The sequence below is a fragment of the Mobula hypostoma genome, chromosome 17, assembly GCF_963921235.1.
Source record: "Mobula hypostoma chromosome 17, sMobHyp1.1, whole genome shotgun sequence".
Classification (NCBI taxonomy): domain Eukaryota; kingdom Metazoa; phylum Chordata; class Chondrichthyes; order Myliobatiformes; family Myliobatidae; genus Mobula; species Mobula hypostoma.
This window is the reverse complement of record NC_086113.1, coordinates 14,765,572-14,837,660: the sequence shown is the minus strand read 5'-3', so window position 1 is coordinate 14,837,660 and position 72,089 is coordinate 14,765,572. Positions and strand designations below refer to the sequence as shown.

General features: G+C 41.9%; 1 protein-coding gene across 3 annotated transcripts; it reads right to left on the bottom strand.

The window, feature by feature from the left end:
• Nucleotides 1–34,869: 34,869 nt before the first annotated feature.
• nsun2 (NOP2/Sun RNA methyltransferase 2) lies at nt 34,870–70,006 on the bottom strand. 3 transcript variants are annotated; one of them, XM_063069593.1, is made up of 19 exons: nt 69,751–70,006; nt 66,297–66,454; nt 61,356–61,460; nt 61,171–61,276; nt 59,977–60,048; nt 54,854–54,938; nt 53,463–53,658; nt 52,012–52,086; nt 51,048–51,178; nt 50,533–50,606; nt 50,027–50,157; nt 49,237–49,333; nt 48,261–48,385; nt 46,175–46,267; nt 43,835–43,970; nt 42,981–43,061; nt 39,502–39,640; nt 38,222–38,261; nt 34,870–36,278 (listed from the first exon to the last, which is right to left on the bottom strand). In XM_063069593.1, exons 1-19 carry the CDS (start codon nt 69,820–69,822, stop codon nt 35,837–35,839), a joined length of 2,358 nt encoding a protein of 785 aa, XP_062925663.1. In that variant the 5' UTR covers nt 69,823–70,006; the 3' UTR covers nt 34,870–35,836. The 3 variants fall into 3 exon arrangements, with proteins under 3 accessions (XP_062925663.1, XP_062925664.1, XP_062925662.1); XM_063069594.1 differs by lacking the exon at nt 69,751–70,006 and adding an exon at nt 69,148–69,404; XM_063069592.1 differs by lacking the exon at nt 69,751–70,006 and adding an exon at nt 67,136–67,881.
• Nucleotides 70,007–72,089: the final 2,083 nt, after the last annotated feature.

Sequence of the window (72,089 nt, the reverse complement as noted above, 5' to 3'; positions counted from 1 at the left end):
CTCACTACTAATTCCACTCTTAACAGCTCATGTCTTCAGCTTCTAATTGTTTCTGCGTTTCTCTCCTTGTCCAGCCGGTGTCCAGCCTGCCCTGCCCTTGCTGAGTGCTTTTTGTTTCAAATTCTCACTTTCTTTAAATCAGTAAAACTCATTTTCATCCCTCCGCAGGTGGAGCTTTCTAACATTACATCTTTGGGTTTAATTAACCTGGGTTACAATTAGTCAGACTTTATGTCGGGGTTTTCCAGCTCAGCAAATAGCTCTAACTTTAGTTTTCTGGTAGTTCTGATTTCAGCTTTATATTCTAAATTTTGAGGGTACTCTGTCTGGCCAAGGCCTCTTATGAGGAGAGGGTTCCGAAATGTACTTTGTATTCAAAGTTGACATTCCTTTTGCAAGAACTGCGTTGGATTCCAAAGGCAGGTTCTGTCTGCCTCAGTTTTGTGTGTTCTCACTGAATGCATGAGTTTCCGCTGTTTCAGTTTCCTCCTATGTCGCAAAGGCATGCTGGTAGACTAAATGGCTACTGCAAGTGTGAGTTCGGGATAAAAGAGCCAAAGGGGATTCAATGCGCAAGTGAGGAGCAATGCATTGTAGGTCTTCAGACACATAGGTGAGGGGAGAATGGGGTAGGCTTGGCAGGACGCTGAGCATATACAGAGGGATCTTGGATATGCGCCCATTGCTCCCTGTAAGTGGCAATGCAAATAGACCAATACACACTGAATGCTGGAGGAACTCAGCAGGTCAGGCAGCATCTATGGAGAGGAATAAACAGTCAATGTTTTGAGCTGAGACTCTTTTTCGAGTCTGCTTTTAATTCAGATTGGTTAGTTGTCAGTGCAGTAATAGTGGGTCTGTTTTGTGCTGTACTGTGCTATATTCAGTGATTTGTGTACAAGGACACCCAGGTCCCATTGTCAATAACCTTTTCATTCAATCAGCATTTTAAAAAAATATAAATTGTCTTTCCATTTGTCATGTCTGAACGTCTGGCGTCCTGTTGCACTCACCTCAATAATAAGCAAATGCTTTGAGAGTCTGGTCAAGGACTACATCTGCAGCATGCTACCATCCACACTGGACCCACTACAATTCGCCTACTGACACGACCGATGGACAGATGATGCAATTTCCACAGCTCTACACACCGTCCTTACACATCTGGAGAAGAAGGATGCTTGTGTGAGAATGCTGTTCTTGGACTACAGTTCAACACTATAATTCCTTCCAGTCTCGACAAGAAGCTCAAAGATCTTGGCCTTCACCCTGCCTTGTGTAGCCGGATCTTGGACTTCCTGTCAGATCGTCAGCAGTGGTAAGAGTGGGCCCCCTCACCTCTGTCCCGCTGACCCTCAATACAGGTGCCCCTCAAAACTCTGTCCTAAGCCCCCTCCTTTACTCTCTGTACCCATGACCGTATTGCCACCCACAGCTCCAATTTGTTAATTAAGTTTGCTGATGATACTACATTGATTGGCCTAATCTCAAATAATAACGAGGCAGCCTACTGAGAAGAAGTCACCACTCTAATACAGTAGTGTCCAGAAAACAACCTCTCCCTCAATGTCGCAAAAACAAAGGAGCTGGTGGCGGACTACAGGAGGAATGGAGACAGGCTAACCCCATTGACATCAATGGATCTGGGGTTGAGAGGGTGAACAGCTTTAACATCACCGAGGATCTCATGTGGTCTGTACATATTGGCTGTGTGGTGAAGAAAGCACAACAGCACCTCTTTCGCCGCAGACGGTTGAAGAAGTTTAGTATGGGTCCCCAAATCCTAAGAACTTTTTAAAGGGACCCAAAGAGAGCATCTTGACTGGCTGTATCACCGCCTGGTATGGGAACTGTACCTCCCTCAATCGCAGGACTCTGCAGAGAGTGGTGCAGACAGCCCAGAGCATCTGTAGATGTGAACTTCCCACTATTCGGGACATTTACAAAGACAAGTGTGTAAAAAGGGCCCGGAGGATCATTGGAAACCTGAGTCACCCCGACCACAAACTGTTCCAGCCGCTACCATCCGGGAAACGGTACTGCAGAATAAAAGCCAGGACCAACAGGCTCCGGGACAGCTTCTTCCACCAGGCCATCAGACTAATTAATTCACGCTGATACAATTGTATTTTTATGTTATTTTGATTGTCCTGTTGTACATACTATTTATTATAAATTACTATCAATTGCATATTGCGCATTTAGACGGAGACATAACATATAAGATTTTTACTCCTCGTGTATATGAAGGATGTAAGCAATATAGTCAATTCAATTCAGTTCAAGTCAATTCAATTTCTTTCTGTTAAAATGGATGATTCACATATCTCCCCATAATATTTTGAGGTTCATGTTCATGTGTTCCAGGATTCTGGTTACTCTTTTTTGCTGTTTTTGAGCAGTTTGATTGATATGGACTGGGGTGATTCGGTGAAGACTGGGCCTGCAGCCTGCATTGGCTGATGGCGTGGCGCTGAACTTGGACTAAACCGAATACCACTGGTCTGACGTTTGATATTCTATGCGTTGTTCACTCACTTTTTGTCATTTGCACAATTTCTTCCTTTTTTCACGTATTGGGTGTTCAGTGTTTTCTTGGACGGGTTCCGAGGTGTTTCTCTGTTTCGTGGATACCTGTGAGATGGCGAATCTCAGGGTTATATTCTGTATACAGACTTTGACAATAAATGAAGTTTGAGTATTTGAGTACCTGCCATGTCATTGCCCACTCGTGTGACTGTGTACTGAAGCTTTTCCATTTCCTCTTTGCAGTTGACACGACAAGCCAACTTTGCATCATTAGCAAGCTTGGATATCCTGCACTGAGGCCCCTCATTCAAATTATTGATCGTAGACATCTTGAACCACCATACTCACCAAAGTCCTTTGCAGACATGAAGTTAAGGAAATATGAAAAGAGTACATCAAAAGTAAGGACTGGTTAGAAGTCTTATTAATTCAAATAGCTGGTTTAATTTATTCTCTGTCAGAATATTCTTCCAGGTATGTGAACATTGGTATACTAGAAACTAAAATATGTATTTTTCTAAAGAGAAATGTTTTTATTCACATAAATTTGGGCAGTTATTATTATTATTATTATGATTATGATTATGAGGACACACAGTCCCCTTTTATTGTCATTTAGTAATGCATGCATTAAGAAATGATAAAAATGTTTTTCCAGAATGATATCATGAAAACACATGACAAACTGACTTAAAAACTAACAAAAACCACATAATTATAACATATAGTTACAACAGTGCAAAGCAATACTGTAATTTGATAAGAACAGACCATGGCACAGTAAAAATCTCAGAGTCTCGAAAGTCCCATCATCTCACGCAGACGGTAAACCCCCAGTGCCACCAACTTGCCGATGCAGCATCCCGGAAGCATCCGACCACAGTCCGACTCTGAGCCTCCGACCACCTATTCGACACCGAGCACCGAGCACCGAGCACCATCTCTGCCGAGCGTTTCGACCCTGGCCCCGGCAACAGGCGATACGCAAAGCCAAGGATTTGGGTCCTTCGTCTCTGGAGATTCTCGATCGCACAGTAGCAGCGGCGGCGAAGCAGGCGTTTCAGAAGTTACTCCAGATGTTCCTCTGCGCTTTCACGGCTGTCCCCATCAAATCCGGATTGATGCATGGTACCCCTAGTTACACATATCGATATTCATTCAGAACGGCCACGCGCGCTGCATGAATGCAGGTACATGAATGGGAGGGGAATGGAAGGCTATGGTCTTGCTGCAGGTTGATGAGACTAGGCAGAATAGTAGTTAGATGGGCTGAAGGGCACAGTTCTGTGCTATAGTATTCGACCAGTGTTTCCTCTAAGCTGTGCTAGCGCGCAGCCGCGAATGAACTGAAATGCTCCTGCGCACGTAGGGTGGAAATAGCTGATATGGGGTGGGGGGGCATAACTTTGATGTGTTTGGAGAAGGTGCAGAGGGGATTTCAGCAGTAGGTTTTTTACACAGTGAGTGGTAAATGCATGAACTGCGCAGCCGGGGTGGTGGTCAAGTAAGAGACTCTTAGTACATGGACGATAGAAAAGTGGAGGGGTCTGTGGAAGGGAAGAGTTAGACTGATCTGGGAGTAGGTTAAAGACTATGAGATATAGGAGCAGAATTAGGCCATTTGGCCTATCGGCTCTGGTCCTGATCCATTTTTCCTCTCAGCCCCCACCTCCTGCCTTCTCCCTGAATCCCTTCATGCCCAGACCGATCAAGAATCTTATCAAAATCTGCCATAAATATACCCAGTGACTTGGACTCCACAGCCACCCGAGCCACGGGTTCCACAGACTCGCCACCCTCTGTCGAAAGGAATTCCACTCCAAAGGGTCGGCACAACGTCGCGTGCTGAAGAGCCAGCACTGTGCCATACTGTCCTATGCTCTAAATAGCAAGGGATCGAAGACAGAAACTTTATGTAGAGTGTTGAACAGAATATTTCTTTCACATTACAATCCTCAGTGTGACAACTATGATCAATATATGTGTTGTCAACCATCTGTGAGTCTGCTGTGGAGCTTTAGAAATGCTTGCCAGAGGTCCTGGGAGCAGATGTGTGCTGTGGATAGCATAAGTTGAAATTCGTTTCCCTACTTCAAGTGTCTATTTTGTTTCATGTTTAATCAGCCACATTTAGCCTTAATGAAGCTGGGCATTCCCAGAAACTCAGCTCGTTTTCCCCCTCACTGGATTCAACGGTGAGAAAACTATCTTCCTCGTACGTCTAGGGTCAGTATGACTTGGAACCAGCAAGTTGTGTTGTCTTACCACCCAAACCCCAATCTGTGTGAACACTGTGTAAATACTGCCCCCATGCGATTAGCTGTTGGCAAGAAATAACAGATTGCACACTGAATACAAGTATAAAGAATGTACGATCACAAATGTCAGCTTTATCGAACAGTTGCTAAGAAAAAGAAAAGGAAAAAGAAATTAAAAGGGCCCATTATAGGTAACCCAATCCAAATGTGCATACAAGTTGGAGCTCATCTTGAAGCCGACTTTAACTCACCCACTGGACCCTCGGTCTGTGTGAAAGCACAACCACCTTCCGAATGTCGCTCAAATTCCATCTCAAACAAACAAGCTCCCACAGGAGTATTGGTCCTTCCTCCTTGAAGCCATTAATTTGCACAAAGCACCTTGCGCAACAGGGATGGCATCCTCAGCCGTCTTCCCTCCTGTCTTTTCCCAGCCCCCGCCAAAAAGACCTCGCCCCACACCGGTGTCCATCACAAAAACCTCTCCACCCATCGTTATCTAGGACATTCTCCCAATTCCACCAACTTGATTGGATGACACTCAGTTCCTAGGCATGAATATCACAATTCCTTGTCTTCAGCTCAAACCCAAATATGCAGAGACCAGAACAGACTGTTTTTATGGAACTGCTAAGATGCATAGCAGTAAAAATCTTAACCAGGACACTACATTAAAGTTAGGAGACAACTTATGATTAAGGTGTTCATGTTGCATTCATTACTTCCAGGAGAACACCGGCTGGGTCAGTTAACCCCACATAATTAACCATACATGTAATTTTGTATACATGTGTTTTTTCTATCTCATAATGTTGTATACACATTTATGAAGGGTCTAGATAGAAAAATACATGCAGGCTTTTTCCTGGAGAGACTCGAACTAGAGGTTTAGGGTGAAAGGTGAAATATTTAAGGAAGATGAGGAGGAAATTCTTCACTCAGAGGATAGTTTGGGTGTGGGATGAGCTGCCAGTTCATCTCATCCATTTCACACACGTCTGCTCTTACCCCATTCTCCCGCCACCCTACGAGGGGATAGGGTTCCTCTTGTCCTCACCTACCACCCCACCAACCTCCACGTCCAGCACATAATTCTCGAAAACTTCCGCCGCCTCCAATGGGATCCCACCACCAAGCACATCTTTCCCTCCCCTCCCCTCCACCCCTTTCTGCTTTCCGCAGGGACCACTCCCTCCACGACTCGCTTGTTCATTCGTCCCTCCCCACTGAACTCCCTCCTGGCGCTAATCCTTGCAAGCGTAACAAGTGCTACACCTGCCACTACACCTCCTCCCTCACTACCATCCAGGGCCCCAAACAGTCCTTCCAGGTGAGGTGAAACTTCACCTGTGAGTCTGTTGGGGTCATATACTGTGTCTGGTGCTCCCGGTGTGGCCTCCTGTACATCTGTGAGACCCGACGTAGATTGGAAGACCACTTCGCTGAGCATCTACGCTCTGTCCACCAGAACTGGGATCTCTCAGTGGCCACCCACTTTAGTTCCACTTCCCATTCATATTCCGATATGTCCATCCATGGCCTCCTCTACTGCTGGGATAAGGCCACACTTAGGTTAGAGGAACAACACCTTATATTCCATTTGGGTAACCTCCAGCCTGATGGCGTGAACATCTTTTTCTCAAACTTCTGATAATGCCCCTCGTTCTCTGTTTCCCATCCCCTTTTCCCTCTCCTACCTTATCTCCTTGCCTACCCATCGCCTCCCTCTGGTGCCCTTCCCCCTTTTTCTTCCCTCCATGGCCTTCTGTCTCTTTCACTGATCAACCTCCCAGCTCTTTACTTCAATCCTCCCCCTCCAGGTTTGACATATCACCTGGTGGTTTTCTCTCCCCTCCCCACCTTTCAAATCTACTCCTCAGCTTTTTTCCTCCAATCCTGCCGACGGGTTTTGGCCCGACACGTCGACTGTTCTTTTTCCCATAGATGCTGCCTGGTCTGCTGAGTTCCTCCAGCATTTTGTGTGTGTGTGTGTGTTGCTCGGATTTCCAGCATCTGCAGATTTTCTCTCGTTTGCCAGTGGAAGTGGAGGACGTAGGCTCAATCGCAACTGTTATGTTTTTTTATATACCTTCAAAACATTAAACTAATTCGAAGGAAGACACGGGAGTCCAAAATGTGAGTCTAACTTCGTGTTTATTTTAAGTGATGCGCGCACGTATCACGCGGTAGTGTAATGACATAAGCAATTCGCCTATTTTTACATATAACCTGTAATGAATTATTTAAACAAACAACAATGCTTAATCAGCCAATATATATGTACAAGGTTACTCAAATGTTACTGAAATATTAAATACAAGACAGCAACGTTTAAGAGAAAGTTGGATCGGTACATGGATGGGGGAGTAATGGAGGGCTATGGTCAAGGTGCAGGTCGATGGCTCTAAGCTGGCATGGACTAGATGGGTTGAAGGGCCTGTTTCTGTGGTGTAGTGCTCAATGACTCCATTTCATAGCCACAACATCTGTATTGCCTCAGTTCTGTGGAGGAAGTCTCCCATATTCATTATTAGCCCAAAAAAATGTGAAGCAGATAGCATTTGGAGGCAGTCCAAAATTCACTAGGCTAAATCCTGGGATGAAAGGGTCATCCTATAACAAGTTGCTGAAGAAATTAGATTTAGACCATAAGACAAAGAAGCAGAATTAGGCCTTTTGGCCCATTGAGTCTGTTCTGCCATTCCATCATGGCTGATTTATTATCCCTCTCAAACCCATTGTCCCGCCTTCTCATAACCTTTGACGTCCTGACTAATCAAGAAACTATCAGTCTCTGCTTTTAATGTACGCATGACTTGGCCTCCACACCTGCGAAGGCCATGAATTCCACGGATCCACCACGCTGGCTAAAGGAATTCCTCTTCATCTCTATTCTAAAGGCGCATGCTTCAATTTTGAGGCTACACCCTCTGGTTCTAGACACCCACAATAGCAAATGTTGTCTGTACATTCTCTCCACGTCCACTCTATCTAGGCCTCTCAATATTCAATAGGTTTCAATGAGACGTGCCCTCATTCCTCGGCACTCCAGCGAGTTAAGGCCCAGAGCCATCAAAGGCTCCTCATACGTTAACCATTTCATTCGTGGAATCATTCTCATTAAGCTCCTCTGGAACCTGTCCAATGCCAGCACATCTTTTCTTAGATAAGGGGCCCAAAACTGCTCACTATACTCCAAGTACGGTCTGACCAATGCCTTGGCATCACATCCTTGCTTTTATATTCTACTCCTCTCGAAATGAACACTAACGTTGCATTTGCCTTCCTTACCACCAGCTCAACCTGCAAATTAACCTTTAAGGAATCCTGCACGAGGACTTCCAAGTCCCTTTGCACCTCTGATTTTTTGAATTTTCTCACCGTTTAGAAAATAGTTTATGCTTTTATTCCTTCTATCAAAGTGCATAACTATACACTTCCCTACACTGTATTCCATCTGCCAACTTCATTGCCCATTCTCCCAATCTGTCTAAGTCCTTCTGCAGACTCTCTGCTTCCTCAACACATCACCTTTCTTCATATCGTCTGCAAGCTTGGCCACAAAAGTATCAATTCAATCACCAAATCATTGACATATAAAGTGAGAAAAATGCTCCCAATACCAAGCCCAGCGAAACACCACTAGTCACCAACAGCCAACCAGAATAGACCTCCTTTATTCCCACTCTTTGAAGCTTAGAATAAGCGGTAATATTACTGGAACTGAGGGGGATAAGAGAGGACAGATGCCAAGATGTTTCCACTATTGGGAGAATCTTGAACGATTCGCAAGGTAAAGAGCCTGGTCATTTAAAACTGAGCTGTGTAGAAATTTAGCATAGAGGCTGGTTTAATTTCTAAAATTTTCCATCCCAGAGTGTTTTGGAGGCCTCAAGCATTGAAGAAATGTGAAGAAGAAGGAGATAGGTCTTTGAGAGGTCATGGAATTAGCACTGAAGGACGATGTCAATGAGCAATGATCAGAGCAGATTAGACAAGATCATAATTAATAGCATTAATATGCAGTGACTGCGGTACTTAATGAGGATGACCATGCAGATTAACTACTTACATAATTTGCACTTTTTGGTTCCTTTGCAAGATTTACAAACATTCAGCAATAGAAACATTTGGAGGTTAATCACCAAAAGATGAAAAATATCCAGATGGAAAAGTTGTGCCATTTCAAGCAACCCAGTGGAGTTTTGAACCATCTTCGATCACCTGTCATTGGCCAGAGCACATTTGGATTGTTGAGAACAGTTTTGGGCCCTAATCTAAGAAAGGCTGTGCTGGCATTGCAGAGGGTGCAGAAGAGCTTTATTAGAATGATCCTGAGAATGAAAGGGTTAACATTTGATGGCTCTTGGCCTGTACTGGAGTTTAGAAGAATGAGGGGAGATCTTATTGAAACCTACCAAATATTGGAAGGCCTGGATAGAGTGGATGTTCAGAGGATGTTTCCTATAGTGGGAGAGTCTAGGACCAGAAGGCACAGTCTCAGAATACAAGGAGATCCATTTAGAACAGAGATGAGGAGGAATTTCTTTAGCCAGAAGATGGTGAATCTGTGGAATTCAATGCCACAGATGGCTGTGGAGACCAAATCATTGGGTATATTTAAAGTAGAAGTTGATACGTACTTAATTAGTAAGGGCATCAAAAATTATGGGAGAAAGTGCCATAGTAGCATAGCGGTTAATACGACGCTATTACAGCTTGGGAGTTCAGGGTTCAATTTCAGTGCCATCTGTAAGGAGTTTGTACGTTCTCCCCATGAATACTTGGTTTTCCTCCAGGCGCTCCGGTTTCCTCCCACAGTCCAAAGATGTTCCAGTTAGTTGGTTAATTGGTTATTGTAAAGAACAGAGTTAAAAATACACATGGACTAAGATGTTAACTGTCCTGTGCTATCACCAGTGGGATCATCAGTTGATCTGCCACCTGTCTTCAGGAGTTTCGGCCCGCTTATGATCAAGACTCCCTCGAGGTGGTGGGCCAGCAGTGCTAAAGCACACCTCCCACTGGTGAGCTTAAAAACTTGGCATCTGCCTCTATCAGTCACTTCCATCCAACAGATAGTCTGCTCTTCAGGTGTCTATGCAACTACTGAAGGGTTTGCAATATATGTATACACTGTCTGACTATCTGCCCCTCTGGACATACTTGGTCCACACCCATGCTGACCCTTTCTCTGCTTGATCTTTCTTCTAGTGAAGCCAAGGTCAAGCAGCCACTTCTGGAGAGTGAACGCAATAAACCCACGGCAGCCTACTTCGAATGGATAGTATGAGACCTTCCACTCTCTGTCTCTGCACTCTGATCTTAATTCTGCACACTTGGTTAACTTGCGCTCATGGGCTTCATCGATATTGTCTTCCCAGGGGACTGTGAGTTCACCAATAACCGCTTCTCTACTGGTGTCAGACCATACGATTATATCTGGACGCAATGTGGTGAAAGCTATTTGCTCCGGGAAACTGCCTTTCCCGTCCAGGTCAGCCTTGACACACCAATCATTGGCTGAGGAAAGTATGCTTGATCGTGAGCCTATGCTGTACACCCTTGACTTGGAGCCTTCTTTCACAAATGATATGCGATGTTCTGTGCAGCGTGGGGCATGAGGTAAGTTGTGCTGCAGTACTCTCTGCTCAACCGCTTCTGTCACAACTTTGAGAACGTTGTTATGTCTCCAAGTGTACATGCCGCTGGAAAGATTGACTCTGCATGCACTCAAAATATGTTGAAGTGAACATAAGAAACAGGAGTAGGAATAGGCCATCTGGCCCGTCGAGCCTGCTCTCCATTCAATAAGATCAGGGCTGATCTAACTGACCTGTGGTAAACAGGAAGGTTGTTAGATGACACAGCTCATTGGGCCAGAAGGGCTTGCTCCGTGCTGGATCGCTAAATAAGTTAAATAAATAAAGGCGGGAGAATGGGGTTGAGAGGGAAAATAAAATAGACTTGATGGGCCGAATGGCCTAATTTTGCTCCTATGTCGTATGGTGTTTTCTTTGTTAAGTTTTCAATTTCTTCTGTCTGTAGGAGCATATGAACCAAGGGCAAGGCTCATAAATATTGTGTAGGAATAAAAAGGACACAGGATGTGCTTGTGATTCTGAATAAACTCAATACTGATCTGAATTGCTGAGTGGAACTTGCTGTCAGTGAAGACAAGCAGAACACAACAGCTGCCTTCACAGATTCATGATGTAGTGTGGTAGTGTAGCGCAGTGGTTGGTGTAACGTTACCGCAGGTCCAGCGGCCTGGGTTCAAATCCTGCCACTGTCTGTAAGGAGTTTGTATGTTCTGCCCATGACTGTGTGGGTTTCCTCCGGGTGCTCTGGTTTCCTCCCACACCCCACAGACGTACAGGTTAGTAGGTGCGCTTTGCTGATGCTGGCTCATTAGGTCGGAAGGGTCTGTTACTGTTAGTGTATCTATAAAAAGTCATTTTTTAAAAATTCACCGTCAGTAACGTTACTCACACACAGAAAAGCCAAAGAATAAATCAAATTCAAGTTTAATTATTATTCAACCATACGTGAATACAGCTGAATGAAGCAGTGTATTTTTGGGGCCAAGGTGCAAAACATACACAGCACATTCAAAATAGAGAGCAAAAAAGCATCGTCACTCAACAAAAACCATACATATAGCCCAGGTCCCACAATTTGATGGAGCGGTAAAAGTAAAAGAAAGCTGAAAATAATAATTTGTCACTGTTTGATTATTTATGAGACCTCTACACCAGCTGGACTGATAAATCTGATTCAACAATACAGTGTATGCTTATTTGTACAATTTATTATTTGGCACAATCTGTATCATTAATAAAAGGAAGTCTGGAGTCTGCATGTTATAATTTAAATATTATAAAACTTATCAAGGTGCTGGAGTGAAATAATAAAAACCAGGGTGTGCTCTGTCAAACGGTAAGTGAGATGGAGATCATTGTGTGCGGAGACTGTTAGAATAGCTTCAAGCTGCCCGCGATCCCCTGAGATTTATATGTGCACCTGCCCACCAATCCAGTTCATACATAAGTAAGACGCCTTAAATTACCAGTTCACTACATATGCTAAGTTTTTGGTTTACATCTGCAGTGAAAGGTTACTTACAGCAGGTGATTTGGATCTGTCTGATTCAATTCTCAGTTGCTGTGCCGTCAAACTTGCCGAGCAAACTGACTGGCGTGCCTTTAACTAGCAGGGTCTGAGTAACCGAATACATTGCAACCTCTCAATATTCTGTCCATGTGACTGGTACGTTGGCAAACGTGTGCAAAGTTAGATCAGATTAATTTGTCATTTGTACATCCAAACATACGTCATTTGCGCAAAGGGGGCAGTATGAGGCTGCGCCGGGGGCAGCCCGCAAGTGTTGCCGCGCTTCTGGCACCAACACAGCATGCCCCAGCTTACGAATGCTAAATAGCCCATACGTCTTTGGAATGTGGGAGGAAACCAGAGCACCTGGAGGAAACCCACGCAGTCACGATGAGAATGGGCAAACCCCTTACAGGCAGTGGAGGGAATTGAACCCCCACCTTCCGATCACTAGTGCTGTAAAGCATTGCGCTAACCACTGTACCACTGACCTTTCTTATCATTTATTATAACTGTTTAAGGTCGGATTTCTCACTGAGAAATTCACAAACTCTGGACGCAGTGTACATGTCACAGCAGGGGAGGCCAGGCCAATAAAGCAAAAGCCCTTGTTTCACGTTATCACGGGAGTTGGTGGCACTTAATCTGTTAAATGAGAGAAAGCCCCAAGCGTCCATTCTTGCACCATTAAAAACGTAAGTTGGTCAGCTTCGGAAGGCAGACTCTGGAACCTGGCAGTGGAGATCTGACTAGGTCCCAGGTACCTCTCAGGTACTGTGCCAGGATAGACCCAATTGACTTCAACTGATATTACAACAAAGGATTTGGAGATGAAGGGGAAGGCAAGTTAGTGAAAAAGTGTATTTTGCTGGAGTTTTCAACAACTTTCCTCACTATCAACACCGAGAATTAGACATCAAATGGGACTGGTTCCTGACCCATATTGCTCATTTTGCCCCCACGGAACCATTGGCTCTTTTAAACGTGTTGTATGGGAATGTCCAGGGGAAGGTTATCAATACTCTTACAAAACTAATGGGGGTACAATTACCAATGGACCCCACTGTACATCTTCTAAATGATGACTCCCACCTTTCCCTTACGGAAAAAACACGCAAAGTCTGGCTGGCAGGCCTGACTGCAGCTAAGAAGATTGTCGTCCAGCGTTGGAAACCTCCCCATGATATTTCAAATACTCACTGGCTTCAGAGCTTTTTGGACATTTCTTACCTGGAACTTTCATCAGCAAGAGTAAATGATGCACGACCAAACACAATCTTAATGTGGACAAATTTGATACCTAACTTAAAAGATCCTTTGTTAAAATAGGAATGTTCTGTCTGTGTATGTATGACTATTCAGTTGGTTGGTGGAGGGGAGAGAGGGGTGGAGGGGGGATGATGATGAAGGTTGGGGGGGTGGCTGGGTTAAACAGTCAAAATGTAATTGGCAACTGGTTGTATTGAATGTAATTTGTTGGTGTTGCAATAAAAAATTAATAATAAAAAAAACAACCTTCCTCACTATCCACACCATGACCAACCTTCATGTCATCGGAAAACCTATTGATCGTTCTGAATTTCAGATTCATATTAATTTATTTATCACTCGCACATTGACAGACACAGAGAAATACGTCATTTGCATTAACAACCAACACAACATAAAGCTGTGCTGGGGGCAGTCCACAAGTGTCGCCACATATTTCAGCGCCGACATGGCAAGGCCACGATGCTCAGCAAGTAAGCAAATCACGGATCCAGTTGCACAAGGATGTATTGGGGCCGAGGTCTTGGAGCTTCCACGATTGGCAGTTTCAGCCAAGTTTTCCCTTCCCAAATTAGACATCTCATCCAAAACCAGCCAACCTCTTTGTTGAGTAGAAATTTGAATGAGAATGCCAGTGGAAACTGAAATTTCATGCAACATGCTCCAGTCTAGATGAATGTAGCATCATATTATCCCAGCAATTAACTTAACTCAATTTTGGAAAAAATTCAGAAGTTTGAAACATTCCTCAGCTAAAAACAAAGTACGACTCTTCATTAGGTACCATCTGTAATTACAGCTGCGTAGTCCGAGTTTAAGCAAACAGATTGTAATAGTGGTAGAAAGATCTAGTGCAGTGGTCCCCAATCACCGGGCCGCGGACCAGTACCGGGCCGCAAAGCATGTGCTACCAGGCCATGAGGAAACGATATGAGTCAGCTGCACCTTTCCTCATTCCCTGTCACACACTGTTGAACTTGAACATAGGGTGCCAACCGTCCCGTATTTGCCAGGACATCCCATATATTGGGCTAAATTGGTTTGTCCCGTATTTCCCCTGCTAAGGTAGAGCATTCCTATCAAACCGGTCGGCCGGTCTGCAAGAATATTGTCGATATTAAACCGGTTCGTGGTGCAAAAAAGGTTGGGGACCCCTGATCTAGTGTGTCAACTTTATTGAGGCTTAGCCAAAGTGAAGAGAGGCTGTTGCTAGAGTTTAGTTGAACGCCAATTGTCCTATTTTAAAATGAAGGCACAACCATTAATAATAAGAGTTGTGGATTGTAAAAGGGGTATGCAAACTGTCACCTGTCAAATAGAAACCTCAATTATCTTAAGTAAGATTTTAATAAATTAATATATTTAATGCCAAAAGTAACTTCTTGCGTCCACTGTTCACCACGAGCTGGGTAAGAAAAATATTTTATATATCTATTCAAAGTTAATAGAGTTCGGAATCAGGTTTATTATCACTGAAATGTCATGAAAGGTGTCGTTTGGGGTAGCAGGAACAGGGCAGGTTTTGAAGCTTGTTGGTTAGTACTGGGGGGATGACGGTGTTCAGTGCTGAGCTGTAATCGATCAACAGCAGCTGTATGTATGTTAGGCCTTGCTAATGTCCAGGTGATCCAAGGCCGACTGGAGACCCAGTGAGATTGCATCTGCTGTAGACCCATTGTAGTGCAGGCAATGGATAGGCAGGTTGCATGGGTCCAGATCCTTGCTTAGGCAGGAGTTAGCTCTAGCCTTGACCAAACTCTCAGAGCACTTCACCAGCATAGATGTGAGTGCTACTAGGTGATAGTCATGGAGGCAGATCATGCTGCTCTTCTTGGATACCAGTATGATTGATGCTCTTTTGAAGCAGGTGGGGACCATCGACTGCAGCAGTGGTACTGGATTGTGAACTACATAGTAGAGCAGTCTACCAACGAATTTGCTGACGAAGAGGAGGAATTGAAATCATTTTGGGTCGGTTGGGAAACGAGTCGGGGGTAAAATGGAAAATGACAGAGGCCTGTATGAGATTTGGATGCAGCAAAGTAAAAACACCCCGGGTTAATCAGCATCTCGGGAGTGACAGTAACTCAGGCCAATGATTTCTCATCAAAATATCTTCCGGTTCAGATGAAAGGATATTGATATGAAACTTTCCTCTCTGTGCTGCCTAACCTGCACAGCATTTGTCACTTTCTCTGTCTGGCCCAGATTTCAAAGTAAATGCATTATTAAAGTCTGTCTATGACACCATACACTACCTTGAGATTCATTTCCTTGCAGGCATTTACAGGGAGAAAGGAAATACAACAGAATTTTATGAACATCTCTACGTGACCAAAGACTGACAAGCACTAATGTGTAAAAGACGAACTGGGCAAATAAAAACAAGACTGAGAACAAGAGATTCTGTAGGTCTGTAGAAAACATGAGAGGTTTGAAAAGCTATTAGGGTGGTAACAGCCTCAGAAAGATTGAGATAGAGAGTCATAGTTTGGAAGTACAAATATGCCAATAAATCCTAAATTTGGGGAATATTAAAGTCAAGGTGTGCCATTACATATCAGAGCATTGTTTTATTGATCATGCCATTCACGTTTAATCCAAATAGTCAGTAGACATTGTAAAAGTGCTATTTCCAACAATGTTCATAGGTATCTGTTAGTCTTACGAGACCATGGATTTGCGCCTTGGAAGGTTTCCAGTGCGCTAGGCCTGGGCAAGGTTGTATGGAAGACCAGCAGTTGCCCATGCTGCAAATCTCCCCTCTCCACGCCACTGATGTTGTCCAAGGGAAGGGCAATAGGGCCAGTACAGCTTGGCACCAGTGCTCAAGGGCACAACACGTTGCCTCAGCTGAGGCTCGAACTAGTGACCTTCAGATCACTAGACCGACGCCTTAACCATTTGACCACGAGCCAACACAACAATGTTTAAAATTTAAAATTTTAAATGGGGCAGCACGATAGTGGTTAGTACAACACTTTACAGTGCCAATGACCCAGGTTCAACTATCACAGCAGCCTGTAAGGAGGTGGTATGTTCTCCCTGTGATCGTATGGGCTACCTCCTGTGCTCCAGTTTCCGCCCACTGTCCAGTTGGTATGTTAATTGGTCATTGTCCCATGATTAGTCTAGGGTTGCTGGGGGGCACGAAGGGCTGGAAGAGCCTATTCCATGCTGTATCGCAATCAATCAATCAATCAATCAATTGATAAATAAATATGTCAATGCAGAATTACATAAATTTATATGGAACCCAATTTAAGCTTAATCATGATGTCTATTGATGTATTTTATTCTAGAAGGAAGTACATTGTGGGGTTTTGTTTGAAGGAGATTTCAAATCTGAAATGGCAGACAACTACCACAGCCTTTGAACGTAGTCGGATGAAGGTGAAAAAAAATCAGCTGCAACTCTGGTTGTTATCTGCTGACCCCTGCTGGAGGGATGGCTCATCCACATCTGGATCTGTGACAAGCTTCTTTAGGATGCAGATTCCTTTCATGCTGTTTATGGTCTTTAACTGCATGACCATAACTATATTTATACAGCACCAGAAATCAATGTCCTGCCCTACATCCCACACAATGGTAGTAGTGTGATCACTCGAGTCGAGCAAGATGTTCTCCTCAGGGGTTGTCTACTGGTGATGTGACGACAAACCAAGTTATCAGAAGATTGCTGCAGATGAGAGAGATAAGGGAGAAAATGGAGAAACATTCAAAATGCTAATAAGAGAGAAGAGAGAGTTTAACGAGAAAGAAACACATTTTAGAATATTGACAGACCGGTTGCTTTGAACCCGAACTGTTTGAAGTTTGATGGACAGGCGATACCCCAGCAGGGGGATAAAAAGAACAGGTTCGCTAAGGCACGACGCACACCATGAGATCACGAGATAACGAGACCCTGGAAGAGCGGTGTGCCCCCACAAGTTAGTGAGAGTTGGAGGTCTGGTTCGAGGGAACGGACCATAGACTGACAGGGTGAAAAGGGACGATCGGCGGGAACCTGGTGTGTGTGTCCGCCCTTGCCTGGGTGCCGGGTTCACCGCGGAGGAACGGTCGTATCCGGAGCGGAGGGGTCACAGTCGGTGACCACAGAAGACATAACAAAGGGTCTGCCCGAGAGCTAACTGCGAAGAACATCAAAGGTCTAATGAATCAGATTTGAATATCTCTATCTCTTTCTCTCTCTCCAATGGCACAACAGCGATTACTGCGAACTGTACTAAGCTGAACTGAACTCTGCGTCACTTGAGACTGATCATTTTACTCCCAGACTGCGATAGAGCTTGATTGATTCTTCTTACCCTAGTTCTGTGTACATGTGTGTTTTATCATTGCTAACCTGTTGCATTTACATCCCTACGATTAGAGTACTGTGTTGCTTATTTCTGTAATAAAACTTTATTAGTTTCTGTTAACCAGACTCCAACTAAGTGGTCCATTTCTGCTGGTTTGGCAACCCAGTTACGGGGTACGTAACATAAGTGGGGATCTCGTCCGCGATTTTGAACGCCAAATTTGGGACTGGGTAAATTGATTGGGTTAAAATTCCCGAAAGAAGGAAAGGGCAAACAGCAGAAATGGAGATTGAGGAATTTCTAAGGGCGCCAACCTTGACGGCATTAGAGGATGCCAGGAAATCAGAATTGGCAACTGTGGCCAAACGGTTGAATCTTTTTAAGGGGAAGTCAACAATGAGGAGAGCGGAGATGCACAGAGCTATCATAGAGCATTATGTATCAAAAGGTGTGTTTCCCCAAGGGGAGCTGGAGGTGGTATCTATGGGCAAACCTGGTGGAGAAGCAGTACAGCTGCAGATTGAAAAATTGAGACTCGAGCACGAGTTCAGGGTAAAACAGCTGGAGCGAGAAGAGAGGGGCAGGCAGTTAGAACGCGAAGAGAGAATAAAGCAGCTGGACCGAGAAGAGAGAGAGAAACAGAGGGAAAGGGAATTTGAACTGGAGAAGTTAAGGATGATGCTAGCGCAGGGGCCCATGCCGAACCAAGGTGGGGGGTTCAGGGCGACCCAGGTGGTTAGGCTGGTTCCCCCATTTGAGGAGGCCGATGTTGATCGGTACTTTCTACATTTTGAAAAAGTCGCTGCAAGTCAGGACTGGCCGAGGGATAAGTGGGCTGTTTTGCTTCAGAGCGTACTTAAAGCAAAAGCCCAGCAAGCTTACTCAGCCTTGTCCACAGAAGATGCCCAGAGCTATGATGTGGTGAAAGAGGCGATACTCAGGATTTATGAGTTGGTCCTGGAGGCACACTGGCAGAGGTTCCGAAATGCGAGGAAGCAGTGGGGCCGCACATATTTAGAGTTTGCCTGTGAGATGCAGACATATTGTGAGCGTTGGTGTGCCTTGAAAGGGGTCAGTGGGGATTATGACAGACTGCTACAGCTAATACTGATTGAGCAGTTTAAAGGTTGTGTCCCTGAAGGTATGGGGCCCTATCTAGATGAGAAAGAGGCAGAAACCTTAGCCGCAACTGCTAAGTTAGCAGATGAGTACGTGTTGACACACAAAGCAAAGATTACCCCGAGTAAAAGCTACCACAGGGGTAGTCGAGAGGGTGGAGAGAGTTCGCTGGAAAAGCCAGAGAGTAAGCCAGGCACTAGTGAGAAGGATAAGGAAGACAGGAAGCAGTTTGGTAGGAAGTCTCCTGGGGTCGTATGCTATAATTGTGAGAAAGCCGGTCACTTTGCGTCCAGGTGCTTTGCCCCAAAGAAGGAGACGGGGAAAGGAAAAACGACTCCGACTGGCTGTATTGAGCCGGCAAACAAACCGCTAGGGGAGAAGAGGTCTGATAACGATCAGGAAGGGCGCGAGAAGTTTATTTTGGCTGGATCGGTGTCAGTGAAGGAGGGATCAAACCCAGTTCCAGTGCGGATCTGGAGAGACACTGGAGCTTGTCAGTCACTGATCTTAAGGAGTGTTTTAGACTTTAGTTCAGAGACCGAGACTGGGGAGGTCAGTGTGATAAAAGGCATTGGGAAAGGGATTGAAGCAGTACCTTTGCACCAGATACACCTAAAAAGCGACTTGGTCTCCGGACCGGTCACAATCGGGGTGAGGCCCAAACTACCAATGGAAGGCGTGGAGGTCTTACTTGGTAATGACCTCGCCGGCAGAGAGGTGTACCCAGCAGTAAGATTGACAAGCCAGCCTGCCAGCATTGAGGCCTCGTCCATGGACTCACAGGTTTATCCCGTTTGCGCAGTGACTTGGCGCATGTCCAGAAAGGCTGCCAAAGTGAATATAGATTTAGCTGAGATGTTTTTACCAGCCTTGTACTGGGGGGGGGGGGGTTAGAAAGTGAGAAGCAGCATAGTGAAATGGAAGGAAGTGAGGGAGTTGAGGTAGATTTATCATTAACAAGGAAGGAATTTATACAGGCACAGGAACGAGACGAGGAGCTGATGGTTTTGACGGAGACAGCTCTCTCCAAAACAGAATTAAAAAGGGAGCCAGTAGGCTATTATGTGAAGGAGGGAGTACTAATGAGGAAATGGAGACCACGTACCGTGCCCGCAGATGAGGAATGGGGGGTAGTACACCAGGTGGTAGTGCCGAAAATTTATAGGGGTGAGATTTTTATCCTGGCCCACAAGATACCCCTCGGTGGACATTTTGGGGGTGAGGAAAACAGTCGATAGAATCATGAAAGAGTTTTACTGGCCGAACATGAGGAAGGATATTGTTGAATATTGTAGGCGATGTCATTTATGTCAGGTGGTGGGAAAGCCGAATCAGGTCCTGCCTAAAGAGCCCCTTCGACTGATACCCGCTTTCGGGGAACCTTTTTCCCGAATAACTGTGGATTTTGTCGGTCCCCTGCCCAGAACTGCGAGTGGGCAAGAGTATGTGATGACTATGATGTGCATCGCCACCAGGTTTCCGGAGGCTGTGCCCCTGGCAAGCGTCAAGGCTCCCGCAGTGGTAAAGGCGCTTGTGAAATTTTTCACTACGGTGAGGCTGCCCAGGGAAATCCAGTCAGATCAGGGGAGTGTCTTCACATCTTACACATTCCGACGGATGTTGGATGAGATGGGAGCAAAGCAGATTTTGGCCTCCGCGTACCCCCCAGAGTCCCAAGGGGCATTGGAACGATTCCAGGCAACATTAAAGACTATGACTAAAATTTATTGTCAAGAGAACGCTAGGGGCTGGGATGATGCTTTGCCTCTTCTGCTATTTGCCGTAAGGGGCACGGTTCAAGAGTCATTGGGGTTCAGCCCATTCGAGCTCATCTTCGGTCATCGGCCCAGAGGACCCCTGACCTTACTGAAAGAACAATGGTCCAGTCCGACAGTCCAAGTTAATGTGATTGATTATGTTTTAAAATTTCGTGAGAGGTTTAAAAGGATCTGTGACCTTGCCAAAGAAAATCTGCGACATTCCCAAACTAAAATGAAACAATGGTATGATAGGCGTGCCCGCGAACAAGTGTTCCAAGTGGGCGATCGGGTCTTAGTTCTGTTCCCAGTGGTAACCAACCCCCTCCAGGTGAGATTCCACGGTCCGTACAAGGTAATTAAAAAGATAGACCCTTTGAATTATGTTATCGAAACGCCGGACAGGTGTAAACCCACACAGTTGGTACACATTAACATGTTAAAAGCTTACCACGATCAGAAAGCAGATCTAGTTGGTGTTATCACGAAAATTAATGAGACTGGGGTGTCGAATAATACGGGGAAAACCCAGCTTGAAAAGATGAATATGGTGCAGACCCAATTGGAGAACTCTATTGTTCTGGCTAAGTTTGCTGATAAGGTCTCTCACCTAACCCCCGAACAAAGCGGGCCATTGATAAAGCTAATTAACCGGCACGCAGATGTATGTCCGGATGTGCCGAGGCGATGCAAAGGGACGGTGCATGATGTTGTTGTCACCTCAGACCAGCCTATTAAACAACACCCCTATAGGATGAACTTGGAGAAAGGCAAGCTAGTGGAGAAAGAAATTGAGCACATGCTAGCCACAGATATTATTAGGCCATCCAAATCGGAATGGGCTTCTCCCTGTGTGGTTGTCCCGAAAGTCGATGGGAGCATCCGATTCTGTACAGATTACAGAAAAGTGAACGCCATCACAAAAACTGATGCTTACCCCATCCCAAGGGTAGACGATTGCATCGATAAAGTGGGGAGAGCTAAGTACATCACAAAAATCAATTTGCTGAAAGGGTACTAGTGTGTTCCTTTAACCGACCGGGCTAGAGAAATCTCAGCATTTGTCACTCCCTCCAGGTTATACGAGTATGATGTTTTACCTTTTGGCATGAAAAATGCCCCAGGGACCTTCCAGAGGATGATTAATTCAGTGATAAAAGGATTAAGGAAAACAGAAGTGTATATTGACGATTTAGTGGTCTGGAGTGACACGTGGGAGGAGCACATTGTGGCAGTAGAGGAACTGTTTAAACGGCTGTCTGAAGCCAACCTGACAGTGAACCTCGCAAAAAGTGAATTCGGCCACACGAAAGTCACTTATCTGGGATTTGTGGTAGGACGGGGGCAGCTGGCACCGATGCAGGCTAATGTGCGGGCTATCTCGGAGGGCCCCACCCCGACAGACCAGACAGCCCTGAGAAGGTTCTTGGGGATGGTGGGGTACTATAGGAAATTTTGCAAAAAACTTTGCGGATATTACCCTCCCTCTTACTAAGCTCTTGCCAAAGAATGCCAAGTTTGTGTGTAACCATTTTTGTCAACAAGCCTTCAAGAGTCTGAAGGCGATTCTGTGTCACCATCCTGTGCTGAATGCGCCTGACTTTTCAAAACCCTTCTCCCTAGCAACAGATGCTAGCGACGAAGCAGCCGGGGCGGTGCTGTTGCAGACAGACAAAGAGGGGGTTGAGCACACAGTCGCTTACTTTTCTAAGAAATTTAATATCCACTGAAATTATTCCACTGTGGAGAAAGAGTTACTGGCCATCATACTAGCATTACAACATTTTGAGGTTTATATTTGTCTGGCACGGAAACCACTGGTAATTTACACTGATCACAACCCATCAGTGTTTTTGGCCACTATGAAGGATAGAAACAAAAGATTGCTAAGTTGGAGCCTGGTACTACAGGAATTTGATATCAAAATAAAACATATAAAAGGAACGGAAAATGTGATTGCTGACTGTCTGTCAAGGTGTTGAAAACTTAAAGTTCTCTGTATTAGCCAAATAGCTGATGACCATGTATATTAATGTGTATCTAATAATGTATTCATGCCCATTATTTTTACCCCAGTAAAAATCCTTTGAAGGCTAGGGGTGTGATGACAAACCAAGTTATCAGAAGATTGATGCTAATGAGAGAGATAAGGGAGAAAATGGAGAAACATTCAAAATGCTAATAAGAGAGAAGAGAGAGTTTAACGAGAAAGAAACACATTTCAGAATATTGACAGACCGGTTGCTTTGAACCTGAACTGTTTGAAGTTTGATGGACAGGCGATACCCCAGCAGGGGGATAAAAAGAACAGGTTCGCTAAGGCATGACACACACCACCAGATCACGAGATAACAAGACCCTGGAAGAGCGGTGTGCCCCCACAAGTTGTGGGAGTTGGAGGTCTGGTTCGAGGGAACTGACCATAGACTGACAGGGTGAAAAGGGACGATCGGCGGGAACCTGGTGTGTGTGTCCGCCCTTGCCTGGGTGCCGGGTTCACCGCGGAAGAACGGTCGTATCCGGAGCGGAGGGGTCACAGTCGGTGACCACAGAAGACATAACAAAGGGTCCGCCCGAGAGCTAACTGTGAAGAACATCAAAGGTCTAATGAATCAGATTTGAATATCTCTATCTCTTTCTCTCTCTCCAATGGCACAACAGCGATTACTGCGAACTGTACTAAGCTGAACTGAACTCTGCGTCACTTGAGACTGATCATTTTACTCCCAGACTGCGATAGAGCTTGATTGATTCTTCTTACCCTATTTCTGTGTACATGTGTGTTTTATCATTGCTAACCTGTTGCATCTATATCCCTACGATTAGGAGTACTGTGTTGCTTATTTCTGTAATAAAACTTTATTAGTTTCTGTTAACCAGACTCCAACTAAGTGGTCCATTTCTGCTGGTTTGGCAACCCAGTTATGGGGTATGTAACAGTGGGTCCTCGGGGGGTTGTAGATGCCAATCCACAATCCTCATATTCTTGCTGCAGTAAGTGGTGGCAATGGTTAGAGATCGGGTCTTTAGGTTTGTTCAATCTCCCCTTTCGCAACTGCCACTTGTTCTCTGCGACACACTGGAGATCGCCCTCCTGTAACACAGCTTCCTCTTGAACAGATTTCCTCCTGGTGTAACTATTGAGAGCAATGTCTTCCCAGTTTATAGGTGTAATGTTGAATTTCTTCAGGCTAATTTTGATGCTGTCTTTGAAGCTTTTTATTTGCCCACAAAGGGCTCGCTGGTGGGCAAAGGAAACTTCTCCCACATAATTGATTAAGTGTTGGTCATTGATGCAAACGACACATCTCATTATACACTTTGAAGTACACGTGACAAGTAAATCTAATCTTTAAGTGAAGTGTGCCATCTGCAGCTGAGTACCTCCTGAGAAGTCACCATTTAGGGGTTTCAAAGCGGGAAGAGAAGATGGCGGCTCGACGCAGCTCACAGTGGCCACTCTGGTGAATGATATCTGTTATTTGTCAAGTAGGTGCCGTGCACAATCCTGATTTGATGGAGACGGACGCGAGAGCACAGAGGAACATCTGGTGAAACTTCTGAAATGCCTGCTTCGCTGTCGCTGCTACTGTGTGATCCAGAATCTCCAGAGGAGAAGGCCCCGAGTCCTCGGCTTTGCTTGTTGCTTGGCGGCTGGGGTGGGGTCGAAGCGCTCGGCAGAAGATGGTGATCAGTGCTTGGTGTCAAAGGACTGGTCAGAGGCTCGAAGTTTTCAGACGGACTCAGAGTCCGCTGCGGTCGGCTGCTTCCAGTGGTGCTGCAAGTTGGCAGCGCTTGGAGGTTCATGGCAGGGAGAGTTCCTCCCTTCTGCTGCCCTCATGAGATAATGAGTCTATTGGGACTTTGAGACTTTTTTTTTTACCATGCCCATGGTCTGCTCTTTTTCAAATTATGGTATTGCTTTGCACTGTTGTAACTATATGTTATAATTATGTGGTTTTGTCAGTTTTAGTCTTGGTTTGACCTGTGTTTTTTTGTGATATCATTCTGGAGGAACGTTGTATCGTTTTTTAATGCATACATTTCTAAATGACAATGAACGAGGACTGAGTGTTCTCATAATCTAATCTAATTTACCAGGAACATCTGGAGTATGATTTAATCTGAGAGGATCATCTCAGGGTGGTCTCTCTTCCACCTGCCGAGATATGGGCCCTTAGCATTGTTGGTGACCTCTGTCACCGCCCACCGCCCCCCCCCCCACAAGAACTGTTAGGATGGGAAACAGCTTCTTCCCCCAGGCTGTAAGACTACTGAACTTCCTGCTACCATGCAGGTCCCATCACATATGAAGTGTTCATATGGCCAGATTTGGGAACAGCTTCTTTCCAACTGTGATAAGACTGCTGAATGGATCCTGACCCGGTTCTGGGCCGTACCCTCCAAATATCCGGACCTGCCTCTTGGTTTTTTTGCACTACCTTACTTTCCATTTTTCTATTTTCTATTTATGATTTATAATTTAAATTTTTAATATTTACTAATTTTAACTATTTTTAATATTTAATATTTGTAATCCAGGGAGTGGGAAGCGCAGAATCAAATATCATTGTGATGATTGTACGTTCTAGCATCAATTGTTTGGCAACAATAAAGTATAAAGTGCAAGTAGCATTAGGTTTTAATAGGTACATTTAATGTCAGAGAAATGTATACAATATACATCCTGAAATTCTTTTTGTTCATTAACATTAGATTGTTTACTTGAACTTGTGTAGTAAATACACATTATTTGTTACTTTATTTGTGATAATATTACTTTATGTGTTGTATGTGAATTAAATGTACTGTGCTGTGCACCTTGGTCCGGAGGAACATTGTTTTGTTTGGTGGTATACATGCGTACAGTTGAATGACAATAAGCTAACCTTGAACTTTGATGCAGTTGGGCATTCTAGCATTTTACAAGAGCTACCTGGAGTTGTAGAGATGCAGACCATCAGGCGGGAGACTGGGACAAGAACTGTTAGGATGAGAAACAGCTTCTTCCCTCAGGCCATAAGATAACTGAGCTCCCTGCCACCACCCAGGTCTCATCATGGTATGAAGCAGCAGAAGTGTTACACTGTTTACTTTTTAAACTTATAGCACCTTATTATTTGTGGTAATAGTACGTTATGTATTGTGCGCCTTGGTCCAGAGGAACATTGTCTAGTTTAGCAGTATACATGTATATAGTTGAATGACAATAAACTTGAACCCTGTTTTGCTCAAGGATCAAAATAGTTACTTAACCCAGGGGTCCCCAAACTTTTTTGCACCGCGGACCGGGTTAATATTGACAATATTCTTGCGGACTGGTCGACCGGTGGGGGAGGGGGGTGTTCAAGTAGGGTTAAACTCACCTCAACTTGTCTTTTACGGTTAGGGTTGCCAACTTTCTCACTCCCAAATAAGGGACAAAAGTAGCAGTCAAATCCTGACGAAGGGTCCCAGCCCGAAACGTCGACTGTACCTCTTCCTATAGATGCTGCCTAGCCTGCAGCATTCCAGCAACATTTTTTGTGTGTGATGACGGGATACTTGTGTTTACCCCGAGAAAGACTACCATGACCAGGAAGCCTTGCGCGGGCACCTGTGTGCGCATGCGTGACGTCTGCGTACGTGCCGATTTCTTTTCCCACAAATCGGTTTTGGCTTAATCTTCCCAATTACACTGTACAAACATTATTTCTACTTTATATAGGGTATGTATTTATCATATCATTGCTGCTTTTACTATATGTTAGAGTTATTTTAGGTTTTAGATGTTATTTGGTATGATTTGGTAGGTTATTTTTTGGGTCTGGGAACGCTCAAAAATTTTTCCCATATAAATTAATGGTAATTGCTTCTTCGCTTTACGCCGTTTCGGCACGAAAGGTTTCATAGGAACGCTCTACCTCAGTGGGGGAAACACGGGACAAGGGTGGTCCCGTATGGGACAATTTAGCCCAATTAAAATATACAGGATGTCCCGGAAAATACGGGACAGTTGGCAACCTATGTTCAAGTCCAACAGTGCGTGACAGGGAATGAGGAAAGGTGCAGCTGACTCATATCGTTTCTTCACGGCTCGGTGGTGGGGACTGCTGACTTAACCAGTGGACACAAAATTTGAATACTAATTGTTTGCTAAAGGATGATATTCAGATTTATGGAACATTGGGATCTCTTCCATGGAAGTTATCACCTTACAAAAGGGATGGGTTACACCTAAACCCGAGAGGGATCAATATCCTTGCAGACAAGTTTGCTAGAGCTGTTCGGGCGGGTTTAAAATAATTTGGCAGAGTGTGGAATTTGGAGGGCAAAGAGTGGGAATAAAGGGAGCCTTTTTCTGGTTGGCTGCCAGTAACTAGTGGTATTCCACAGGGGTTTGTGTTAAAATTGCCCCTTTTTATGTTATATGTCAATGGCTTGGATGAAGGAATTAATGGCTTTGTGGCAATGCTTGCAGACGACACAAAGATAGGTGGAGGGGCAGGTAGTTTTAAGGAAGTAGAGAGGCTACAGAAGGACAGACATATTAGAAGAATGGGCAAAGAACTGGCTGACAGAATACAGTGTCGGGAAGTGTATGGTCATGCACTTTGATAGGAGAAATAAAAGGGTAGACTATTTTTAAATGGAGAGAAAATTCAAAAATCTAAGGTGCAAAGGGACTTGGGAGTCCTTGTGCAGGATTCTCTGAAGGTTAATTTGCAGGCTGAGTCTGTGGTGAGGAAGGCAAATACGATATTAGCAGTCATTTCAAGAGGACTAGAATACAAAAGCAAGGATGTAACGTTGAGGCTCTATAAGGCACTGGTGAAGCCTCATTTGGAGTATGGTGAGCAGTTTTAGGCCTCTTATCCAAGAAAGGATGTGCTGACTTTGGAGAGGGTTCAAAGGAGGTTCACAAAAATGAAGGGCCTGAATTGTGCTACACTGGAATTCAGGAGAATAAGGGGTGACCTCATTGAAACTTATTGTTAGGGAATTTCCTTTTCCACACAAGACTCAGACCCGGTTATTCATTCAGAGACTTTCTCTGGCGGACAGAGCATAGGTGTTCAGCGAAATGGTCTCTCAGCCTGCGTTGGGACTCGCCAGAGAAAGCAGAATCTCCCAGTGGCCACACATTTTAATTCCACATCCCATTCCCATTCTGATATGTCTATCCACGGCCTCCTCTACTGTTAAGATGAAGCCACACTCAGGTTGCAGGAACAACACCTTTTATTCCGTCTGGGTAGCCTCCAACCTGATGGCATGAACATTGACTTCTCTAACTTCGGTTAATGAACCACCTCACCATCCGTTATTTATTATTAATTTTCTCTCTCTCTCTCTCTCTCTTTTTTCTCCTTCTGTCCCTCTCACTATACTCCTTGCCCATCCTCTGGGCTTCCCCCCTCCCCCTTTTTTCCTCCCTGGGCCTCCTGTCCCATGATCCTCTCATATCCCTTTTGCCAATCACCTGTCCAGCTCTTGGCTCCATCCCTCCCCCTCCTGTCTTCTCCTATCATTTCGGATCTCCCCCTCCCCCTCCCACTTTCAAATCTCTTACTATCTCTTCTTTCAGTTAGTCCTGCCGAAGGGTCTCGGCCCAAAACATTCACTGCACCTCTTCCTATAGATGCTGCCTGGTCTGCTGCGTTCACCAGCAATTTTTATGTGTGTTGCTTGAAATTCCAGCATCTGCAGATTTCCCTGTGTTTGAGCAGACTCAATATTCTGCTTCCATATCTTATGGCCTTATATTCAGCCTGCTAAATTAATAAAGCATTGAATTTTATGCTTAGCCAAAGTAAATGGGCACTTTGAACCTATTCCAGTTATACCTGTTCACATTAATTGACAACTGAAAGTAAAGAATCATCTCCTCTTTTGTCAGGCTTGTTTTTAAATATAAAATACACCTCCAACACCCATCCCCAAAAAATGTCCATTAGAATATCAATATTTTTGCTGGATACATAATGCCATTGGTTCTACTTTATTTCAGTATTCATTTTTGGCTAAAACAATGTAGCTAAAATCAGTGCTCTTGACAAACAGCCCTGCTATATTCTTTTGACGCATACATACAATGCTACAAGAGTAATGTTACTTTCACAAAACATTATCAACTGACCTTTCAACATTTAAGCTGTCGGTGAAGTTGTAATTTTGTTTTTGCAGATTGACACAGAATGAAGTGGTATCATTGTATTAAATAAGGCTGTGCATAGAAATGAAATGCCCATTTATTCAGTTGACTGCCTTTGACATTAGGAATGAAGTCTGATTAATTGCCGATACCATTCAACTCTGAAGCTGGTTTCACCTTGACACCGCAGCAGATATCACACAAACTGCCAATTGACTGCAATGTTACAGCTTTCTAAAAGGCATTAATTGCAATTTATGATATCTGGGCATGATTATGTGTTCTTACAATATGTCCTAGTACTCCCAAATAACCGCAAACTTATAACAACAAAAATGATATCGCACTCATAGGTAAAATTATGAGAAATCAAATAATCTGCTAGTTAAAACTTGTTGCACTGTTTTACAAATCCGATAGAATATAGTTGGGGCATAAATCTGGCATGAAAGCATAGCAATTGCATCCAAACATCTTGTTAATTAGTTTTAAAATAAAAGATTTAAAAGTTCTTTCTAGTAGCTTTATTTGTCACATGTACATTGAAATATCAAAACACACAGTGAAATGTGTCAATGACCAGTCTATGGTTGGGTTGAGGGTAGCCTGCACGCATTACCATGCTTCTGGCACCAGTGTAGCGTGCCCACAACTTACCAACCCCAACTGTACGTCTTTGGGATTTGGATGGAAACCGAAGCACCTGGAGGAAGCCCACAAGGTCACTGGTTTCTTACGGGCAGCGATGAAAATTGAACCCCCATCACTGGCACAGTAATAGTGTTACGCCAACCAGTATACTATCATGACATCCTACTTATCAACATGAAATGCACGGAATGTACCGACAAATGTCAGAAGAGAAACAGAATGATCAAGATTTAAAAGACCAGAAATGCTGCAGGTGCTGGAAATCCAAAGAAACACACATAAAATGCTGGAGGAACTTAGCAGTCAAGCAGCATCTACAGCAATGAATAAACAGTCAACATTTCAGGCGGAGTCCCATTTTCAGGACTGGGAAGGAAAAAGCGACAGAATAAAAAGGTGGGGAGGGGGGGAAAGGAAAGGAAGATAGATTGAAAGTGATAGATGGAACCAAGAGGGTAGGAAAGGTAATGGGCTGGAAAGGCAGGAATCTGATAGGAGAGTGGACCATAGGAGAAAGGGAAGGAGGAGGGTACCCAGGGAAGGTGATAGGCAGGTGAGAGGCTAGAGTGGGGAATAAGCAGAGAGAGCGAGGGAACTTTAAAAAAAAACTGGAAGGAGAAATTGATATTCATGCCATCAGGTTAGAGACTACACAGACAGAATTCAAGGTACTCCTCCTCCATCCCGAAGGTGGCTTCATCGTGGCACAAGAGGAGGCCATGGACCAACGTCAGAATGGGAATTGGAATATTTGGTCACTGGATAATTCCACTTTTGACGGATGGAGATTTGATCCTTTCACTGACCATCGCCCTTCTTGCTTTACTGAATGAGTCATTGGTCCTCATCACTTTTTATTGAGTATTTCCATCTTTCACACTCCACATTCAGCGCATTTCTTATTTCTGCAATTCATTCCAAATATCTCTTTTCAGTATACTTTACACTACCCCTAAACTAAAACAGAATGAAAACAAAACTTTCCTTTGGGGCAATGACAGAGAAAAATCTCGAGCTTATGCCTCCAAGTACCAAGAATCTCTGAAAGACCAATAGAAGTGCCATCAATATTCACATCATACAGGTTTAAGGGAATGGAAATTTCCACATGATATTAAATGTGATCACAATTGTTAGATCTACAAAAAAGATTTGTGACAAATATGATTATATGATATATATGTACAGTATCTGAAATACATCTTATGGAAATGTTTGTTTGATGATGAACTTCAATAAAAATAAATTACAAAAAAAAAAACTTCATTCTCAGTACAGGTCTCTAGAAAATTATTTAGACTGCCACAAATATGGTGGACCAGAGGTTTGGCATGTGGCTCAGCTCCTAATTTCATCACCTGCAGGTGTGTGACACTCTTCATTTAGCAGATTAATTTCTCTCTCAAATTACAAACTCCACCAACAAGGGGAGATCATCTCCAAATGATATACCATCCTTGCTTAGCAGTACACTATTCCTCCATTGTTACTAGATCAAAATTGCATGCTCTTTTCAGTAAACACCATGGAGTATGAGCAGAAGTATGGTCAAAGACCACAAGCCATGAATAAGCCTTAACAAATGTATTAGAAGGGGACAGAGTATTTAGTGGAGGAATTGCAAATCTGGGATATTGACAGCTGAATGCATTTATGCCCAGTGCAAGAATGGATGTGAAATTATGGTATACATGTACAAACATTTGTATATGGTTATAGAACATAGAATAGTACAGCACAGTACAGGCCCTACGGCCCACAATGTTGTGCCGACCCTCAAACCCTCCCTCCCATATAAGTCCCCACCTTAAATTCCTCCATATATCTGTCTAGTAGTCTCTTAAACTTCACTAGTGTATCTGCCTCCACCATTGACTCAGGCAGTGCATTCCACGCACCAACCATTCTGAGTAAAAAACCTTCCTCTAATATCCCCTTTGAACTTCCCACCCCTTACCTTAAAGCCATGTCTTCTTGTATTGAGCAGTGGTGCCCTGGGGAAGAGGCGCTGGCTATCCACTCTATCTATTCCTCTTGTTATCTTGTACACCTCTATCATGTCTCCTCTCATCCTCCTTCTCTCCAAAGAGTAAAGCCCTAGCTCCCTTAATCTCTGATCAAAATCCATACTCTCTAAACCGGGCAGCATCCTGGTAAATCTCCTCTGTACCCTTTCCAATGCTTCCACATCCTTCCTATAGTGAGGCGACCAGAACTAGACACAGTACTCCAAGTGTGGCCTAACCAGTGTTTTATAGAGCTGCATCATTACATCGCGACTCTTAAACTCTATCCCTCGACTTATGAAAGCTAACACCCCATAAGCATTCTTAACTATCCTATCCACCTGTGAGGCAACTTTCAGGGATCTGTGGACATGTACCCCCAGATCCCTCTGCTCCTCCACACTACCAAGTATCCTGCCATTTACTTTGTACTCTGCCTTGGAGTTTGTCCTTCCAAAGTGTACCACCTCACAGTTCTCCAGGTTGAACGCCATCTGCCACTTCTCAGCCCACTTCTGCATCCTATCAATGTCTCTCTGCAATCCTTGACAATCCTCTACGCTATCTACAACACCACCAACCTTTGTGTCGTCTGCAAACTTGCCAATCCACCCTTCTACCCCCACATCCAGGTCGTTAATAAAAATCACGAAAAGTAGAGGTCCCAAAACAGATCCCTGCGGGACACCACTACTCACAATCCTCCAATCTGAATGTACTCCCTCCACCACAACCCTCAGCCTTCTGCAGGCAAGCTAATTCTGAATCCACCTGGCCAAACTTCCCTGGATCCCATGCCTTCTGACTTTCTGAATAAGCCTACCATGTGGAACCTTGTCAAATGCCTTACTAAAATCCATGTAGATCACATCCACTGCACTACCCTCATCTATATGCCTGGTCACCTCCTCAAAGAACTCTATCAGGCTTATTAGACACGATCTGCCCTTCACAAAGCTATGCTGACCGTCCCTGATCAGATCGTGATTCTCTAAATGCCTATAGATCCTATCTCTAAGAATCTTTTCCAACAGCTTTCCCACCACAGACGCAAGGCTCCCTGGTCTATAATTACCTGGACTATCCCTACTACCTTTTTTGAACAAGGGGACAACATTCGCCTCCCTCCAATCCTCTGGTACCATTCCCGTGGACAACGAGGACATAAAGATCCTAGCCAGAGACTCAGAAATCTCTTCCCTCGCCTCGTGGAGCAGCCTGGAGAATATTCTGTCAGGCCCCGGGGACTTATCTGTCCTAATGTATTTTAACAACTCCAACGCCTCCTCTCCCTTAATATCAACATGCTCCAGAACATCAACCTCACTGATATTGTCCTCACCATCATCAAGTTCCCTCTCATTGGTGAATACCGAAGAGAAGTATTCATTGAGGACCTCACTCACTTCCACAGCCTCCAGGCACATCTTCCCACCTTTATCTCTAATCGGTCCTACCTACACTCCTGTCATCCTTTTTTCTTCACATAATTGAAGAATGCCTTGGGGTTTTCCTTTACCCTACTCGCCAAGGCCTTATCATGCCCCCTTCCTGCTCTTCTCAGCCCCTTCTTAAGCTCCTTTCTTACTTCCCTATATTCCTCAATAGACCCATCTGATCCTTGCTTCCTAAACCTCATGTATGCTGCCTTCTTCCACCTGACTAGATTTTCCACCTCACTCGTCACCCATGGTTCCTTCACACTACCATTCGTTATCTTCCTCACCGGGACAAATTTATCCCTAACATCCTGCAAGAGATCTCTAAACATCAACCACATGTCCATAGTACATTTCCCTGCAAAAACATCATCCCAATTCACACCCGCAAGTTCTAGCCTTATTTTAGCCTAATTTGCCCTTCCCCAATTAAAAATTTTCTTGTCCTTTCTGATTCTATCTTTTTCCATAATAATGCTAAAGGCCAGGGAGCGGTGGTCACTGTCCCCCAGATGCTCACCCACTGAGAGATCTGTGACCTAACCTGGTTCACTACCTAGTACTAGATATAGTATGGCATTCCCCCTAGTCGGTCTGTCCACATACTGTGACAGGAATCCGTCCTGGACACACTTAACAAACTCTGCCCCATCTAAACCCTTGGAACTAATCAGGTGCCAATCAATATTAGGGAAGTTAAAGTCACCCATGATAACAACCCTGTTAATTTTGCACCTTTCCAAAATCTGCCTCCCAATCTGCTCCTCTGTATCTCTGCTGCTACCAGGGGGCCTATAGAATACCCCCAAAAGAGTAACTGCTCCCTTCCTGTTCCTGACTTCCACCCATACTGACTCAAAAGAGGATCCTGCTACATTACCCACCCTTTCTGTAGCTGTAATAGTATCCCTGACCAGTAATGCCACCCCTCTTCCCCTTTTTCCACCCTCTCTATCCCTTTTAAAGCACTAAAATCCAGGAATATTGAGAATCCATTCCTGCCCTGGTGCCAGCCAAGTCTCTGTAATGGCCACTACATCATAATTCCATGTATGTATCCAAACTCTCAGTTCATCACCTTTGTTCCTGATGCTTCTTGCATTGAGGTACACACATTTCAGCCCTTCTACCTTCCTCAAAGCCTCTCTATATGTTAGATCTGGCTTTACTCCATGCACTTCTTTCACTGCTCTATCGCTCTGGGTCCCAACCCCCTTGCAAATTAGTTTAAACCCTCCCGAACGATGCCAGCGAACCTACCTGCAAGGATATTGCTCCCCCTCGAGTTCAGGTGCAACCCATCCAATTTGTACAGGTCCCACCTTCCCCAGAAGAGATCTCAATGATCCAAAAATCTAAAACCCTGCTTCCTGCACCAACTTCTCAGCCACACATTCAACTGCCATCTCCTCCAATTCTTACCATCACTGTCACGTAGCACTGGCAGCAATCCTGAGAACGCCACCCTTGAGGTCCTGTTCTTCAGCCTTCTGCCTAGTTCCCAAAACTCACACTTCAGGACCTCATCCCTCTTCCTTCCTATGTCGTTGGTCCCAACATGTATCACGACTTCTGGTTGCTTTCCCTCTTGTCGTGCACCCGGTCAGAGACATCCCGGACCCTGGCACCCGGGAGGCAACAAACCATGCGGATGAATGACGATAAACTTGAACTTCAAGAAGTCACAACTAGAAGACCACAAAGTTGTTGAATTTTGAAGAGAGGGACAAGGGGATTTTAAGACAATGATGCGAACTTGTGATTTTGAAATACTCAACCTGTAGCCAATGTAGATTGTTGTAGTATATATAAATGTAACTGATCAGCAAGAGTGGTGGTTGAACAGAATATGATGCAACCAGTCAACTTTTCATGACACAACCATAATTACGGCTTTGATTTTAACCTTACCCACTATTTGCTATGCATGATTCAGCAACTAAAATGTCAAGTGAAACACTTCAGAAGGTTGAGCTTGAAGTCAGAGTACAGGGTTCACAGCAGGATTCTTAGCAGTGTGGTGGAACAGAAGGATTTCGGGTTTCATATTTACAGATCCCTCAAAGTAGCTACACAGGTTGACATGGTGGTTAAGAAGATGTGTGGTGTGTTGGCCTTCATTACTCAAGAGCTTGGGTTCAAGAGCCACAAGGTAATGTTGCAGCTCTATAAAACTCTGGTTAGACCACACTCAGAGTGTTACGCTTGGTTCCAGTCACTTCATTATAGGACACTTCACAGTGATTGCAGAGGAACAAAAAGCTCAACACTCCAAAAATGAAAATTCAGCTCATTTTATTGGGCAAATTATGATATCTTGACTGTCTTCATATTTGTAACCATATTTAAGAAAACTATGGAACTGCTCCCTCAGGTACAAGTAAAGATTTGCTGAATTTAAGGGAGAAATAAACACCTTCAACACCTGAGCAATCAAGAGAGAAAATAACATTTGGGCAGGCAATCCATTTCATCCAAGTTACCATCTAAACAGTCATAGGGTAAATTATCCTAAAACTTATGGGGATTCATTAAAATAAATATAGCAATTCATTTATAAATTCAAACAATAAAGATTTGCAACAAATTTTAAAGATGGGATTCACTTAAGTCTTTAGCAGAAAAAGTAGTAATAAAAGTGGCATTAAACAGATCACAAAACTTAATTTAAAAAGGATAATCTTTTGGCAATGGGATGTCAAACTAACTGGAAAGACTTGAGTGATGCTTAAATTATTTTTACCCCTCATGAAAGCCACCTGGCTTTTCTCTTTCCCCAGGAAAATACTTGCTTCCCCTTTGGCCCCATAAAAGAAATTCATAGCAAATATCCAAGATCTCTCGACAGCAAAGATATTCGTGTCAGGAAATGATTGCTTAATAATGTGTCACTATATTTTCCAAAGCAACACACACAAAATGCTGGAGGAACTCAGCAAGTCATGCAGCATCTACGGAAATGAAAAAGTAATTGGCGTTTTCGGCCAAGTCTCTTCTTCAGAAATGTTGACTTTTTTCATTTCCTGACCTGCTGAGCTCCTCTAGCATTTTGTGTGTGTTGCTTTGGATTTCCAGCATCTGCAGACTTTCTCATGTCCATATTTTTGAAGCCTAGTTATTACTATTCAGGACATTCATGTTGAACACTAAACTGAATACAAGTTATATGTTCTTCTTTTAACAATTTGGCAGGACTAGTATTCCTCTGCAGCAATCTACATCAGTCCACATTTCACATTTGCTTTGATTCAACCTCAAGTCTGCTTTGCATCAGGACATGGGATAGTAGGATCAGTTTTCTCAATTCTTGAACACAAATTAGTAGATTCTGACACTTGCTTTGAATTATTAATTTCTCTCTGTGTATGCTGTACATCTTTTTGAAGTTGTTCAGGTTCTGTAGTACTATCCAGGGTCTCGTCACATTTATCAGGTTCCTGTAGAACTTCAGTGTCCTGTTGTAAGATTTCAGCTTCTCTCGGAACATTCAACGTGCCTTCTTCCATTGGTTCTTCATTTTTCTCAGAATTTACAACTGCTTTATCAGACCCTTCACCTTTACTCTCATCTCTGAAGACCTCCACTCCCAACATGCGCAGGTAATGGAATCGTTCATTCCTGGCGACAAATGCTCGGATCGAATTCTTTCCCCTCCAGCCACACAATACAATAGGGCACTTTGGACCTTCCGTGTTTCTGCAAACAGATTTTTTGAGGGAAAAACAAGGGAAAGTGATAAATCAGACTGAAGGCCAAGTTGTACTTTACATTGTGGTGGTCCGGGGTGGGTGGAAATAAAGGGAATTAGCCTGTATTACTTATTTCAAGGGAGTTTTGCTGTAATGAACACCTAATTGCTTAAGAATGGGTCAGCTATAATTAATACCAGACAGGAGCTCCTAGTTAGTGAAGAAAAAAAAGGGAAAAGGAAAGAAAAAGTCTTCCATGTCCCAAGTGAATCATTAGAGTAACTAGTTTTGCTAATCTAACATTGATTTCTCTAACTTCTAGTAATTTCTCCACACTACCACCCCCCCTCGCTTTTTCCATTCCCCGTTCTGGCTGCCCTTTACCCTTCTCTTCTACCCATCACCTCCCTCTAGTGCCCCTGCTCTCATGACCAACTCTCCTCTTAGATTCCTCCTCTACCTTTTCCACCTATCACCTCCCAGCTTCTTACTTCATTCCCCACCCACCCAGCTACCATTCCCCTCACTTGTCAGCTTGTACTCCCTCCTCTCCCCCACTTCGTATTCTGGTTTCTTCCCTCTTCCCTTCTGGTCCTGATGAAAGGTCTCAGCCCGAAATGTTGACTATTTATTCCTCTCCACAGATGCTGCCTGACCCGATTCCTCCAACATTTCTCTGGATTTCCAGCATCTGCAGAATCTTTTGTGTTTTAAGTTTTGCCAATCAAACACTTTTGCCCTTGTGCTTTGGTTTTCTATGTTGCTCCAAATGACCAAATTGGAGTGAATGAACATTACTTCAGCCTTCCAAATATCATGGAAGGTTTATTTTAGATTTCTACAGTTTCGCCAAAAGATCTGTCCCCACAATAAACAGACAAAAGAAAACTCACCATTTAACAAAAAGGTTAACGAAGAAAGGAGTTATAGAAAATGCAAATGAATTGTCAAAGCAAAAACATGCAGGGGAAATATCTGAAACCTGGTTGGAATAAGGAGCAATTTCCCAAGAGATTTAACACACTTAACAACAGGTATCAGCTGTTCGGAGGTTCTATATACAAGGAGATATATCTGTATTGCACAGTTTTAGATGCGATAACGTCAAGGAAAGATTTATAAACTAGAAATAATTCAGAGCAAGGATAGAATTTGAGATACTGATTCAGGTAAACACACGAACTGTGGCATTTGGATCAAGTATAATCTGTATAATATGAACTGTGGCATTTGGATCAAGTATAATCTGTATAATAGCTAAGATATCAAAAAGTAACCAGCAAAAGTAGAAACCACAAAGGTAAGCCAAATGTTCAGCAGGATAGACAAGAATCTCAATAATTTTTTTTTAAATAGAGGGAATAAGGATGCATACGGGGTATTAGTAAAACCAACCAATATTTCGCAATTCATTCAATATTTATAACAATATGGTTAGCATTCTGAATTAGTAAAACAGATGTTATGACTTCAAATTCTACCATAAGTTTGTGAATTTCCCATTATGAATTAACATGATAAAGAAATGAATTTTGTAAAAAATCGAACTTTTCCATGTGCAACCTGCCATTCTGACCTGAGCCACTGGCAATTTATTCCTACAGAATGCAAACACCATGTAAAGATGAAGATGGTCAAGATTTGACATTTTAAAACCCAGACTCTGCACTGCTGAGTAATTTTCTAGCTAGCTGCACACAGCAGACAAGCACCAATTGGTTTGTGAGCTCTGACAAAAGATGCGCCTGTGCATCAGAATAAGGAGAATGTGGTTCTTCAATTGCACCATCACTGCAAAATAGCCTCGGCTCATTACTTGACTGTGGCTTGGCATGGTACCGTGCATGCTGCAGGTATGCAGAAACTACCCCAGTAAGAGTTTAAAAAGAAAGAAGAATTTGAACTTATTAAAAAGCAAGCAACTTAGCACGAATAGGAAAAGGAACTTACAAAGGATCTGGTTCATATTTCAGCACAATGCTTCCCATGGCTATTTCATAAAACAGAAAAAAAAATTTGATTATTCATATACTTACGACGCTTCAAATTCATTAAGGTTACATTTTCTTTTGGTGATATAATCTTTATAAGCACAGTGCCGCACCATAACACATTGGCTTGCATTATTACAATTTAATAAACACCATCAATTAGCATTTAATAGTGTTATGTATCATTTAAATATGCTGATGAGATCTCAGATGGTTCAGGGAGCAGCATATTGCAAACATACAAATTGCCATCAGCAGGTCTTAGCATGAGTGCTAATTATTCACTAGCATACAGGCTTCCCTTTTCCTTAGTTAAATGCAACTAAGAGTAGCACTATGGGAATTCTGATGGTTACTTAAAGATTTTGATAATATTCTTCAAATTATCACAGCTTACTTGTAGGATACAGTGAGTGAACATAATTAAACACCCAACACTTTTTCCTCATTATATTTGTGAATCTCACTTATTTTGGGCCAGATTTTCCAGAGAAATCTTTAGGTCCATTGTGGGTGCATGACCGATGAGATTGGTAGGGAATTTAATTTGATAATCTTATGCAAGGTATCCTTCTCCATCAAAATCAATGGACAGGAATTGCTGGGGAAATGTAGATAAATCGTGGCATTCCATGATTTTTTTGAAAAACCGATTACTTAAATACTCCACAAAATGCTAGAGGAAATCAGCAAGTCAGGCGTTTATTCCCCTCTATAGATAGATACAGGCTGATTCACTGAGTTCCTTCAGCATTGTGTTCAAGATTTCTAGAATCTGCAGAAACTCCTGTTTAAGTACTCTTGAAGATTGAAAAAACTCATTGAATAGCAGTAGCTTTTGAACATCAGAAACATCGAGCCTTGTCAAGCTCAAGAAAAAAGTATTTTAGAGGCAGAGTTAGTTCCCTTCTCCCAGCTCCCATACTGATGGTGATATTGCCTTGCACAGCCTCGTCGAGGTACAATTCATGCTTCTTTCAGCAGGTTCCTATTGTGGGAACCACATGGAATATGTTTGAAGCTTTTTATTACAGGACAATCATGAACACAAGCAGCTTGCAACTGGCCATAAATACCATAAAATGAGAGAAGTCTACATTTCATGAGAATGATTAAAAATACATGCAAGTAGCATGCCCATTCATTTTTTTCTTTCATATGAAACCAGAACAATTATTCCACAGAATCTTAAAAATATACTATTTCATTTAAAGAGAAGTTATCAACATTATGACATACTCAGCTTCTTGGCCTGCTTTTGGGGATCACTTGTAAGTTTACCAATGAATGGATTTTCTTGTGTCAGCAGTACCATAACATCTTCAATTGAAATCTTAATGATTCTTCCATTAATGTATGGATTTATTGTGTAAATACCCTGTAAAACAAAATTAAAATTTAGCTTTACCTCGCTCCAAAGCGAATCTCTCCTAATTAAATTTGCATTTTTTTAATACATTATAGTGTATCTCACTATAAAACACTGGACAGTGGAAGGCAGATTGCAGATATCAACAGTTGTTTTAATGGATGCATTACAAAGGAGCTATAGCATTACAGAGAGTACTTTTGTAACTTTCATCTACAAAAGATTTAAATAAACCAGATGGAAAATAATACACATTTTCGTAAATTACTGTGGTAAGGTTACAAGTTGATGGGACAAAGCAGTTTAAATTGTTCAGCATTTCAGAATGGCCCATTTCTGTGCTGTAGTTATCTATGACTATGACACGTGCAAATGGAACAGAACAGGCTGCTTCAGCAGATAAAGTCTTGGACTGCAAATTGGACAGTTACAAGGCTTCTCAATGTGCTTCTGGTCAAGTTCAAGTTTATTATCATCTGACAGTACACATATGCAACCAAACTAAACAAAGGTGCTTCCAGATCGCAATGCACCCACACACCATATCACCTACAACACAAAATATTACTACTAGTGAATAAAATATAATTCAGAAAGCATGTAGTGCACAGTAAACTCCTAGTGACAAGATCCCAATGGTGGCAGGGTACTCATAAGTCTCAGTGCCAGGGGGAAGAAGCTGTTACTCAGTCTGGCAGTCCCAGCCCTGATGCTGCTGCACCCCCTTCCAAAAGACAGTGGGTCAAAGAGATTGTCGGATGGTTGGTAGAGATCCCTCAACAATGCGTATGACATCAATGAGATTTTTTTTTAAATCCAGTGATTCTAACACCCATCCAACTGACCAACTAAGCTACTGTTACACCAGATGTACGCCATCTGTCAATTTATCGGTAACTTGCAAAACCATAGACAGGGGCACTCAGCAAGACAACATTCTCTAGGATGCAATTCAAAGTAGTGGCAACATAAATTTAAGGTGATAGGGTCTATGTTTGCATGCATTCAGTCTCGGAGTTCATAGCTTTCCAAAAGATTAATATTGATTGATGACTCTTTAGCATGGTCTCCACAATCCTGAGCATCTTTATTACTTGGGAAGTTTTCTTGCTGGGTATCCAGCAACCTCAGTTCTGGTCCCATTATGTTGATGTCCAGAATACAAATCTATACACAGTTGCAAAACCAGGCAAGAATCCAAATGCTATTACAGGATTAAAAATCACAGATCACAAAAACAGACAAGAGTATTTGCACCCTGGGTATAATTAACTTTCAAAAAGATTAGGTTAATTTGGAAGATTATAGAAGCTTCAATGCATTATCTGAAAATTTACATGAAAATCAATATAGCAAACAGTATATAAAGATCATTTAACTTGAGCAGCATTGTAATTTAGACAAAATATCATGTTCTCTCTTGGAATACACTTTAATGTTGAGCATAAAAACCAAAAGACAATTCAGATGATAAAAGAACCAAGAATTGCTTCCTCAAACCTACTTTGACAAAGTGCTGTGAGAGGCGAGCTTCAACTCTGCCTGAGCAAGGACCTGGACTCACAGCAATTTGCCTACCACCATAACAGGTTTACAGTGGATGAATTCTCACTGGGTCTCCACTGGGCTTTGGACCACCTGGACAACAGCAATAGTTCCATCAGGCAGATGTCTAAGGATTACAGCCCATCATCCACATAGTAGTAATTAACAAGCTTCTAAATCTGGGCCTCTGTACCTCTCTTTGCAACTGGGACCTTGACTTTTTCCATTGGAAGGTCTCTTTGTCACTGACAATCAACACTGGTGCACCTCAAGGATACATGCTTACTCACTGCTCTACTCTCTCTGCACTTGCGACCTTGTGGCTAGGCACAGCTCAAGAGCTATATTCGATGACACTTCTGCAGTTGGAAGAATCTCAGATGGTACTAAGGAGGATTATAGAAGTGAAAAAGACAGGCTGTTCAAGTCGTGTCACAACAATTACTTTGCAGTCAACATCAGCAAGAGCAAGGAATTGATGGTGGACCTCGGGAAGGGAAGTCAGAACACACACCAATCTTCACTGAGGGGCCGGCGGTGGAAAGGGCGAGCAGTTTCAAGTTCCTGGGCATCAATATCGCAGATAACCTATCCTGACAAAGCAATCATGACAAAGGTACGCCAGTGTTATTAGCAGCTGGAGGAGATTCAGTATGTTACTAAAGACTCCGGCAAATCTCTACAGACGTACCGTGGAGAGTATTCTGAGTGGTTCTATCACCATCTGGGAGACGCCAATGCACAGCATCATCACAGGCTGCAAAGCGCTGTGGACTCAACCAGCTCCATCATCAGCACAAGCTTCCCTACAATTAAGGACATCTTCAAAAGGAAATGCCTCAAGAAGGTGGCATCCATCATTAAGGACCAGCACCAACCAGGACCTGGCCTCCTCTCATAGAACCATCAGGGAAGACTCAAAAACACTCAACATTTTAGAAATAGCTTCGTCCCCTCTGCCATCAGATTTCTCAATAATCCTGAAACCATGAACACTCCATTCCTATTGCTCTTTTTCACTAAAGATCTTCAAAGATTAACTTTATTTGTCACACGCACATCGAAACATAGTGAAATGCATCATTTGTGTCAATGACCAACAACTCAAGGATGTGCTGAGTGCAGCCCGCAAGCATTGCCGTGCTCTTGGTGCCAACACAGCGTCGCCACAACTTAGACCACACATGACTTTGGAATGTATGTGGGAGGGAACCAGAGCACCCGTGGTCATGCGGAGAACTGAACCCCCGTCACTACTGCTGTAAGGCGTTACCGTAACCACTACACAAGATGCTACCAGTTAACACTACCTATTTTTAATTGTAACTTGTAGTAATTTGTTATGCCTGCACTGTACTGCTGTCACAAAACAATTAATTTCACAACTAATGTCAGTGACAATAAACTGGATTTCCCCCAGTCCATAAAATGTGTAGAGAATAAGTTTAAGGGAAGGGCTACATGAGAAGACAACAGGATTGCTAATGATGTCTTTAACGCTATGTTAGATGCAAATAAAAGTATAATCAACAGTGCCACTTACAGGCATTGTAAACAAATGCAAAATGATAATGTGCAACCAATTACACAGATCAGGGATGTTGTACATATGCATGTATACTATTTCAATTTACAATAAAGTGCTGCTCATTTATTTCTTTAGAAAGTCTAAAAATAATTAAGTTTAAATACAACCTGTATAAAGCTACAATTATCTCAATATTTTAATTACCCACACATTAAAATCTCTGAGCTAGCAATGTTATCAGCAGGAACCACTCAAAATATGACAAATGAACATTACCTCTTGTGCTAATCTGAAGGCACAGCCGAACTCTTCCCCATCATTATTGCGACTCAAAACTTTAATTCCAGTGTTGATCACCTAACAGAAACACAGCATGCTCAATATATTCAAATAAAAAAAAATGGAGAGGTCAGACAAATAAGCTGTTAAGCAGGTACACAGGGATAGTATCCTTTGTTGGCCAAAACAGGTGATGAGACCTTTACAAAGTATGTTAAAGAGGGAAAAAAATGACAGGCCAGAATTGCATTCTTTAGAATGAAGGATGCCAAGAGGTGACCTGAAATTTGCTCGTTTTCCTTGAGTGAGAGGTCAATGGCCAGAAGCCATTGATTTAAAAACAATTATTAGAAGTATTAGAATAAGTAAGGAAAATTACATTTTAATCTTGGTGGCAGTGTACAATTGGGATCCTGTCAAACAGCAAAGTAGATTTCTTTTTAAAAACATATTTGGACTAAGTTGGAGGCTTGGACTAGAAAAGTGTTTTCATTGATGCAAACTACCATTCTGCACTATATATTTATAAGATGCCATTCAATATTTTTAAGTATGCATCACAATGGGTTTTAAACATCTGAAAATTTTCAAGCATGAAGGGAAAAAAAACAGAAAATCTAGATTAGCAACCGGAACAGAAAAAAAGCTTATTAGGTAACTTGATCTGAAAAGTTAACTTCATTTCTCTTTCCATAGATGCTATCTGATTTGCTGAGTATTTTCAGCACATTTAGTTTCAAGTCTGAAAATCATTCTTGTCAAACATGTCATATCAAACAACTAAATACACAAAAAAAAAACAGGAAGGCCTCATGACAAGCTGAAATTTAAAATAAACACTGCAAACAAACCTTCATTCGTTCACTGTTATGAAGAAGCACATTTCTTAATTCTTTTGAAACCATATACAGGTGCCGTTTCTTTCCCTCGTGTGTCCTGGTAAGGACATTCAACTTCGGAAATGAAGGATCCAATTGATAAAAGTTCCTGTTTAAAAATTACGATATTTTGATAAAGCATACTTTTATGTTTGTCATATGGCAGATGATCTCATGCAGGGGTTCCCAACATTTTTTAATTCCGTGGAGCCTTACCATGAACAAAGGGTTACACAGACCCCAGGTTGGGAACCCCTGATGGGACACCAGTATAAACAAGATACCTGCAAATCAATCTGTGGCACATTCAAGTGACTTGTTGCAAAATTGAAATAGATTTTATGTACTTGGAGCTATTAAACATGTACTTACCACTTTCAATATTTGTATTTGCTTACTAATGATTTGTCACATATGACAAGTTTGCTGATTAAGCTCACTTTAGAAGAACATTAAGGTGGCTGTACAAAAATTCAAAAGCTGTCCAAAAAGATTTGGCTCCCCCGTTTTTGAGCGTGGCCTTAGAGATTGTGCAGCCACAAACTTTATCTCCAGTTGCAGCCACTGACTTCTGCAGCTCACTCAAAGTGACTGTTGGCATCACAGTAGCCTCTCTTACAAGTGCAATTCTTCTCTGGCAACTGAGTTTAGAGGGGCAGCCCGACCAAGGCAGTACAGCTGTGGTTTCATATCTTTTCCCCATTTTTTCCACAATGGACTGCACTGAGCTCAAAGGTATGTTCAGTGCCTTTGAGATGGTCTTGTACCCTTCCTCAGATTTGTGCTTCTGTTATCATTTCCCTGACTTGTCTTGAAAGCTCTTTTGTCTTCATTTTGGTTTGGTCTGCTAGAAATCTACCATACTGTTGCATCTTACAGAGAGAGGAGGTATTTATTGAAAACAAGTGACTCTCCAATTTTCTACATCAACAAATTGCGTTCGTAACATAATACACTATATTGTATTAGAGGAAAGTTATAGTAATTACAAAGGGGATGAATACTTTTTCAGCCTCATAATTTTAGTTTTTAATTTTTAATAAATTGTTGACAGGTTTTGGAATTTTTCTTTAGATTTGACATAACAAACAATGTTTTGTAGATTAGCTGAAAAATCCTACTTACAATATATTTTAGGTATAGAAAATTAAACAAGTTTTGGGGGCTGGGCTGAATACTTTTACAAGGCACTGTATAATACGACATTGCAGACCTTGAATCTGGATTCCATAAATGATGCTATATTTTTTTCTTCCAGAACTGCCCTAACACCAACACCACTTCCATCACTCACTAATTTCTACTGTATACATAACTTTGCTGATGGTCACAGCATTGTCATGTCACCAGCTACTAACCTCCATTTACTAACTTGATCCTCTACCATCAGCTAATATTTAAGTGCCATTAGTTCTTAACATAGTTCAAATGTATCAACCCAAATCAAATATTCTTTGTCCATCTGTGACAACTTTCTCACCACATTTACTTTGTATATGCATGGGGCATTACCAAGATGCCATACGCAAAACTGAGCTAGTAACACTAAACTTGAAATACTGCATAGTGGCACTGCAAGTACATCCCTGTGCACACCTCAGAAGAATGCACAGTATTTGTGGATTAATGTTCTTATGCAACTGACACGATACACTTAAAGCAACGAGCATTCCTTCATGAAACCAAAGAAGTATGACATTTTAGGTATTTCAAATTATTGTTAGTTATCATAATTTCATAAAATAAGGATAAGAAACACTAAAGTCCTTTTTTATTGTTAAACAAAAACTTGTGCAATTTGGATACATACATCAGAAATACTACATCCTTCTTGAAGTTTACCTGAACAAACAAGCCCAAAATCAGAGCTTTAGGTCATTTAACAAGTCAAAAAATTTGAAAGTTTCCCCTTTCTCCATCTTCCCCCCAAAACAAAGTGATGGATGCTAATTTTAAAATGCAAGGATTGATGTTTGTTAGGCAGGATGGTCAGGGGATATGAAGCAAAGGCACAAAATGGGGGTTGAGAGGCAGATCGGAACTGATCTAAGGAACAGTGCAGCAGATTCAAGAAGTATTTCTACAGTAAATCACTGAGAATGATGGAAATATACAACAGAAAATGCTAGTAATAGTCAGTCAAGGTGGCAAATGGGGAGTAACAAAAACCAAATGTTTCAATTTAATGACCTTTTACCAAAACGTCAATTTTAGTATTAACAAGATGAGCACAAAACACGCAATGCAACTCTAAACTGTTGACTATTATCAGTGGCCATGGCTATTCTTTTAAGTAAAATAAATAGCTCTTACTGTATTGGGAGAAATAGAGGATCATCTTCATTCAGGAACACAAATGGATCTTCTTTGAATCCAAACAACTTCATTTTCTTTGACGGCGGTGGACTGAAGTAGAAATTTAAAGAAGGTTTAATGCAAACATTTCATTAATGATTTATAACAAAATTATAGAGGATTAATTCATTCCATTTCAACCTTGAACAAAGGATCACTTTTCACTTTTAAATTAAAACAATTTAAAATGTTTATTACTCAATTAGCATATGAATTTTAAAGTATTTTTAAAAAGTTTTTATACCAAAACCTAAATGAAACCCTGTGTGATACCTAATTGGCAAGGTGGAGATACGTCTCCACAAAAGGAGGTGCAAGGCACTCCTTCCCTCCAGAAGCCTGCAGGAGACCCTTGGAGCACTTGCATAGGCACCCCCCTCACCCCTGCTCAATGTCACGTGAAGCCATGGGAGCAGATGGTGGATGGTCGTTTGAGTAGCTGGTGCATATCACAAGTTCTGATTATGCAACCACTGACGCCAGGCAGATGATCTCTGAAGAGTATTGTTAATGGCTGGGGTCACCCATCTTACAATAGACAATAGACAATAGGTGCAGGAGTAGGCCATTCACTGTGATCATGGTTGATCATCCACAATCAGTATCCAGTTCCTGCCTTATCCCCATAACCTTTGATTCCGCTATCTTTAACAGCTCTATCCATCTCTTTTTTGAAAGCATCCAGAGACTTGGCCTCCACAGCCTTCTGGGGCACAGCATTCCATATATCCACCACTCTCTGGGTGAAAAAGTTTTTCCTCAACTCCGTTCTAAATGGCCTACCCCTTATTCTTAAACTGCAGCCTCTGGTTCTGGACTCACCCATCAGCAGGAACATGCTTCCTGCCTCCAGCGTGTCCAATCCCTTAATAATCTTATGTGCTTCAATAAGATCCCCTCTCAGCCTTCTAAATTCCAGAGTATACAAGCCCAGTCGCTCCAATCTTTCGACATATGACAGTCCCGTCATCCCAGGAATTAACCTTGTGAACCTACGCTGCACTCCCTCAATAGCAAGAATGCTCTTCCTCAAATTTGGAGACCAAAACTGCACACAGTACTCCAGGTGTGGTCTCACCAGGGCCCTGTATAGCTGCAGAAGGACCTCTCTGCTCTTATACTCAATTCCCTTTGTTATGGAGGCCAGCATGCCATTAGCTTTCTTCACTGCCTGCTGTACTTGCATGCTTGCTTTCAGTGACTGACGTACAAGAACACCTAGATCTTCTAAAGACACTGCCCAAAAGAAGGCAATGGCAAACCACTTCTGTAGAACAATTTGCCAATAATCATGGTCGTGGAAAGACATCACATGACATGGCACATAACATGGAACACAGAAATTTACAGCACGCTACAGGCTCTTCAGCCCACAATGTTGTGCCGACCATGTAACCCACTCTATAGACTGCCTAGAATTTCCCTAGCGCATAGAACTTAGAAAAATAGAGGGCTATGTACCCATCTAAGGGGCTCTTAAAAGACCCTACTGTATCTGCCTCCACCACCACCACTGGCAGTGCATCCAACGCACTCACCACTCTCTGTGAGATAAACTTACCCCTGACATCCCCTTGGTACCTATTTCCAAGCACCTTAAAACTATGCCCTCTCGTGTTAGCTACTTCAACCCTGGGAAAAAGCCTCTGGCTATCAACACGATCAATGCCCCTCATCATCTTATACACCTCTATCAGGTCACCTCTCGTCCTCCGTCGCTCCAAGGAGAAAAGGCCAAGTACACACAATCTATTCTCACTAGGTATGCCCTCCAATCCAGGCAACATCCTTGTAAATTGCCTCTGCAACTTTAAATTTAAACATTTCTCTCTGCAAGAGCATCTGCTATTTGCTTCCCCACCACATACAAACAAATATTCAAGAACACAAGTTCACATTGTACTACATCAGTACACATATTGTCTGGTCCTTAAAAGACTAAGGTACTATGCTAGGTTTGTTCTAATCAACACTGAAACTGAAAGAGTAGCATAACACTGGAAGAAAATGCTTGCTAAGTTTCACACATTAGTGTCCAACTTACCAAAGAATACCATCTTTGTTCGCTATTGATTTCTCTCCATCAGTTAATTTAGTTTCATCCTCTGATGCAGATTTTTCATCAGCACCTTCAACTAAAGGATTAACTGCAGCTGCTTTGTGTCTTAACTGAGTAAGAGCAAAAAACATGATAGAATGATTAATTGTTTTAAATGACACTCATACAAATATACGTATGCCTCAGCAGCTTCTACCCTTTCAATAAACCCAGAGATTCCCTGTGTTCTTCTTTCAACTTCCAAAAAGTACATTCAGAAATTCATCACCAGCCCTATTGAACAGCATCCACTCTTTTTCTAATATATTGCACTCAATTCCTCTTTTCCCTCTTCCAACTCTATTTCCTTCTGAATATGATTTTTGATAAACCCTTTTTCAGACTCAGAACCTCAAATCTACAAACTTTGGCTCTTTGTAAGGTGACAACAACAAAAAGGTGAACCTTAGATGCCTTTCTTCCTACTAAAGGCAATATTTTCTTTCACATTGGCTATTATTCTTTACTTACAAGGCCTTATCCTCACTCCTATTGCTTCAAGGGACGTAGCAGATTTAGTTACCAAATCACATCACACTGGACCACAGTGCATTACTGGTCACTGCCAAGCCCGGCAGCAAGAGGAGGAGGGTTGGGCAAGTAGCTAGCAACCCCACCCTGCAAAAACCCAAAGCTATAGAAACACCTTCAGACGCTCAAAAGACTTCACCCATGGGAGAGGAAGGATAACAAAATGGTCTGCATTTGGGGACAACTTGAAAGAATGGCCCAGGATAGAGGATTCTACCAAGCTGCTGGCAGTGACCTATGCCCTTATAGGGGTGATGGGCTTAAAAAGAATAAACATGGGTCTTCTCCATACTTCCTCAGTCCACTTTATTAGTGGAGCAGTGAAACATAGATTATGGAGCAAAAACACTAAGAACAGAAAATAGCAAAGGGAGAAAGTTACCCAAATTACCTTAGGTTCCCGCTTGTTCCATGGCATTGGAGCTTTTTTCTCCATAACAGCTACAAAAAATCCTCCAGTATTCTGATGATGAGGCAAGATCCTAATGCTATAAGAAAATTGAATTGATGCATAATATGAAATTTCAATATGGAACCATGTTTTCTTTCTTATCAACCAACAATTATGCAAGACTTCTTAAAGTATTTATTAAGATTTAATCTTATAAAACAGCTTAAGAACTTCATGCGATCAAAATGCCAATAGAGAAGAAAGGAACAAGAGTTTTAAATATGTTGTCAGACACAAAGCATTTCTCCTGTTTGCCCAATGTTTCTTTCAATATAGCAATGAAAGCCAAAATCCAATTCGTGCACAGCATCAAAATATTAAAATTGACATTGTATTTTAGTCAACCTAGAGCCCACTGTAATGCTATTTGTATACATATGGATTTAAGTTAACATAAATTGAACATTATTGAAAATAATTAACAAAGTAATCCCAAATGGTTCTGTATTTCAGAATAGCTTTGTTTTAAATTACTTCACTGTTGTATCACATTAATTTTACAGTAACAACAAGGTTAACACAGGACCTAGTGGAAGAAAACCCCTTAGATATTTTAAAGTGGATTGAGGCTTTTGTTAATCATGGACTTGGCCAAGGTTAGTCCTAAGCTCAATGAAATCGCGGCATGAATTACATTCCTATTTAGGAGGTATCATAATTTCTGTTATATTACTTCCCATTTTAAATATTGCATAAATTGCACTTAGCATAAGAACTGGCCACAACTAACCATCTTTCCAGATTCATTATTTTGAGCTTTTGAGGGTCTTTGATTGGGAACATTGTTGGGCGGATCTGGGTGTGTTTGTTCTCAGGCACATCTGACCACTCAGCATACCAATGACCTTCTCTTGTCATTACCTGACAGCAAATAGATTGTATGATCATACAACTCGAAGGGAGAAAAAAAAATCAACTCACTCATTCAATTGTGTACCAATACAAAATAAAGTAAAAACAAAACTTCCAATCTCCTCATGTTCATATATTGCACAATCAGTTTCCCTCCCCACACCCAACAGCTGGCATGGACAGACAAAGACTGTACACACACCAGCCAGTCAACCGTGGAATTCAAATTCAACCTTTCCCATAAGTGGTAAGCTTAGATGACAATGGCTTCTAACTCAACATTAACAGTGATCATTGAGCTCCTAAGGTTTAGAATGAAAATACTGTATTACTTTAATGCATCTTGGAGAGGAAAATGGAAGATTTTCAGTTCAAAAGAATTACCTTCCATGTTGTTAAACCATGCATCCGCTTCAATCCTGGCAGTTCAGATGAGACATCAACTAACTCAAGAGCTCCTATAACAAATAACCATCCAGTCATCTAGGTTGTTCTTTGGATTAAGCATCTTCAAGCATGTGTATTAAGCCTTTAAAAATTACAAATTTTCAGAGGGCAGAGTTGGATATCCCCCAACAAAATTGATAATACCAAACAAAATAAAGGAACATAAAGCCTTTCATCCCTCATCTCAAACAAAAAATGAAAAATGCAATAATAACAAAATCTAGATGCAAACTAAATAAAGACAGACTTAATTTTAAGTGGAGTTATGAAATCATTTCAACATGCAAGCATTCTTTAAAATATCCCACATTGATTAGAATCATTTTGAAGTTAAGCTCAAATATAAATTTTAGGTTGTTTGCATTTGGATTGAGGTAACAAGACCAATCCAGGGAAAAGTTAAATTTCACTAGTAGTTTAACAAAAATGCATGAAAGACTGGAAAGGCTCACCTTCACTCTTCTCAAGAATAGCTGCTATTACAGCCTCGTTTTCAATAGGATTCAGAGAACAGGTAGAGTAGACCATCCTTCCTCCAACTGTCAGCTGTTCCACACCACGGATTGCAATCCTCTGCTGTAAACTTGGACAATATGCACGTTAACATTTGCTTTATATATTGCCTCAATAAATGAGATTTATTCAAAATCAAATTAAGAACTAACTAATTCCAAATGGGATTATTACAACTGATGTGATGAATATACTGCAGACAAGGGGCTCAAGGAAAAGGAAATGACAAGATCCCCATGGACCAGATAACCAAATTAGTACAAGGCAGTTTTCCCCTCCCACCTTCACATAACAGAAATTCTAAATTAATTTCAAAAATACTGGATGACTTATTCATAGCAACCAAAAAGTTTAATTGCATTACACCCCAAAAGTGTATCTGCACTTTACTATCGCACTTCTGAGTAATAGCCGAGTGCCAAAAGCAAAGGTGACCAAAACTTATTAGAAACAGCTTCTTTCCCCTCTGCCATCAAATTCCTGAACAATGAACCAACCCATGAACACTATTTTCGCTTTACTTATTTAACTTCATTTTCTTAATGTAACTTACAGTGATTGTTCTGTATTCTGTATAAATTTCACAACACATCAAGTGCTTTGAAACCTGATTCTGATTCAAAATTCACCAGAAAACAGCATGCTGCTGATCACTGTCAGAATCACACCCTAGCCAGACATCAGGAAATTCTATCCATCTAGTCAAGGCCAAAGCATGGCAATTTCTGAAGAGTACTAAAGCTTTCCTGGTCCTTAAATTCAATCAAATTTAAATCATAAACAGATTTTACCAGTGACTTCTTAAGTCAAACCTTGTTGCGTACCAACTGACAATTTTGTCTACCTTTAAGAGTAGCTCCTTTAAGAATAAATATAGAAGCAAACTGCTCCTCACATGCTTACCCATGTAACTGTAGACTGTTGCTAGTTGTCCACTTTCTCCACACATCAATATTTTTTCTTAAGGTTGCATCTCCACTATAATCATTAAGAAGAGTGTTTTCAAAGTTCAGAAAGACTAGTGAACAAGCCATTATTTGATTTCCACTCACTGAGCAAGTTATACAAAGATAAGAGAATTTGAGAAATTTGCAAACTCCTGGGAAGTTTCAGAGGACATTTGGCTGATCATATCAATTCCAATTGGGGGAAAAAAGCTAACCAACCTAAACCCAACTTTTAGCATTATGCCTGCAATCTTATAGTCCACAGCTCCACGTCCTTGCACTTTTAAATACTGTGCAGAGGGTTCCCCTCTCTACCAACCTTCCAGGCTGAGTGTTTGAGACCCCCATCATCTGAATGGAAAGTTACTCACCCCATTCTACACATTGCTTTTTATCTATAGCCACTAGCTTGTAATAAGACCATAAGATATAGGAACAGAATTAGGCCATCTGGCCCATTGAGTCTGCTCTGCCATTTCATCATGGCTGATCCATTTTTTCTCTCAGCTCCAATCTCCTGCCTTCTCCTCATATCCCTTCATGCCTTGACAAATCAAGAATCTATCAACCTCTGCCTTAAATACACATAAATTCATTTTATTTAAGAAAAGTCTCGGCCCAAAACATCAACTGTTTATTTATTTCCATAGATGTTGCCTGACCTACTGTTCCCCCAGCATCTTCTGTGAGTTGCAAGAGAAATAGGCACTGCCTATTTGCTTTATCCAGGTTTGTCCATAACTTTATGCATCTCAGTTCTGTATCCCAGTCACGCTTTTCAAAAGAAAAGTCCTCCGTATCCAATTTTTCCTGATTAAAAATTTCCAGTCATCAGAAATCTCTGCATCATCACCAGCGAAATCAGTTCTTTCCCATGTTATGGTGACCAGATCTAAACTAAACTTCGTGTGGCCTACAAGTACAGTATAATCTCCCTGTTCGTGTATTCTATGCCATTGCTAATAATATGTAATTCTTACTTTAATATATAACCACTTTAACTACTTGTGCTGCTTCAATGGAGGTTCAATTTAATTCAATGCCAATGTTTGATGCACAGACAAGCACATTCAGGGAGGTGTTTTTTTTTAAAAAAAAAAATTGCTTCAGATGAATTTATTTTCAAGTAGGCCAACCAAAGAAAGCATGCATTTGTAACGGACTCACATCCAATTTTAACACATCATTAGAACGTAAAATTTACTTGAACTCCATTTCTTCCAAATAATAAACAAGGAAGTAATCAACTTATGCAGAGATAAATCTATATTACTGTGAATCAGTTTACACGAACAGTAAATAACAAGTGATCAGATGAAAATTTTAGCTGCACTGGAAGTATTTTTCTTAGCCACGAAGACAGCAAGAAGGAAATCAATTTATATTATTCATATTATATAAAAGTACCTGCATGGCACATCACACAAAATGCGGTCATAGAAGAGAACGTTCCTTTGGCCATCACCATCTTCCATCTGCAGCCTTGGAATGTTCGATGCATCATGATTAACTACCATAATGCAAGGGCTGTGCAAGCGTTTTGATTGATGAACCAGCAGGTAACAACGCTTGTTGTCCACATCATTCGCAATTACAAAACCCTCTTTTAAAAAAAAAGTATTAGTACAAACTTGCTACACTGAGGAAAATTGGACAAATACAATTTAGTAAAATGTTAAATCAACTGCTTAAGATACAATGAATAAACTCTTTTCGGGCTTCCAGCCAGGTGCAGGCTCGAAGAGCCGAATAGCTTACTCCTGCACCTATTTCTATGTTCAGGTATCGCATATAACTGAAGTTTCAGTGACAAACTCTGTCAGCTTTTTCTTCAGGGATGATGCCTGGGAATGTTTAGTTCAGTGGTATTTATACCTCCGTAATCCATCCTTCCTAGTTGGTTAGTTCCCATCCAATCAGGTTTCTGCTTTCTCATCCTATTTACAACTGAACTCCACTTCTTACTTGGAGCGAGACCTTCATCTTTGTCAACATTCTTTTCCTCTAGTTTTATTTCAATGGCTTCCTTTACTAGGTCGTTCCAAAAGCCATTGAATCAGCACAGTAGTTTCGTGCCGTTGAAGTTAGCCCTATGGCCATTGCAAATGCAGTGCTCTGCTATGGTAGCAGAATACAAATGACTTTCACCAGGACATTGCCCAGACTGGAAAGTAATAGCTATAAGGAGGTTAGAGACACTTGACTGATGGATCCAACCTCCTCATGGCTAATACTCTCCAGTACAGGCAAAACCCTGGCGAATCTATGATGTGTTAGAGCTGAGGGGCAACCTGATAGAGGTATATAAAAATTTGAGGCGTAGATAGTGTAGGTTAGTCTTTCCCCAGGATGAAAACGTCAAATATCAGAGCACATAGATTTAGGGTGATAAATCATCATTATGTGCCATGTTGTATGACATGGGTGATCATGGTCTTGACTATGACTGTTCTTGGTATACTTTTCTTGACTTCCTAATCCTGCCACCCACAGCGTGATAGAGGGGAAGTTTAAAGAGACTTGCATGGCAAGGTTTTCCTCGATTAACTAACACAGAGTTCCAAGTGCTACCAGACGACGTTGTGGAAACACATAAAATTGCAACATATTAGAGGCCTTTAGAAAATGGCACATGAACAGGTAGGGGACAGAGCAACATAGTCCATGCGCAGGCAGATAAGATTAGTTGAAGTTACCACCATTGTCAGCACAGCTAAAAGGCCTCTTCCTGTGCTGTTCTATTTTTTCTTCAGTTAGGAGAGTGAATTAAAGCATTAACTCTGGAAAAAAATAATTACCTGGGAAAGCAACATTCATGTCAGAGTGTAACATCTCAATCAGCTGAGCAGTCTTTGATCCAGGTGCAGCACACATGTCAAGAATCTAACAATGAAAAAGAAATATTTCAGAACAAAGTTCAGGATGAATTTACCAAACCACGCAAATCCGGAAAAAATATGCACACACAAAGCACTCAGTGGCACACCTGTACATTTGCTCCTTAGTGTAAATATCTAATCAACCAATCATGTGACTGCAACTCAACATATGAAAGCATGCAAGATGGTCAAGAGGTTCAGTTGTCATTCAGAACAAACATCAGAATGGGGAAAGAAATGTGACCTAAGTGACTTTGACTGTGGAATAATTGTTGGTGCCAGACAGGGCCGTTTCAGTATCCCAGAAACTGCTCATCACCTGGGATTTCACACAGAACAGTCTTTGGAGTTCACTGAGAATGGTGCGAGAAACAAAAAAGATCCAGTGACTGGGAGTTCTGTGGGCAAAAATACCTTATTAATGAGAGAGGCTAGAGGAGAATGGCCAGACTGGTTCAATTTGACAGGAAGGCGACAACAACTCAAATAACCATCTATTACAACACTGGTGTGCAGAAGAGCATCTCCAAATGTACAACGTCAAACCTTGATGTTGATAGGCTACAACAGCAGAAAACCAAACCAGGTTCCACTTATGTACCTAACAAAGTGGCCAGAGTGTGTAATGAATACATAATGCTATCATTTATACTGAAAATATTTAGTACAATGGAGGATTTTATTGTTGACTGTAACCTGAGAAAATATTACAATAATTACAAAAAATTAATCTGTCTTATGAAATCATGTCAATATGATTTCAGAAATGAGTTAGTTCAAATGCTAGGGTTACCAATTTTATCATCATGCAAGGCATATGTTCAGCACTTTTCTGCAGAACAATCTTTAAGGAACATTGACTTAAGCCACATCAAATTCAGCTTTACAGTAATATATTTAAGCAAAATTCTATAATAAACAATTTTTCATTAAAACCAATAATTAGTTTTGAACCCAAGGAAGTGGTTAAATCGCACAATCCTGCTCCTAATTTGATAATTTAAGTCTCAGCCATCTCCTACCCAAGCAATTGTAGCTACCTGTCATCTTTTGATAACACATCTTCCATCCCTTCCATTACGTCTTAAAAAAAAAGCCTGGTTTTCTTCACAAACTTCATTCCTTTTTATTTATTTACATATATGTCCCAACTTTTAAACACAGTGTATTTAATTTTTCTTTTACATCTTTCTACTAAATGCCTCCAGAGTTCAGTTACAGTAAACCAAAACTACTTTGAAGGTTAATACTACCGTGGTTTTTTAATTTCCATACATGGATTTATTTATAAAGAGTAGCTCTAAATTAAACAAAAACATACACTTTAGAAGTGTTCCACAATAATAAATATAAAAACAACACCAGGAAATTATAGGCCCCTGAACCTGATATTACTGGCAGGAAAGTTATTGGGAGGCATTCTAAGGGACAAAATATACAAGTATTTGGATAGACATGGACTGATTAAGCATAGTCAGCATGGCTTATGCATGGTAGGTCATATCTAACCAATCTTAAGAGTTTTTTGAGGAAGTTACCAAGAAAGTGAATGAAGACAAGTCAGCAGATATTATCCACGTGGACTTTAACAAGGCATTTTACAAGGTCCCACATGACAGGTTAGTCAAGGTTGTTCAGTCGCTCGGTAGTAAATTGGATTATACATTGGCTTTGTGGGAGAAGCCAGAGTGGTCGTAAAGGGTTGCCTCTCTGACTGGAGGCCTGTGACTAGTGGAGCACTGCAGGGATCGGTGCTGGGTCCAATGTGGTTTGTCATCTACATCAACTATCTGGATGATAATGTAGTTAGCTGGATCAACAAATTTGCTGACGACAGCAAGATTGGGAGTATACAGGTACATAATTCGTTGAATGTGGTGTCACAAGTAGAAAGAGTCATAAAGAAAGCTTTTGGTACATTGGCCTTCATAAATGTATGAAGTACAGGAGCTGAGATGTTATGTTGAAGTTGTCTAAGACAAAGCTGAGGCCTAATTTGGATTATTCTGTGTAGTTTTGGTCACCTACCTACAGGAAAGACGTAAATAAGGTTGAAAGAGTTTAGAGAAAATTTACAAGGATGTTTACTGAAGGTCCTGAGTTAAAAGGAAAGATTGCATAGGTTAGGACTTTATTCCTTGGAATGTAGAAGATTGAGAGGGCATTTGATAGAAATATACAAAATTATGAAGGGTATATAATATGGTGGAATTCTTCATTAACATGGAGAGTGACGTAGTTAATTCAGAAACAAAGGTTCTGAACTTAAAGAGGGGTAACTTTGAAGGTATGAGACGTGAATTAGCTAAGATAGACTGGCAAATGACACTTCAAGGATTGACGGTGGATATGCAATGGCAGGCATTTAAAGGTTGCATGGATGAACTACAACAATTGTTCATCCCAGTTTGGCAAAAGAATAAATCAAGGAAGGTAGTGCACCCGTGGCTGACAAGAGAAATTAGGGATAGTATCAATTCCAAAGAAGTAGCATACAAATTAGCCAGAGAAAGTGGCTCACCTGAGGACTGGGAGAAATTCAGAGTTCAGCAGAGGAGGACAAAGGGCTTAATTAGGAAGGGGAAAAAAGATTATGAGAGAAAACTGGCAGAGAACATAAAAACGGACTGTAAAAGCTTTTATAGATATGTAAAAAGGAAAAGACTGATAAAGACAAATGTAGGTCCCCTGCAAACAGAAACAGGTGAATTGATTATGGGGAGCAAGGACATGGCAGACCAATTGAATAATTACTTTGGTTCTGTCTTCACTAAGGAGGACATAAATAATCTTCCAGAAATAGTAAGGGACAGAGGGTCCAGTGAGATGGAGGAACTGAGCGAAATACATGTTAGTAGGGAAGTGGTGTTAGGTAAATTGAAGGGATTGAAGGCAGATAAATCCCCAGGGCCAGATGGTCTGCATCCCAGAGTGCTTAAGGAAGTGGCCCAAGAAATAGTGGATGCATTAGTGATAATTTTTCAAAACTCGTTAGATTCTGGACTAGTTCCTGAGGATTGGAGGGTGGCTAATGTAACCCCACTTTTTAAAAAAGGAGGGAGAGAGAAACCGGGGAATTATAGGCCGGTTAGCCTAACGTCAGTGGTGGGGAAACTGCTGGAGTCAGTTATCAAGGATGTGATAACAGCACATTTGGAAAGCGGTGAAATGATCGGACAAAGTCAGCATGGATTTGTGAAAGGAAAATCATGTCTGACGAATCTCATAGAATTTTTTGAGGATGTAACTAGTAGAGTGGATAGGGGAGAACCAGTGGATGTGGTATATTTGGATTTTCAAAAGGCTTTTGACAAGGTCCCACACAGGAGATTAGTGTGCAAACTTAAAGCACACGGTATTGGGGGTAAGGTATTGGTGTGGGTGGAGAATTGGTTAGCAGACAGGAAGCAAAGAGTGGGAATAAATGGGACCTTTTCAGAATGGCAGGCGGTGACTAGTGGGGTACCGCAAGGCTCAGTGCTGGGACCCCAGTTGTTTACAATATATATTAATGACTTGGATGAGGGAATTAAATGCAGCATCTCCAAGTTTGCGGATGACACAAAGCTGGGTGGCAGTGTTAGCTGTGAGGAGGATGCTAAGAGGATGCAGGGTGACTTGGATAGGTTGGGTGAGTGGGCAAACTCATGGCAGATGCAATTTAATGTGGATAAATGTGAAGTTATCCACTTTGGTGGCAAAAATAGGAAAACAGATTATTATCTGAATGGTGGCCGATTAGGAAAAGGGGAGGTGCAACGAGACCTGGGTGTCATTATACACCAGTCATTGAAAGTGGGCATGCAGGTACAGCAGGCGGTGAAAAAGGCGAACGGTATGCTGGCATTTATAGCGAGAGGATTCGAGTACAGGAGCAGGGAGGTACTACTGCAGTTGTACAAGGCCTTGGTGAGACCACACCTGGAGTATTGTGTGCAGTTTTGGTCCCCTAATCTGAGGAAAGACATCTTTGCCATAGAGGGAGTACAAAGAAGGTTCACCAGATTGATTCCTGGGATGGCAGGTCTTTCATATGAAGAAAGACTGGATGAACTGGGCTTGTACTCGTTGGAATTTAGAAGATTGAGGGGGGATCTGATTGAAACGTATAAGATCCTAAAGGGATTGGACAGGCTAGATGCGGGAAGATTGTTCCCGATGTTGGGGAGGTCTAGAACAAGGGGTCACAGTTTGAGGATAGAGGGGAAGCCTTTTAGGACCGAGGTTAGGAAAAACTTCTTCACACAGAGAGTGGTGAATCTGTGGAATTCTCTGCCACAGCAAACTGTTGAGGCCAGTTCATTAGCTATGTTTAAAAGGAAGTTAGATATGGCCCTTGTGGCTACAGGGGTCAGGGGGTATGGAGGGAAGGCTGGGTTCTGAGTTGGATGATCAGCCATGATCATAATAAATGGCGGTGCAGGCTCGAAGGGTCGAATGGCCTACTCCTGCACCTATTTTCTATGTTTCTATAGATAGTGTAAATATAAGCAAGTTTTTTCCCCCACTGAGGTTGGGTGGGACTACAACCTGAGGTTATGGATTAAGGGTGAAAAGTGAAAAGTTTAAGGGGAACATGAGGGGAAATTTCTTCACTTAGAAGGTCGTGAGAGTATGGAATGAGCTGCCAGCATTAGTGGTGTATGAGAGCTCAACTTCAACGTTTAAGAAACGTTTGGATAGGTACATAGATGGTAGGGGTACAGAGGGCTATGGTCCCAGTGCAGGTCGATGGGAGTAGGCAGTTGGCCTGTTTTTGTGCTGTTCTTTGCTATGACTCTACACAACATTGCTATGGTTAGAACTGTTGCCACATACCTCCAAAGCCCCAAGTATGGTCAGGGTCTTTCATTTTCCACCCAAATTCCAAAAGCATTCTAATCAGTAGGTTAATTGGCTTTATCACAATTTGTGCTTAAAAATGGTAGCCAAGAGATTCAAAAGAATGAAAAACAGGATACTAGATGGAATGGGTGTGTGATGGTCAGCACAGATAGACTGGGCCAGCCAGTTTCTGAGCTCTACAACTCAATCCCACGTACCTTGTGATGAGGCTTGACATCGAGAAGCAATGGAGGGATCATGCTGACAGCTTCTTGACGACTGATATTTCCCTGGGGAAAAGGGACAATTCTATGAAAACATGGGACAACCTCAAGACAGTACAACACCATAATATGAGAAGTGGTACAGTATCCAGAGGATAAAGAACCTAAGTATTTTAAAGTATTCTACTTTAGATAGAATGTAGACATCTTGAACTTCAATCCATGCATACTTAAATTTGCAATGTCATAAAAATCACAATAGGAAACTACATGCCAGTTCTTTAAAATAATCACTCAACATGGCCCTCCACCTGCGTTTCTTTTTATAACCCTGCCATTTCCTCCTCTTCAGATGTATGTACTGTTATCACACTTAGCACCCAGGGCACGTTCTCAGAAATGAAAATAAGCATAAGCACAAACTAGCAACAACTACTCTTCCACGCATTCTGTCCGTGTTTGTATCACATGCAGCCAGTCTGCAACAATAGCCTTAGTCATGGTGCTAGCAAGGGTGCAACCTTTAGACCCCAAGATGGCAATACGTAGCTACATCATTTGCCCCAGCTTGTCCAATCATCCTTAGCAGATAGCCACTGTACGTTACCTTAGTGGTTCAGTTACACTGAAATTGTGGCAAGTTAGCTGAGGGTCAGCCCTTTGCCAACACTTCCAAAGCATGAAATGGTCATCATTATCATGAGCTTCTTTCAACATCGAGAAATCTCTGGGCCAGGGAGGGATATGCAGCCGAACAGAGAGGGGGAGTCAGAAGCTTCTGTCACATCCATCAGGATACAGGATCAGAAGATTCAGCAACACACAGAATTGCTGCTGCCAGTCCTTGACACTCACCACACTGGCCAGGCTAAACCACTGAGTTTCATAACTTATTGACTCACTCTGAACTAAGACGTGGTCAGGGAAGGGATGGGAGGGGTGATTGTTCAGTTTCCAGAACCAGAATTGCTGTAACAAGTCAATGCTCTGTGATGTGTATCTGAGCACAGTAACAGCTGCTTTCAAATCTTTTTACTTACTTTGTAATCTAACTTTTTCAGGAGTGTGCTTGAGATCTTTGCAACTCTTGTAACCAAATTACATAACATCATTCCCTTGCACACTTGCGATGTTCCCTTATCATCTTAGCAGGCTGTCTTTTAAAGTGAAACATTCCGGAATACTTACAGACTCAGTCTCACTAATAAGGAATTGATGGAACTTCTCCAAGACTGGTGACTTCCTCAGCATCTTCCTGCTAATGTTAATTTGCCAAGCCAATTCACTTGGATACCTGCATGGAAAAAATCATTTTTACAAGTCTTCTTACGTGGATAACTTCAGCAGCACTAATATTGTTGAACATTTCTTACCAGCTCAAGGGCTGTGGAGCTTCAATCCTTTGTCCTTCCACCTCTAAATCTTGTAGTTCTTGAAAGTATTTGTTTTTTAGACAATGCAAGATTTCTTCTGCATGACTTTAAAGAGAAAGAGGGAAAAAAAAAGTTACAACATTTTATGCAAGAAAATAAAGTTCCTTCTCTGTCAGAAACTTGCGATTCTGATAAAGGGTCTTCAACCTTAACTGTGAACTGCTTTCTCATTTCAAATGATGTTTGACTGGCTGAATTCTTCCAATAATTCTGTTTTTGTTTCGGATCCCAGCAGCTCACCTGTTTTCTTCCTTCTTACTTAGGACTGGAAAATTGCAAACATCACTCCACTCTTTAGGAAGGGAGGGAGGGGCAGAAGAAAGGAAATTATAGGCCAGTCAGCCTGACTTCAATGGTTGGAAAGTGTTGGAGATCATCAAGATGAGGTTGAGATACTTAGAAACACATAATAAAAATAACAACTTTTTTAGAATATAGAAGTAATGATGTACTGCTGAGACTTTATAAGGCATCAATCAGACTGTGCTTGGAGTATCTTGAGCAGTTTTGGGTCCCTTATTTAAGAAAGGATGTGCTGGCATTGAAGAGAGTCCAGAGGTGGTTTATGAGAATGATCCCAGGAGTCAAAGGGTTAACAGATGAGGAACACTTGATGATTCTGAGCCTGTACTTGCTGGATTCTCATTGAAATCTATTGAATATTAAAAGTCCTAGATAGAGTGGATGCGGAGATGATGTTTCTTAGGGTGGAGGTCGTCTGGGACCAGAGGAGGCGGCCTCGGTATAGATGGATGTCCATTTAGAACAGAAATAAGTGGGAATTTCTTTAGCTGTGGGTAGTGAATCTGTGGAATTAACTGTCACAGATGGTTGTGCAGGCCAAGTCATTGGGTATGTTTGAGACAGAAGTTGATAGGTTCCTGATTAGTCAGGGCATCAGAAGTTATGGGGAGAAGGCAGGAAAATGATGCTGAGAAGGATAATAAATTAGACATGATGGAATGGCAGAATGGCCTAATTCTGCTCCTATGTCTTGCGGTCTTCTAAAAATAAATGACACAAACGTTGCAGGAAGTACCACAAAATAAAATCTTGCTCAATAACCTATGGAAATACATTTTAAATTAAAGAAAACAACTCTTTTGGGAAAGAACTTCAATTTTGAATGCATTTATATACAAGTTATACTAAAAGAAAGGCCAATTTATTGTAGAGCAGACCAAAGGTATATTGATCCAGGACCTGGAAACAGCCTACTTCACATGCTGACTGAGTCAGCATGCCATTTGCATTTCATGTAAGCTTCCATCTATAACACTATCATCATACTTTGTTGTCTCGTATCAATCCGCATTCATTTGGCACGGAATTTACATATTCAATTTAAATAATGTCAATACCTAACAACTATTTAAATAAACTAATTTAAGATAATATAGCCCATGGACTTAGGTTAGTAGTATTCATGCTGACAATCTTGTTGGGCAATATCAAACTTTAAGAAGAAAAATAACTTAATACTTACTATTACCTTGGCTGTTCTCATAGAATCTCACAAAATATATGACACCTCAATTCAGTCTCTTACTTCTGCACTGGTCAATAACGTGGTCCCAACTTTATCACATTTTTTAGCATTGTGCTTGTAGCCATACAGCTACTGTTCTCAATTAGATATCAATGTACTTGTCAAAACTGCGGAGGTGGTTTTCTCAGTCTACTAAATTTTTAAGATAGCAGTTCCAATCCCACAGGCTGAAAAAAATTCTGCACCTCCCCACTAACCCTTCTAGGAACTGCAATTAGTCCACACCATCAGACTATTTCCTTTATCAGACTCTGCTAAAAGAAACATGTCATTCATACTTACTCTATGTCATTTCAAATGTACATGCCTCAAATAATTTGGTCTGTGTTCAAAGAAAACAATCCTAGCCTGTCCAGTCTTTCCTCACAAGTTAAAAGCTTACAGCCCTGGGAACGTTCTCAAATTATTTCTGGAGGCTTTCAATCGCTTTCCTATCAGATAGTAGTCAGAACGGTATGCAATTCTTGACCTGTGGTCTAGCCAACCACTGGTGAGACCATGGGAGTATGGTGAGCAGTTTTGGGCCCCTTATCTCAGAAGGGTTGTACTGACACTGATGAGGGTTCAAAGGAGGTTCAAGAAGATGATTCCAGGATTGAATGGCTTGTCACATGAAGACCATTTGATGGCTCTAAGCCTCTACACACTGGATTTCAGAACATTGAGGGGTGACCTAGTTGAAACCAATCGAATGTTGAAAGGCCTCGATAGAGTGGATGTGCAGAGGATATTTCCTATGGTCCAGGACCAGTGGACACAGCCTCAGAATAGAGGGATGTCCTTTTAGAATAGAGATGAGGATGAATTTCTTTAGCCAGAGAGTGGTGAATCTATGGAATTCATTGTCATAGGCGGCTGTGGAGGCCAAAGTCATCAGGTATATCTAAGGTAGAGGCTGACAGATTCTTGATTGTTCAGGACAAGAAGGGATACGGATAGAAGGCAGGAGATTGGAGCTGAGAGGGGAAATGGATCAGCCTTGATGAAATGGCGGAGCAGACGTGATGGATCAAATGACCTAATTCTGCTCCTCCATTTTATGAACATATGGTCTAATGTTGATTTCAGTCTCTTTAACTAAACCAAGTATTCCAACTGGACAAGATGGGTGAAGGAATCACAATGAAATACAATAACGTTGAGTATGGCTGCAGAGCAACACTAAAAGGGCATGGAATGAGATCCAAAGGATGCTGAGGGATGGGAGAAAAATGGATGGAGCCTAGCAGTTTGTATCAAAATGAAAAGAGAACATGTTCAGTTACAAACTCAGGATGATATGGATTGTGAAAAATATAGATGAGCGACAGCTGAACAAGTGAAAAATGACTAGGAGAATGGTGACAAATTACGAAGTCAGTGTGACAGAGACAGTAGAAAATCTTAAAGAGTAAATCTGTGCATTAGCTGAAAACTTGAGAAAACAAAGGCAGAAGTGTGTAAGAATCGAAGTGAACTATATGAAGCTAAGAGACGAACAGTACAAACGGGCAGAACAGGGTCCTATCACTGATTCACCAATCCCATCCCACCCCTGAGATATATGCCCTACACCAGGCAATAATCCAAAGCAATGCCTCTATCCGAACTTCGAGGAATTACAAAATGGATGTGACACCGACATGACAGTGACCTCCAGTAAGTCAAAGGATTGGCAGCCATGCCTTGACTAGCTCCAATGAAGACCAAGTGAAGCTGTGCAGGAATGGCAGTGGATCCTAAGAAAGAAGGTAAGTGCTTTCCCATCAACTTGCTGAAGCCAAGGAAATTAATACATGGTTCAAAGAGATTCCACATTCTAAAAAAAGTTTGATAGCTGGACTGAACTTTCCGGTCCAACACTAACAGATTGGGAAAAGGTAATCGGTTGCGAGCAAAGGAATTCCAAGGATGTCTCTGAATATGAGGAGGAATGCTACAGGATAGCATGGTTGAACTACTCAACAGTGTGAACATTAACTGAAGTTAATAGTGGAATTTGACTATAATTCACTGAAGTCAACCTTCACGGATGGCCTAAAACCAAATGTTGCCAGAATGGTCAGGTTAACAAAATCAAATTAGAATGAACCCAACACCTTATACAGCCAATTATTGAATATTATTAATAGTGAGTATCATTAAATAGATGGAAGTTTGACTAAGAGCAGAAATGGTGAACTCCTGCTGACCAATGAAAAAAGCAAGACCAAATCCCTAAAGGAGCGCGTCACCGTTGTGATAAAATGCTACATTGGATAAAAGTTGTTGGGCCAAAAAAACAAGGTGGTCAACAGAGACAGGCTCAACCATAAGCTGAACCATTCACTCCACCAATGTTGGAAGACCCTGGCCTGATGGCACTGTTTCAGCAAATGACTACTGATCAACAAAGGCAACGCTTTGACATAAATAACGTCATTTCAAAACTTTAAAAATGACAAACTCCTCTGCAGCTCGTTCACCCTAATCAAGTGAAAAACAGTCTTTGTTTACCCGACTGATTGAAAATGAATGTACTGATTTCTTATTAGATACTGGAGCTGATCTAATATGTATAAACAAAACTATTGTCCAAAAAGGCAACATACCACTGACCAGTATTTTCAGAGATGTGCACACAAGGCTGGGGGACAGGAAATGACTCTATCCAAATCCAGACCAGCTGAAGTGTGGCTTGGTTCTCATCTATGAGAATGGGAGACATCTCGCAACCTCTCCTTGGAATGGATAACTTTCTGACCTGAGTTCATGAAGGGTGCCTGGGGCATTATGCAGTTGGTCAAACCTGAACTAATAAATCACCCAATAAGGTCAAAAGACAAAAATGACTGTGGCCTGCTGTAATGAACCCTGTCAAGTTTACTAGAAGGGTACCCCTTGTATATGCAGCAGTTTCCTCACAAGAACTTCACCTTATTCTTGACTTGTGAAGATGACAATATTATCTCTGGATGCAACATTGCCAATTCCTACTGACTGTGGCCTGTCAGTCAGCAAGTCAAAGCTCTAATTACAAAGGGATACAAAATGAAATGATTTCCATATGCATTTATGTAAATCAGCTGAACTAACATTTCAAGTCAAGGAAACGTTAATTCTGCATCATATTTGACAGGTACTGTCTGGCCTGCTGAACACTGCCAACATTTTGTTTTTATTTCAGAATTTCAGCATCTGCTGTACTTTTGTTTTGGACAGAGGCCAACACAAAAGTAAATGTTCTGCTTTTCAGATAAAACAGGCTGCAAAGAACACAAACATTGTTATTTAGCTTAGTTTCATAACAGTACACATTAACAGTATTATTGCAATCACAATAGAAAAATAAACTTATCTTCTAATTCAATTACCTCTTGTATCCAGTTATCCGAAAAGTAGCTGGCAAAGGCGCTCTCATGGTTGCCATAAACTGATCCCACTCCCCCTCAGGAACAATCTTTTGCCCTTGGTAATATTCTTCATAGAGTTTATTTTCTTTAATAATTTCTTGGTAGCCAGCTCCCCAACCCTGTAAAATACAAAGGATTATACAACTTATGGCAGGAACATTGTACTTTCAACTACAGAACAAATACTCCAATCTTCACCGTAATTATGATGTAAAGGTTCCTTTGCATGGCACAATGGACAATCAATATATTGTACACATACAGTCATACAGCCATGAATTATGGAAACAGGCCCTTCAGCCATGCTGATTAAGTTCTCTATCTGAACCAGTCCCATTTGGCCCATTTCCAAAGTACATTTATTATCAAAGAATGTATAAATTATACACCCAAAGAACCCAATTTAAAAAAAGACCATACCCACTGTGCAGAGAAAGAGGAAAAATAACACACATCATGACACAACAATAGAATCAGACAGCGTTCTGAACCAGACTGAGTCTTAGATCTGCTCTCTGGAGCAACCAGAGCAGAATGCACAAGCCTCGATCTCAAGTTCATAATATTAGCAGGCAAAAATGCTGCAAAACTTGTAGAAATGACAGCCACCGGAGAGAGGAATGAACATCACGGGAGAACAAGTGACATCAGCCTGACCCTCCCCTCTGCACTCGGGCCTTCCAGTCTATCTGGGCCGACACTTAAATTGTCCAAGCACGGAGTAGTACCTCGCTCTAGGATCTGGCCCTGGTGCAGCGAAACACACAGACGGCAGAGCCAGAAGCCGTTCTCAATCTCACCAAATCAGCTTGATGCTTAATGCGATCCAAACTTGCATCCGGGTTAGGCAGACAGGCATCGAAACTCTTCCCCATTGACTCCTCTCCAAATCCTTCACTCCGGCAGCAACACCAACTCCATCTGTGAATGCATCTAGAAAACGTTGCATTCCAGCTTTGCGATACATCAGTACGACTCATCCTTCAAATCAGCTTCGCCTCTGCTTGCTTCTTGATTGTTTGCAGTGATATTTGACCACAATTTACTTCAGAAAAGGTGTTATTAGTAATGTCTGTAGTCATATTTCTTGACTAGTATAAATACCAGATTACCAGAAAGTTGTTGCACAACTTCAATAGCGCCATCTTAAACTTGAAGTGTATTCCACTACACTTCTTGCTTTATTTTGATCCAAATTACCAGAATTTTTTAAAAATTGTAAATGCATCCACCTCCACATTTGCAAGGCTGCACTGGGAGTTGCGTGCATAGTTTTGGTTACCGCATTATAGATAAGAGGTCATTAAGCTAGAAAGATTGCAAAGAAGACAGGAGGGCATAGATAGAGCAAATACACCCAATATTTTTCCGCAGGGAAAGGAAAGGAAAGCAAAGCAAAGCAAAAATTAGTGTATATAGGGTCAAGGTGAGAGGGGAGAGATTTCAAATGGCAAATCCCAACCTGGGGTCCATAGACCCCTCGGTTAATGGCAAAGGTCCATGGCATAAAAAATGTAGGGAACCCCAGCTCTAGTAGCTTGTTGCACATGCCCCCCACCATGTGTAGAAAAACTTTCCCCCTCAGGTCCCCTTCTCACCTTATACTGATGCCTTGTAGTTTTAAGACTCCCCTAATGGGGGGGGGGAGGGGGGAAGGGCAGAGTTTTGACCATTCATTTTATCTATCCTGTTTCCAATTGAGACACTTTATTTGGACTGAAGCCTCCAGAAACACTGATTGTTCTTTCTCTCCATAAATGTTGCTTGACCTGTTGAGCTCCACCAACACCTTGAGTCCAGCACCTGCAGTCTCCAACCTATTTCATTGCCCACTATACCACCAATTGTGGTGGCACCCACACACTTATTACCCATGCCAGTTATATACTCAGATGTCAAACAATGCACCCATCACTGATCTTTACAGCACACCGCTCTTCACTGGCCTGCAATCTGAAAAACAACTCTCCACCACCAACCAAGCCAATTCAGAATCAGATTTAACATCAATAGTATACATCATAAAATTATATACCCAGTTGGCCAGCTCATCCTAGATTTCCTGTGATCTAACCTTTCATGCAGGAGGATCTTGTCAAAGGCCTTGCTAAAAATCCACGTGGGTAATATCTGCCCTCACCAATCTTTGAAAAAAAGTCAAATTTGAGAGGCACGATTTCCCATGCACAAAGCCATGCTGGTCGTTGCTTTTCCAAAATGTTGGTAGATCCCGTCTCTCAGAATCCATCCTCTGTAGTAAAGTTCCCACCGCCGACATTCGGCAAACCGATCTATAGCTTCCTAGCCCGTGTCCTTACGCCTTTCTTAAATAAATGAACCACATTGTCTACCCTCCCGTCTTTCGGTACCTCCCCTGTGGCTAAGGATGCCCGTACACACGCCCTGTGGGGAGGAAAAAAGGCTTGGGCCAAGCACATGCTCTCTTGTAACGGGACAATTCAAACCACTATCTCTGAATCCAAACACTTTGTCCCAGAAATTACGTCCCCACGTTCCCCAACCCTACTTTCTGAGATTTGGGACGATTCCAGTTGTGGCCGGAGAGAAACTAGAACACAAGGTAAGCATCGGCAACGTGGATTCAAAACTAGAAGAGGCCTGCGAGAGAGCGTGAAACCATCAATGAAAGCAAATCAGATTTTAGATTAATTGGTGTGGCCCATCTGAAAGGTGCCGGAAACCCAACAAAACATTAATATACTACAGCCTGTGGCTTGCTGGCAGAGCCGGTTTTGAGGGTCATTTCCGGGCACAGAGTGATGGGGCCGCGCCCGACCACTTTAATACCTACAGGCTTGCGGTCGGTGTTTTCACGGTCTCTAGGTCTGTTCTTTCGCCTCCCCATGCTGCGGAGCAAATAAAGGAACCGAGGAAACGTGCTGGTACCGCTCACTAAATATGACAGGGAAGCGGGAAGCGGAAACCCGAGCCGCCTCCGCCACCGGGAGGCTGGAAGCTGGAGGGCGAAGCGGGTGGTGAGCCTGACACCAGACCCCGAGACACCAGCTCCCGAGACTACGCATGCTCCAAGGCCTTCCACGCCCGACGGCCGGCGCCGCGCATGCTCCGAAACAAACCAAACGCCCTTGGAACCGTTCGTGCATTCAAACAGCGCATGCTCCGAGGTAGCCCGCGCTAACTACCGATGCACTATTGAACTATCTCCCTACGTGAGGGTATCCTCCCCTCCAGATCACTTGTGAACCTCCCCTCCCTAACAACACAGTAAGTTTTCAGTCACCATTGTTCCTTATTAGTTTATTTTCTTCCTAACTCCAGATTATGAATTGAATTTAAATTTCACATCCACATGGCGCGATTTGAACTCCAGTCTCTTTACTGTTGCTGCAGTTGCATAGGCACCAGCCCTGTCAACCCTGGTACCTGTACCCACCAGTTTTGTGGCTTCTGAGATGCCTCTGCTTGGCCAGATTTGTGAAGGCTCAATGTAGAGTGCAAGGTACATTCAAAATTTACGTTTAATCCAGACAAACAACAGGAATTCTGCAGATGCTGGAAATTCAAGGAACACACATCAAAGTTGCTGGTGAACGCAGCAGGCCAGGCAGCATCTCTAGGAAGAGGTGCAGTCGACGTTTCAGGCCGAGACCCTCACGAGTCCTGACGAAGGGTCTCGGCCTGAAACGTCGACTGCACCTCTTCCTAGAGATACTGCCTGGCCTGCTGCGTTCACCAGCAACTTTTATGTGTGATGTTTAATCCAGTTAGTTATTGGTTAAAAAAACACCCAGTATTATGTTTTCCCATTTGATGTGTCACGAGAAAGCTCAAGTAATGTTTAATTATAACTGTGTATACATTAGTAAATCGATCTGTCTCATGCCATTTTACATTTCACCTCTGATGAGAAAATACATGTAATGCTAAATTATTATCTATTACCCCTCTCCTTGCATTGCACTGAAGCAAGTTAAACCGTTTTTACAATGCTGTTTACGTCATAAGTGTGCGCTGTTATTTTGTATTTCTGCACATTTTATCCAATGTCTATATTTCAACCTCTAACTTTATTTTTATTTAATTCTTTATTTTTTTTCATTGTTGGATGTTGGTTTTAGTGCATGTTACACCCTAACCAACTCACCAGAGCAAATTCCTAATACATATAATAATATTAATAACTTCAGTTATATAGCACCTTTCAACCATTCAGATGCAGGCTCAAAGTGCTTTACGTAGCTCAATATAGTCACAAAATATGGGACAAAATTAAAAATCATAAGTAAGGAGAAACATTATATAGAATAAAATGTAATTGAATATACCAAACTATATAAGTGTAATCAATGCCAATAAGAATTCAGTTATCTTATAAGTAGGTCAAATTTTTAAAAAGTAAGTTCTTCAAAGTGTTTTGAAACATTCCGCAGTACTAGCCTGGTGTATCTCAGTGGGTACAGTATTCCAAATTTTTGGTGCATAAGAGGAAAGGGGTGCATCACCAGTTTTTATGTGCTTGTCTCTAGAAACACTAAGCAAACCAGTATTCATGGATCTAAGATTACGATTAGGGATGTAAGGGGATAGACATTTCAAAGTATATGGAGGAGCTAGATTATTCAGAGCCTTATATACAATTAAGAGCATTTTAAAATTGGTCCAAAAGGACACAGGCAGCCATTGTAATGATGCCAAAACAGGTGAAATGTGCTTAGGTTTTCTTTTTGTAGATGTATATGGCGAATAAAGTTGATCCTTGAAGTTGAAGTTTCACAGTGCAATGCTCAGATAAATTGTTTCTCGTTGTAAAATTGGAAGGAATAAGATATGCTTTTGCAGGGTTGCTAACTGTGATGGAATGGGTTTAAGAACGTAAGGAGTAGGAGCAGGAGGAGCCGTTGCATTTGGGCCTTCAGGCGTTCTCTGCAATTCATCAAGATCATGGCTGATTTAACAGGATTTCACCCTCCTACTCTCTCCTATTTCACTTGGTTGCCTTAATATCACTGGACAACAATTTTTTTCAAAAGTGTTGCTTCCTCAGAATTGTTTTTGTTTATGATAGACTGCTTGAAGATGAACACAAATATAATTTCAGACTACTTCTATCACGTAGGAATTTGGAGAAACAACAAATTAACTTTTATTGAATACTGTGTGTGTTTAATTACATAATGGTGCTGATGTTTTGCAATAGTTCAACTAAGTTAAAAATGTTTTATTAATGATTTTCATTTGTACTTAGTGTCTGAGGCTTCTCGCTTAACTGTCCAACAATAATTCGCCAGCATTGATGGATTCCCGTCACCCTGGTGTCTTTTCTCCATGACCTCAATGTCCTGGTGAAACCTTTCACCATGCTCGTCACTAACAGCACCAAGATTTGCAGGGAAGAAGTCTAAATGGGAATGCAGAAAATGAATCTTTAGTGACATGTTGAATTTCATGGTTTTATATGCTTGAAGGATGCTTCCAACCAGCTGCATGTAGTTTGGTGCTCTGCAGATGCCGAGAAATATTTCAGCAACTTCCTTGAATGCCTTCCATGTGATTTTCTCTGGTCCCACTAGAAATTATTCAAATTGCCTGTCATTGGTGACCTGTTTGATTTGTGGACCAACAAAAATGCTTTCCTTAATCTTGGCATCAGTTATTCTGGGAAGCATCTGTCTGAAATATCAAAATCCTTCATAGAAATGTTCGTGCCTGGTGATAGCAAATTCCATCCTTACAGTTCTGAACCCAATAATTATTACTGAAACCGGTCCTGCC

Excerpts from the sequence above, each read along its gene's own strand:
- nsun2 (XM_063069592.1), bottom strand. The coding sequence starts at position 67,315 with ATGAGTCGTACTGATGTATCGCAAAGCTGGAATGCAACGTTTTCTAGA. Across the intron at positions 60,049-61,170 it reads TTATTAGTGAGACTGAGTCT|GGAAATATCAGTCGTCAAGA; the intron begins GTAAGTATTCCG and ends CCTTTTCCCCAG. Across the intron at positions 39,641-42,980 it reads CCTTCAGATTAGCACAAGAG|GGTATTTACACAATAAATCC; the intron begins GTAATGTTCATT and ends TTTGTTTTACAG.